The sequence below is a fragment of the Pleurodeles waltl genome, chromosome 4_1, assembly GCF_031143425.1.
Source record: "Pleurodeles waltl isolate 20211129_DDA chromosome 4_1, aPleWal1.hap1.20221129, whole genome shotgun sequence".
NCBI lineage: Eukaryota > Metazoa > Chordata > Amphibia > Caudata > Salamandridae > Pleurodeles > Pleurodeles waltl.
Genome location: NC_090442.1, coordinates 644521493 through 644593581, shown reverse-complemented (window position 1 = coordinate 644593581; position 72089 = coordinate 644521493).

The following is a 72089-nucleotide window of genomic DNA, read 5'->3' as shown; positions in this document are numbered from 1 at the left end:
GACGACAAAGTGGATCTAGCAACAGATTCGGGAAGGAAGGAAGCAGGGAAGGAAAGTCTATTGAATGTTCCAAGAGAGTTGGGAACCAGATTTAGGATTGCCAAAAGGGAGCTTTGAGCACTAAATAAGCTTGTTGTCGTCTGAGCTGAGCGAGCACCCTGCTGATCATGAGGAAAGGAGGGAAAGCGTAATTCAGGGAGAGTGGCCAGTCCTTTAAAAAGGCATCGGTGCTAAGGCCAATGGATCTGGATGCCAACTGTAGAATTGGGGAAGCTGAGTGTTGAGGCATGAAGCAAACAGTTTGATAACTAGAGGGCCCCATTTGTTCTGTATCTTTTGAAAAATTGAAGTGTGAAGTTTCCAATCGCTTGAGTCGCGAAGGTTGCGAGAATGTCAATCTGCGACTGAATTGAGAGTTCCTGGAAGATATTCTGCATGAACCGAAATATGGTTTGAAAGGCAAAATTCCCAAAAGCTCTTGGCTAGTTCCACCAAGGGTTTGTATTTTGTGCCCCTGAGATGATTTAAATAACGAACTGCAGAATTGTTGTCCATCCTGAGAAGGATAGCACAACAAACTTTGTTTTTTGCGAGGCTTCTGATTGCAAAGGAGCCGGCAAGCATTTCTAAACAGTTGATATGCAATTTGGAGTCCTCTAAAGACCATGTGCCTCCAGTCAAGATTGGCCCACATCGGGCCCCCCAGCCTGAACGGCTTGCATCTGATTCTAATACTAGATCTGGGGCTGATCCAAAGATAGTTCTTCCGTTCCAGGCGTCTAAATGGTCTATCCACCAATGAAGTTCTGTGAGTGAGTCTAGGTCTAGTGGGATGATGTCTGAATATGAAAGGTCTTTCCTTAAGTGACAAATTTTTAATCTCTGAAGAGCCCGATAATGAAGGGGGCCTGGGAATATCACTTGAATAGTGGTAAACAAGGGGTTAAAATATTAGGAGGCAGAAAAAATAACAAAACCCCGCCTATGGGCATTACCCGAGGAGTAGGAAGCTGAGGCCGGCAGTCGGGCAGAAGGACAGATGAAAGGAGGTGAGTAGGAATTTGAAATAATATTGCAGAGTGAAATAGAACTCCGTTGTTTGAATATGCACGGTTGCGTTTTTAAACGCTGAGGAAACGAGAGCAAAAGACGCTAACGTTACAACAAAACTCTAAATTTAGAGTTTGGTAATGCAGCAGGGAAAAAGGCACGACCGAAGTGTTTCCTCAGGCACGGCAGTATGGCGGCCGCCGTGTGAGGAAACATTGAGTCGGTTAGAAAATGCAGCGCGCAAGGCTCAGCGCGCAGAATAACCGTGCGGCAACTTGCCGACTGGGATGCAAAAGGTGGCAGAAACATAAGAGAACAATAAGCATTTACACTATAAAACAACTTATTAACACAATGTAATATAAATACAGGTAAAACATGAAACATTTGAATAAATAAATTTGAAGGTACTTAACTTGACTGCGAGGAGCAAGAAAAGAGGGCTGTTCGCAGTCAAGTGATGTCATAATACCCTTTGTGCATGGTGATTCGTGTACATGTTCTGACCACGTTTTTATTCCCATTGGCTCTTTTTCTGTGCCTTCTGGGAATTGTAGTATGTTTTCTTAACTGCTGCTGTTTAATAAAAGCAAGAAAAGAAACACATAATAGGAGCCTCTGGTCTTGACAAAAAATTAAATTGTTAATTAAAAATTCCACAGTGAACCTGTGCATGAGATTTCATGTAGTTCCTGAAATTGCATTTACTACATGAAAACTGCCTCGCTGAATAAGTTAATGAAGCATCTCCCAGCATCATTACACCAACTTCTCTGCAGTGATTTAGCTGGTGAAACATTACTCTGCTTGTCAAGTAGAATTGATGCATCGATTCTTCATGTTGTACTCAGTGCATCATGTACACTTCGCTTGGGCTCAATTAGCAAAGGTATGAGTAAATCTACAATCACAATGTTACATCTACATGTGAGTGTACATTTACTACTTTCCAGGATTCACAAACATTCATAGGAATGCAAATGCAAAGCTACCATACGCAGTTTCCATGCTGATTCCTGGGAATGACATATGATATTCTCAATAGGATTCGATTCCACTGTGCAGACTTCTCCATAGCGGTGAACTCTGAATAGGAGGAACAGAAGCCCTCTACATATGCACATTTATTTTTTCCTCTGTGGGGAAAATATTTGTACCCTTGGGGAAGCCACTTCCCTATGCTACAATCAATAATTCACAAAGGAATTCCTGTCAGGCATAAAATATGCAAATTCAGTCAGAAACTTACATTTCAGTGTCAGTTTACTTTGAGAATGGAGTCTATTATGTCAATTTAAAAATAACCCTCTATGCACTAATCCAACACATACCCCTCAGTGTATCAAATAACCTTTGGAGTGTCCATTCCACAACTGACCATCACTGCATGCATTATACAAATAGCCCTCAGTTTATCCCTCATACAACTTCCCCGGCAAAATAAATCCATTCAGAAATTTACCTTAGGTACATACGTTCCACAAACACCCCTCACTGCCTCCGTTTTTACAAGTAACCTTCAGTGCACCACTTCGACTAAAAGTTGGTATTGCATCCTTCCAATAGGGCTCAGTGCACCCTTTCAACAAACAACCTTCATTACACCGATGCAACAAATATTGTTTTTTCGTAAATTTAGAAAAATACCACAGAAAAACCATCCATCAAATAATGCTACATGAATCCAGTCAACAAATGATCCTCACTTCATCGGTTCAACAAATAAGCTCCTGTATGTAAGTAATTAGCAAATAAACGTCAGCCCAGCCATTCTGAAAATAAGCTACAGTGCTGTCAAGCAAATAATTAGTGTATTAATTCCACCAAAACATTTTCAACATGCAAGCCATGGTACATTAATCCAACAAATAATTATCTATGCATCTATTCAACAAATGTTGCTATTAGCATTCCTTCAACAAATACTCCTTTATTTATCCTTCTAAAATATACCCATGAGTGCCTTTATTCTAGAGATAACCCGCAATATGTCAATTCAACAGTTATTTTCAATGCAGCCGTCCAGGAAATACCCGCAGGGCATCAATTCAACAAATACTCTTGAGTACGCCCAGTCAATAATGCCCAATATTACACCCACTTCATAAAAATATGTACATCCATTCAACTCACAGTGTGTTCATTCCAAAAAAGTCTCACAGTGCATACATCAAGCAAGTAAACGTTGGTGCATCTATTGCACATGCAATCTTCAAGGCATCCACCCAATAAATCACACTTGATGCTTCCATTCTACAAATAAATACCAAAGTACCCATTCAACAAATAAACCTAAATCGATGTATTCAACAAGTAATACCTAGTGGGTCCCTTACATTCTTTCCACAAATGCCTCTCAGTGCACCCCTTCTACAAAAATCCTTACTGAGTCTACTGCATCTATTCAACAAATAACATCACGTGTATACATTAAATGTGTGTGCATCCATTCAGTACCTCTCAGTGAACCCACGAGATAAATATTTATCAGTTTATCACCTTAACAATTAATTCACAGTACATCATTCTCACAGAAATTCTCAGACATTAATTCAGATTTAATCCGGAGCCAGAGCGCACCCGTTCTACAAATACCATTCAGTACATCATTCAACACATATCGCTCAGAGCATATTCACAAATAGTTCAACAAGCAAAACCGTGTGTCTCATTAGCAAATAATCAACAGTGCATAAATTCAACAGACAACACCCTAGGTAAACCATTTTACAACGGGCATTGCTAGAGCCAATAGGTGAAAAGGCACGTAAACACAGGCACTTAGAAATATTGTTTCCACATTATACCATATTAAAGCCAGAGCTATTGACTTTGCCACTGCTTTGTAGTGGTGGTATTAGTTTAGTACTGGTGGTTTGATTTTGATGGTGGTATTAGTGGTGATGGTTTTGGAAGAAATAAGAGTTTTTCTAATAGTCCTGCTCCTTTCCTGTCTCACTGCATTGCGAATCGGTGCCCAAATACTAACGTGTGTATCTCATACAGCTCTTAATTGATTTTTGGTTATCACATTGCAAAGGCCTGACCCCATATTGGCCCCGTGTGATAATCGAAAATGAATTAGTAGGTCATTTTAAATTCAAGTTTACATTAGAGTCATAGCAAAAACCATGCAAAAAGCTTCATGGTTGAGTGTACTTTTTAGTTAGAAAAGAGTTTGTGCATTGCTATATAGGCCCTCCAGAGGAGGCAGGATGTTAGCTGGTTGTGATGCTATTAATTGTGTTTGACCAATGACTTTGTGTTTCACCACTGCGCATATTAGTTGCTCAATGTTCACCAGTAGCATATTGTATGTTTTGTTCAGTTCAGCTGCCTATTGGCTTTGACATGGCATTAGCCATTACTTTCTGTATTCAGTTTAGCCGCCTATTGGCTTTGACATTGCATTAGCCATTATATTCTGTATTCTGCCTATTGGCTTTGACATGCTGTATTCAGTTTAGCTGCCTATTGGCTTTGACATTGCATTAGCCATTACATTCTGTATTCTGCCTATTGGCTTTGACATGCTGTATTCAGTTTAGCTGCCTATTGGCTTTGACATGATATGAGACATTACATTTTGTATTCAGCTCAGCTGCCTATTGGCTTTGACATGATATTAGACATTACATTTTGTATTCAGTTCAGCTGCCTATTGGCTTTGACATGATATTAGACATCACATTTTGTATTCAGCTCAGCTGCCTATTGGCTTTGACCTGACATTAGACATCACATTTGATATTTAGGTTAGCTGCCTATTGGCTTTGATGTGGAGTTAGACATTGCAGTTGAAACATTGCAGATGTCTGTATTCTTCCAAGCTGTGTTTTTCCACAAGATGAACCAAGCTGTTTTCTTCACACCAGACTAGACCTGATCAGAGAGAGTACATTTGGTGTTTTCCTTTCTGCTCAGGCTTGGGAAGAGGAGAAGTCTAGGAGATCTGGCCAGTCTCCAAAGGCTTGCGTAGTTTTCCCGAGTCTGAGAGGAGGGGGCACGCTTTTGTAAGGCTGACTCTGGGCTACAGTGAGTTAGATTCGAATCTGCTTGACTTCAGGCTGGAACTAGGCGCCAGTTGCCAGTCTCCCGTTTGGGTAGATAATCTCTTTCTCGCAGTTGACCGGAGTCATCAACTTGCAGACCCCAGAAAGATGAAGCTGAGTTAGGCCCTGCCGCCTTGCTCAAACGGTGATGCATTTAATTTTTATGCTTTGCTAATGTAATCTGCTGTGTACATTGAAAGTGAGAAGTACTGTGATATATTTTGTTTTCATTGCTGCGACTACTTTTACTCTTTTGAACGTGTGCTTGAAGTCTATTAATTCGTCTCTCAAGAACTTGTGGGTGGGGAAGAATTAACAACAATCAAGGTCTTCTTTGAACTCAGAAGTGCATTCCAGAGAGGTTCTGTAAGCTCTGATACGAGATAAGTAGGAAGGCAGAACACTGGTGCAGCCTGTCGTTCACAGTAGAGGTGCCCCACCCACCACCTTTTTTCAAAGCATGAAGAGTGTCAATCAGGCTGTGGATTGGTCAGCTTGACGGACACTCTTCATATTTGGGTCAGGCAGCCAGGCTCTGTACGTGGGCTAAATGCACAGGCACCCGGTTGCCTGAGCTAAACTTTGTCATGCTGAAGATTTCACAGCCGTGAGGGCAGGACCTCCTCAGCCTGGCAAAGAGCTATGAGATCCTCCCACTCATGATGAGAGAGCACATCACTGATAGACTCAAACCTGGGATGCTCAGTTTTAAGCCCCGAAGTGCCCTGATCTAACTGTCCATCAGTAGCTAGAGTGCACGTAATTTGGTAATTCTGTGTAGTGTAATCATGTAGAATTACACAAAAAATCTGCAAGATTACACATAATTATGAAAGAAGAGTAATACTGCATTTAGTGCTATTTTCTTACTGCACAAATTCCCCTTTGCATCCAAAATAAATGCGAGGATGAATTTTGCACTAAGAAATAGTGCTAAATCTAACCGAACATGAATAGTGAGTGTGTTAGGACTTTCCTCCACCTTGTACCTGACATTTTGCGATATTCTCTTAGCCCAAAATACAACAGAACATAAACAACAGCTAAAGCAGCTGTTCACACTCTTTAAGTGTGCTCTCATGGTGTGTTTCTTCCCTCCAAATTATTCTTTACTACACAAGTGGGCATAATTGCATTATTATTGGTAACTCCTTTTCAAAGAGTAACATGAAATTATCAAAATTACTCTGATTACTTTGGCATAATTGAAATTCTGCCCAGGCCTATCAGTGATGCCTTGTCAGAGAGTGAGGTGGGTTCAACCACTCACCCTGACCCATCCCACTCTGTGATGAGGAAATGAAGGTCCTCCTCTCATTGACTGACCCAGGATAAGGTCTGCCAATGAGAGGAGGCAGCAGGATCTTCTATCAGTCCCCTACCTGAATGGACATATTACAGGAACCAAACAGGAGACTTCGCTCCCGCAACCCAGTGTCATTGCAGTGGCCCAGTATGTTTTTATAATTGGGTGACTGTGTGTATGTGTGAATATAAGTGAATCTGTACATGCGTGCTGTGAATGGGTGTGTGCATGTGTATGTATGTGCTTGTGGATGCTGGGTGCATGTGTGTGTACCTGTGAATGGATGGCAGTAGCGTCCAGTACTTTTAGCAGGGAGGGGAAGGTAGGGGCACAAACGCACACATAAAACTCACTCACACTCATGCATTTACCTATGCACGCACACACATTCATTCACAACATTCACTCCCAAATATTCATCCACACATTCATGCACTCACCAAACATTATAAATAAATTCATACTTACATGCATACACAGTGATCTGCCTCAGAGATCCCAGGAGGGCCTGGACTGCTGCCTTTTAGGTCTGCCAATGGGGGAAGGCAGTAGTCCCTCACTCGTCAGAGTGGGATGAGGCCAGTGAGACTGCTGACCCCACCTCGCTCTGTGAGGAGGTAGCAGTGATTGGCACTCTGCCTTGGGCACTTTAGGGCTTAGAACTGAAGAGCCCAGGTCTGAGGTGCTTTGCCAGGCTGAAGAGGTCACACCCACAGGAGCTCTGGCTTCTTCAGCCCAGCAAAGTTCAGCTCAGTCAGCCAGGAGCCTGTGCATTTAGCACATGAAAACACCTGAAAATAAAGAGTGTCTGTCAGGCTGACCTTTGCCGAGCCAGACAGACACTCTTTATAGTGGCCAAAAGGTGAAGGGGTGTGGCCTCTCAGAATATTAGGACGGGCCACAGATGATGGATGGGTGTGAGGGTGCCTGGGGATGGGTGAGTGAGAGTATGTGTGTGCTCATGTGTGTGGCCCACTTCGGTGCTCTGGCTGATTACTGCCAGACACTAGATGTTAAACCAAACATCCAACTTCTTGAAAGGGAGAGAGAAACTCTCCTCTGGGCTGATCTAAAATGTGAGTGACAATCTTTTTAACGAGTCGTCGAAATCCATTTAAGCCAATGATCAGAGGTAACTGACCCAAAGCCCACTCTTTCTATATAGTAAGCAAAAGGTCTTGAGGACAGATAGACCGTTAACCAGTACCTAAAATACTCAAAATGCATTCATTCAATAAATAGACTTCATATTCTGCAATGTACGAAATCAATTATATTTGGCTGAAGAATATGGTAGACTGTAACTAAGACTTTCTTCAATTTAACAGGAGCTTTAAATATATCTAAGGTTTGAGTGAGGGTCTTTTAAAACAAATTAGTGTGAATACTCAAAATCCAAGAACAGTCGAGAAGAATTCTTCCAGGAGACATGTTTTCCTTTCATGCAGGGGATACCGAACGTCAACACTGTGACTGCTCCGTCCTGTCTTGTCTCCCTTTGGGCTTTATGTATCTCTGCAGTGTAGTGTGACATTGTAATCTACTCTATGTGCAGCGCGATAAGATTGATTTTTTTCTATTTTGGCTCCATTTCTAATTAATACTTTGCCTCTGCCTTTTAGATCCTTGATTGCGAAATACCTTTCAAACCTTACATTTTCAAGCATAATATTCTGATTATCAGTCTGTTTTTCGTGAATATTGCAGGAAATCTTCGGACGTACGTGCACTGCAGAAACGCACAACAAAATTCGAAATAGTATTGTCCGCTGTTGTTTTATATAACACATAAAATGTTGTTTGGTTGTATTGTTCTGCTATGTTGCGTTGCTCTGTTATTTTGTTGCTATGCCCTGCCCTACAGTGCCATGTTGTGTTATATTGTGTTATTTTATGGGACACAACAGGGTACTCTGTTTTTATGTTACATTATGGTACTGTGATCTGATGTCGAGACCATGATGACCATAAGCCACATCCCAGAGGGATGACCCCGTTCCTCCCTTTAATTTACCTTTTGGATGACACTCAGTAGGTCAGCTTTGAGGGGTCACACCAAGATGGCCCGGTTACTCCAGAGGCACCATACAGAAACAAGCATTTGCAATGCAATAGGTCTCACGTTTACTGCTAATGGACTTTTCTTCCCACATAAACTGAAAATGAAAAGTAAAACAGCTTCACATAAGCGAGCTGACGGTCGCCATGAGCGCGAAGCAGACATACAAAAGGAAACAGAAGTTCACTTGCAGCATTGGCAAAGGTGCAATTATCCATGTAACCGTCAAAAGAGCAATTACCACGTAACAGAGTCGATGTCATGCAAAACACATGACTACAGCCCAACGAGATAAAAATAAAAAGTAGTCCAGAAACCATACAGGAAACATGGAGCCTCATATGTTGTTAGTAGTTGGCCGGTGTGCTTGAGGAGGGCTAAGCACCGGAAAAGGCAGGATGTATGCATGCCCTTCACTAATGAAGCCAAGCAAATTTTAAAAGGCAAGCCCACAAACCAACCAAACTGATGGGCATGGTTAAAAGCCCACAGAGAGATTATAACAGGGACAGAGTGCTTTGAGCGCTTGACGCTAAAACACATTCACCAATACAAGTAAGAAAAACAGGACCCCTTGTGGGTATTGAAGCTGTCAAACTTGGGGTGTAGTGGGCCCCTCTGACCCCTGACTCCTGTTGGTGCCACTGCGCCCAGCACACTAATGATGGATTGATGGATACTAAGGCAAAGAACCAGACACCTGCCCTGTAGGAAAGTCCTTTTTTTTTGCCTGATCACCCCCACTCTTTCTGGATAGGTACTGGTGGTTACTGACTCTTGGCTGTGCCCTGGGTACTGCTTACCAGTCCCAGGGCCAGTGCTCTGTGTAAAATGGATATGCAAATTAGGCTAATTATAATTGGCTAAGTTAACCTACCTATAAGTCCCTAGTATATGGTAGGGCATGTAGGTTTAGGGACCACAGCATAGGTGGTGCACACCTAGGTGCACTGCTGAGGTGCCCAGTGTCATTTTAAAAGCAAGCCTGCCTTGCTGGCTGCTTTTAAATTAAAGTTATATGCAAATTCGACTTTGGAATTAAAGGTACTTCCAAAGTCTTAAACTACCTTATTTTTACATATAAGTCACCCCTAAGGTGTGCCCTATGTGCCCCTAGGGCTGGGTGCCATGTAACTATAAGCAGGGACTTTATAAAAATAGATTTATAAGCCCTGGTGAGGTCAAAACAGCCAAATTCTTTTTTCCCTCATTGAAGTAAATGGCCTTCATAGGCTAGAATGGGCAGACTTTATTTTAAATTTTAAAGTCTCCTTAAATGTTACATACCAAGAATTTGGTATCAAATTGATTGTTATAATAAATCTCACAACTTCCAGTTGTTGGATTTAATATAACCAGTTCAGGTAAAAAGTTTAGACTTTACCTAAAAAGTTGCCAATTTCAGCTCTGCATTGTTTTTGCTGCTGTGCTCTGATTGGCCAGCCTGCAGCAGCTTCTGCCAGGCTACTTTAATGAGGTGTGAAGTGGCCTGGCTTCACACAAAGGAATGTGCTTGGGGGAGAGAATCTCCCCTCAGCAGATGGTGAGGCAGGAAGGGGGAGGGCTGCCAAACTGGTCTTCAAAGGCAGAGAAGGACATCTGGAGCACCCAGCAACACCCCCACATCCTGCAACCCCAGACAGCTAGGTGCCCCCTTGATTAGATTAGGAGAGGGCAGGAGAGGGGTGTGTTTATGATTTTTAGCCACACCAGTGGGTGGGCTCAGCCAGATCTCTCCTCCAAAAATCAGATTCATCCATTTTGGATTTTTAGAGACTGTTGCCTTCTGGGATGGATTTTTGTCACACTTCCCAGGAAGTGGTCATCACAGGGGGACGACCCTGTCCCTGATTGGAGAACCAGGGCCCCCCTGCTTTTCACCCAGGAGCAAGGATAAAACTGGCAGACCTGCACCCACGCCTCAGATCCCCACCAAATTTCAAGAAGAAGGAACTACAAGGAGAAGAAGGACTGCCCTGCTGGACCCCTGGCCTGCACCTGGACCCTGCACTCAGAAAGACTGCACCAGCTGCACACTTGGGCTTCACCACAAGAAGGACTTTGCCTGGCTTCCACTGGTTCAAGGAGGGACTCCCTGTTTGCTACAGGTGAAAAATTGCTATCCAGAGTCCCCTGCACCAACTCCTGAAAAAGTGACCAGCTGACCACTGTCCAGTGGCCAAAAAGGAGTTTGCGCCAGGTGTATTCTGGGAGTTGAAGTCCGAACTTCCCAAGGACCATCACAGAACTTCTGGACCCTTGGGGTGAGCTGTGGACCCCAAAAGAACCTTAAAAGAACATCTGGGTGAAGCCCCAGAAGTTTGGAAAAGATTGGAGAATTTTTGAAAAAAAGCTCCATAAAGTGACCGACCCGACGCGGAAATTCTAGCCGGCTTGCCTCAACCGCGACCCGGCCTGACTTCGTGGTTCGTCCCGGTAAAGAAAAACATCCAAAAAAGAGACTAAGTCCGAACGTAAAAAGGTTACCGGGACCTTCCAGCCATCGTATCCGAGAAGGGCTCCACGGACGTCGGATCAAGATCCAGGTTTACCCCGGTCGAAGGATTTTCATCTCGAAAAAACGACTAAGTCCGAAGGTAAAAATCACCACCGAGGAAACCGACTTCGCGTATCCGGACAAGGGCTCCAGGAGGTCGGATCCAACTGGCAGGTTCGTCCCGGGGAAGAAAAACATCAAAAAAGAGACTAAGTCAGAAGGTAACTTTTTAACCGAGGCCTCCCGCGACTTGTAGCCGAGCAGGGCTCCATCGCGGTCGGCCTGAAAGTTTGACTTTGCCCCGGTCCTGGTGCAACCAGATGACCCGATTGGCGCTTTTTGTTTCTTAGCGCTAGAAAATAATAATACTTTAAAAATTCATATCTCCGGTTCCCCTGAACCGATTTTAATCGTTTTTGTGTCATTTTAAAGATAAAAATATAAGCTATTTTTATAAATTGGTTTTGGATTTTTAAACTGTTTCCTGTATTTTATTTAATTACTGTTTTGTGATATTTGAATGCTTTACACTTTGTCTCCTAAGTTAAGCCTTGACGCTCGATGCCAAGCTACCAAGGGTAGAGCTGTGATTAATTTACTGAGACCTAACTGTACTTATGTGGAGGTTTGTGGCTTGTTGCTAGGTGTAGGTACCTACCTGCCCTACCAATAACCCATTTTCCAACATAATTGGAAGCAGCGACGGGATCCTGTACTTGTGTTCAATATCACGTTACAGTTTTGAGTAAAACAAATTAAAAATCCTTTAAATTGTCCTAGTGCAAAAATTGTTTTTAATTTTTTTTTAATTTTTTTTTTTATTAATTTGGATTAATTTCAATTATTGAATTTTTGTAATTTTTCTAAATTCTTGTTACCAATTTTTGCAAAAAGTTTTTGTTGACACAAAACTAGGGAACCATGGAGCTTGATCTGGCTAGCCTACCCACACTGACAGTAGTCCAGCTTAGGGGGTTGTGTATTGAAAGAGGGTTGCCTGCAACCACTAATCTCAGGAAGGAAATCCTGATTAAATCCCTGACAGCATGGGCTGAGGCCCAAGAGGTAGAGACAGAGGAAGCTCCAGAGGAGGAAGAAAAAGGGGAAGATGCTAGCTCTAACCTTTCAGGGGAGGGAAGGCATTAGACCCCAAGTGAGGAAGAGGAGGAACGGTCCTCAGTGGATACAGTCACTAGGGCCAGACCCAAAGCTAGTGGTAGGAAGGGGGTCCTTTCAGGAGGAGAAAACCCATCCATCAGGGAAAGAGAGCTGGAAGCCCAGCTAGCCTACATAGCTTTGGAAGCAGATAAGCTTGCCCTAGAAAAGAAAAAGTGGGCAAGCAAAGAAAAAAAAGATGAAAGCAGCGAGAAAGAAACTGAGGTGTCCCTGGGTGGGGGTTTTGCCCCCAGATTACCCAAAGGGGTGGTTCCTGCTTATGTAGAGGGGGATGACATAGATAAGTGGCTGGGGGCCTTTGAGAGGGCCCTCCAGATGAGGAAAGTCAAGCCTCAGTACTGGGGTTCACTCCTTTGGGAGTTAGTTCCCAACTCTGGGAGGGATAGGCTCCTAACCATGAGTCGGGAGGATGCAGACTCATACCCCAGTATGAAGAGTTGCTTGACTAAAAAGTTTGGTCTAACCCCAGAGCAGTATAGGCTTAAGTTTAGGGACACCCAAAAGACAAGCACCCAGTCCTGGGTGGACTTTGTGGACATTTCAGTAAAAGCACTGGAGGGCTGGATACAGGGCAACAGGGTAAGTACCTTTGAGGGGCTGTACAATTTGATTATGAGGGAGCACCTTCTAACTAATTGTGTCCAAGAGAGGCTCCGCCAGTATCTAGTAGACTCTAGGTTGACCAACCCCAGAGAGCTGGGGGAGGCAGCAGATGACTGGTTAAGAACTAGGGTTAACCAGAAACCCCCAGGGGGTGATCAGAAAAAGGGAGGACATGGTTCTTCTCAGGGGAAGAACCAGGGGAAAGATGACAAAAAACCGAAAGAGTCCTCACAAGAGTCCCCAAAAACTTCTCAGGGAGGGGGAGCCCCGAGCCAATTCACTTTTAAAGGGAAAGGGTATCAGGGAAAGAATTATGATCCTGCTAAAGCAGGAAAGTTTCAGGAGCTTGCTAAGGCCGGCAAGTGTTTTGACTGTCATCAGCCAGGACATAAAAGAGGAGATGCTATCTGCACCAAGAAGCCCCCCACTGGTGGGCAATCCCAGGGGATTGCTAGTGTAGGGTTGGGGGTGGAAGTTGGCCCAGGGGTGGAATCAGGGTACACTGAGGTCACCTTAGTATCCGTGGGTGGGGTGGACATTGCAACTATGGCCACCTTACCTCCCATCATGGAGAGGTATAGGCAGAGGCCTAAAGTCAATGGGACTGAAGTGGAAGCTCTGAGAGATACAGGAGCCAGTGTGACAATGGTCGCAGAAAAGCTGGTTTCTCCAGAGCAGGTCTTACCTGGTGTCTTCCACCAGGTGACTTATGCAGATACCAGAACCAAACTCCATCCCATGGCTATGGTGAATCTGGAATGGGGAGGTGTGACTGGCCCTAAAAAAGTAGCTGTAGCTCCTGCCCTCCCAGTAGAGTGTCTACTGGGGAATGATCTTGAAGCATCTGAGTGGTCAGAAGTGGAAAGAAGGGTCCATGCACAGATGCTGGACCTCCCTGAATGGGTGTGTGCTGTGACCAGGTCACGGGCGGCACAACAGGGGAATGCTTGACACTTGGACCCTGGAACAATGGGCCAAGCCTCCAAGAAAAAGAGAAAAGGCACTGGGTCTGGCTTGCCAGCCCCAACAAGTACAGAGGGTCAGGAAGAATCCAACCCTGAGGGGGGAGGATCTGAACTCTGAGGGAGGGACACCTTCCCTGCAAACTCTGCCTGACTTGGCAGAACTGCAAGGGGCAGGTGGGCCCACCAGAGAAGAGTTGTGCCAGGGACAAAGAGAGTGTCCCACTCTTGAGGGCCTGAGGCAGACTGCTGCCAGGCAAGAACAAGGGGATACCAGTGGTACCCACAAGGTTTACTGGGAGGATGGAGTTCTCTACACTGAGGCAAGGGCCCTTAAAGAAGGGGCTACTAGGAGAGTAGTGGTCCCCCAAAAGTATAGAGAATTCCTCCTTACCTTAAGCCATGATATCCCCTTAGCTGGTCATTTGGGACAGACCAAGACCTGGAGCAGGCTGGTCAACCATTTTTATTGGCCCGAAATGTCAGAAAAAGTCAGGGAGTTTTGCAGCTCCTGTGTCACCTGTCAAGTCAGTGGCAAGACAGGGGGCAAGCCAAAGGCTCCCTTGATTCCACTGCCAGTGGTTGGGACTCCCTTTGAGAGGGTGGGGATTGACATTGTTGGTCCCCTAGACCCACCAACTGCTTCAGGTAACAGGTACATTGTGGTGGTAGTGGACCATGCCACCAGGTACCCTGAGGCAATACCCCTCCGGACAGTCACTGCTCCCACAGTGGCTAGGGCCCTACTTGGTGTGTTCACCAGAGTGGGATTCCCAAAGGAGGTGGTCTCAGATAGGGGCACAAACTTTATGTCAGCCTATCTGAAAGCCATGTGGGAGGAGTGTGGTGTTACTTATAAGTTCAGCACACCCTACCATCCACAGACCAATGGTCTGGTGGAAAGATTCAATAAGACCCTGAAGGGCATGATCATGGGTTTGTCTGACAAACTCAGGAGGAGATGGGATGTCCTCCTCCCATGCCTGCTGTTTGCCTACAGGGAGGTGCCACAGAAGGGGGTTGGATTCAGCCCCTTTGAGTTACTGTTTGGGCACCCTGTAAGAGGCCCATTGTGCTTGGTGAGAGAGTCTTGGGAAAAGCCTCTCAAGGAATCCAAGGAGAATGTGCTGGATTATGTACTAGGCCTGCGGTCTCGCATGGCTGAGTATATGAAGAAGGCAAGCAGAAACCTGGAGGCCAGTCAGGAGCTCATGAAGCTCTGGCATGATCAAAAGGCTACCATGCCTGAGTATCACCCAGGACAGCTGGTGTGGGTTTTGGAGCCCATGGCTCCTAGGGCACTACAGGCCAAATGGACTGGGCCCTATCCAATCCTAGAGAAAAAAGGTGAGGTCACCTACTTGGTGGACCTTGGCACCCCCAGGAATCCTCACAGGATCCTACATGTAAACAGGATGAAACCCCACCAGGACAGGGCAGACATGACCATGCTGATGGTCACTGATGAAGGGAAGGAGGAGGAGGGTGAACCTCTGCCAGACCTCCTGTCCTCAAAGGCAAAAGATGGGTCAGTGGAGGGAGTGGTACTCTCTCCCAAATTGACAGATCAGCAACAACAAGACTGTAAGCAAGTCTTGGGCCAGTTTGCTAGTCTGTTCTCCCTGACGCCTGGACTCACCAATTGGTGTGTCCATGATGTTGACACTGGTGACAGCTTGCCTGTCAAGAACAAGCTGTACAGGCTGTCTGACCAGGTCAAGGCCAACATCAAAGCTGAAGTGGCTAAGATGTTGGACCTGAAGGTAATTGAGCCCTCTAATAGTCCTTGGTCCAGTCCAGTGGTACTGGTGCCCAAAGCTAATCCCCAAGGTGGGAAGAAAGAATTAAGATTCTGTGTGGACTACAGAGGTCTAAATGCAGTCACTAGGACTGATGCTCACCCCATACCTAGAGCTGATGAGCTCATTGACAGGTTGGGGGCTGCCAAATTCCTGAGCACATTTGATCTGACCTCAGGATATTGGCAGATTGCCTTAAGTCCAAGAGCTAAGGAGAGGTCAGCATTTTCCACACCAGAGGGCCACTTTCAGTTCAAGGTGATGCCCTTTGGCATGAAAAATGCTCCTGCCACCTTCCAACGGTTGGTGAACAGAGTCCTATCTGGGTTGGAATCTTTTAGTGCAGCTTATCTGGATGATATAGCTGTATTTAGTTCCACCTGGAGGGACCACATGGTCCACCTGAAGGAAGTGCTTCAGGCCCTGCTTCAAGCAGGCCTGACTATCAAGGCAAGCAAGTGCCAGATAGGGCAAAGTTCTCTTGTGTACCTGGGCCACCTTGTTGGTGGAGGCCATGTACAACCTCTCCAGCCCAAGATCCAGACTATCCTGGATTGGGAGGCTCCAAAAACCCAGACTCAGGTCAGGGACTTTCTTGGCCTGACTGGGTATTACAGGAGGTTTGTTCAGAATTTTGGGACCATAGTGGCCCCTCTAACTGAGCTTACCTCCAAGAAACAGCCCAAGAAGGTCATTTGGACCCCAGAGTGTCAAAAAGCTTTTGACACCCTAAAACAGGCTATGTGTTCAGCACCAGTGTTACTGGCCCCTGACTATAGCAAGGAATTTGTAGTGCAAACAGATGCTTCAGAGGAAGGGATTGGGGCAGTGTTAGCACAAGTTAATAAAGAGGGCCATGATCACCCAGTTGCCTTCATCAGCAGGCGACTACTCCCCAGAGAGAAAAAATGGAGTGCCATTGAGAGGGAGGCCTTTGCTGTGGTTTGGTCCCTGAAGAAGTTGAGGCCTTACTTGTTTGGCACTCACTTCCGTGTACAAACTGACCACAGACCTCTCAGATGGTTGATGCAGATGAGGGGGGAGAACCCAAAACTGTTAAGGTGGTCCATTTCCCTACAGGGGATGGACTTCACAGTGGAGCACAGACCTGGGACTGCTCATGCCAATGCAGATGGCCTTTCCAGGTTTTTCCACTTAGCTGATGAGGACTACCAGGGTGTAGGTTAGTACCCATCACCTTTCATCTGGGGGGGGGGCAGTGTAGGAAAGTCCTTTTTTTTTTGCCTGATCACCCCCACTCTTTCTGGATAGGTACTGGTGGTTACTGACTCTTAGCTGTGCCCTGGGTACTGCTTACCAGTCCCAGGGCCAGTGCTCTGTGTAAAATGGATCTGCAAATTAGGCTAATTATAATTGGCTAAGTTAACCTACCTATAAGTCCCTAGTATATGGTAGGGCATGTAGGTTTAGGGACCACAGCATAGGTGGTGCACACCTAGGTACACTGCTGAGGTGCCCAGTGTCATTTTATAAGCAAGCCTGCCTTGCTGGCTGCTTTTAAATTAAAGTTATATGCAAATTCGACTTTGGAATTAAAGGTACTTCCAAAGTCTTAAACTACCTTATTTTTACATATAAGTCACCCCTAAGGTGTGCCCTATGTGCCCCTAGGGCTGGGTGCCATGTAACTATAAGCAGGGACTTTATAAAAATAGATTTAAAAGCCCTGGTGAGGTAAAAACAGCCAAATTTGTTTTTCCCTCATTGAAGTAAATGGCCTTCATAGGCTAGAATGGGCAGACTTTATTTTAAATTTTAAAGTCTCCTTAAATGTTACATACCAAGAATTTGGTATCAAATTGATTGTTATAATAAATCCCACAACTTCCAGTTGTTGGATTTAATATAACCAGTTCAGGTAAAAAGTTTAGACTTTACCTAAAAAGTTGCCAATTTCAGCTCTGCATTGTTTTTGCTGCTGTGCTCTGATTGGCCAGCCTGCAGCAGCTTCTGCCAGGCTACTTTAATGAGGTGTGAAGTGGCCTGGCTTCACACAAAGGAATGTGCTTGGGGGAGAGAATCTCCCCTCAGCAGATGGTGAGGCAGGAAGGGGGAGGGCTGCCAAACTGGTCTTCAAAGGCAGAGAAGGACATCTGGAGCACCCAGCAACACCCCCACATCCTGCAACCCTAGACAGCTAGGTGCCCCCTTGATTAGATTAGGAGAGGGCAGGAGAGGGGTGTGTTTATGATTTTTAGCCACACCAGTGGGTGGGCTCAGCCAGATCTCTCCTCCAAAAATCAGATTCATCCATTTTGGATTTTTAGAGACTGTTGCCTTCTGGGATGGATTTTTGCCACACTTCCCAGGAAGTGGTCATCACAGGGGGACGACCCTGTCCCTGATTGGAGAACCAGGGCCCCCCTGCTTTTCACCCAGGAGCAAGGATAAAACTGGCAGACCTGCACCCACGCCTCAGATCCCCACCAAATTTCAAGAAGAAGGAACTACAAGGAGAAGAAGGACTGCCCTGCTGGACCCCTGGCCTGCACCTGGACCCTGCACTCAGAAAGACTGCACCAGCTGCACACTTGGGCTTCACCACAAGAAGGACTTTGCCTGGCTTCCACTGGTTCAAGGAGGGACTCCCTGTTTGCTACAGGTGAAAAATTGCTATCCAGAGTCCCCTGCACCAACTCCTGAAAAAGTGACCAGCTGACCACTGTCCAGTGGCCAAAAAGGAGTTTGCGCCAGGTGTATTCTGGGAGTTGAAGTCCGCACTTCCCAAGGACCATCACAGAACTTCTGGACCCTTGGGGTGAGCTGTGGACCCCAAAAGAACCTTAAAAGAACATCTGGGTGAAGCCCCAGAAGTTTGGAAAAGATTGGAGAATTTAACTATAAATGGTGAATTTATAAGGTTCTGTACATTGAAAATGTGAGCCTAAGTACAAAGTCACTGTAACCTTTGCTTTTTTCAGTGAATTTCCATGTTTTTTTTAAATATAGTCATTTTTATTACTATATGTTAATCCAAACACCGCCATGCACGGTCTTCGGCCGAGCACTGGACGATTGGCCACAGGGCCTGGTCTGCCAACCCCCTGTAACCACCCAACCTTACACTGTGCACAGTCTTCACCCATTTGCAGCGGATGTTGCCCGCAAGACATGGCCTGCAGCCAGAATCTGAGGCCAAACTCCCTAACCACCCCACCCCATGCTGCACATTGCCCTTTGGCCGTGTGTGGGGGGAGTTGTCTGCGGCCTCTCTGGGTGTGAGAATAGGTGTGAGAGGGCATATCTGGGGGTTAGAGTGTCTGTCAGATTGTCTGTCTGGGTGTGAGAGAGCATACATCAGTATTTTAGTGGGTACGTCAATGTGTGCACAGGTCTGTGAGTGGGTGTGTGACAGTCTGAGTGGGGGTGTAAGTGGGTGCATAACTATTTGAGTGGGTCTGTGTGGGTGCGTGATGGTCTTAGTGAGGCTCTAGGTGAGTGTATGAGAATCTGAGTGGGTCTGTGAGTGGGTGTGTGAGTGTCTTAGTGGGACTGTGAGTGGGTGGTAAGTGTCTCAGTGGGTGTGTGAGTGGAAGAATTGATTGAAAGAGAGACAGAGAGAGAGAGAGAGAAAGTGAGAGGGAGAGAGAGAGAGTTTTTTTAGGCGTTGATGTCTGATATACTTAGAATGAGATATTTGTATCCAATAAAAATAAAAATAAACTTTTTTTTAAAATATTTTTTTAATTAAAAAAAATATGGTAATGTGTCAAGCTGGACACAAACTCCTGTTCTATCACATTGAGCTATGGGTTTTGTTTTAAAAACATTTTTTTTGCCCTTTATGAGCAGATTCGCAGATCCACTGTGTCTCTGCCTGTAAACTTAAACAAAATGCTTCTTAGCCCTTGGGGGCCCCTTAGGGACCCTACCAACAGAGCTAAGGGGTCAGGGTGTTCGTACCCTGGCCCCTTTTTTTTTTTTTTTTTACCTTTTTTGTGGGACTCGGCTGAAGCCAAGTCCCAAGATGGCTGCCAATATTTCAACAGATTCTGTTGTTGAAGTGTCATCAGTCAATCAGATCTCAGAACGAGACCGTTAGGGGTCACAAATTGTTTGCTCCCCTAGATATGCACATTTGTTTTCCCCTTAATTTCTCAAAAACTACTGAACGACATTACACCAAAACAAAAAAGCACTCTTTCTGGACCAGGACCTACCTTTCTGCCAAATTTAGTGTAATTCCGTCCAGTAGTTTTTGTGCCTTCGCAGTTAAAAATTCCTATAGGAAAATGAATGGGGAAAACATGTTTTGGGGCTCCCCTTTTTTCTCGGCCACCCGGATGGATCACCCCAAAACATTCCAGTAGCATGTGATGGGGCTGGCAAATTGTTTTTGGAAAGGTTTGTGAAGATTCGTTAGGTGGAGCCAAAGATATAGGCAAGTAATAAAATGCTCTATATATAGAACCTAGTGGCAATCGGCACTAGGTAATCTATCTATCCATCTATCTATCTATCTATCTATCTATCTATCTATCTATCTATCTATCTATCTATCTATCTATCTATCTATCTATCTATCTATCTATCCCTCTCTCTCTCTCTCTCTCTCCCTCTCTATATATATATATATATATATATATATGAATATATATATATATATATTACAATTCACTTGGAGTTCCATGAACAAGACTCCAAGTGAGTTGAAACGGGTTGGGGATTGTTGCTTTGTACTGAACTGAAATAAATGTATGTTATCTTGGACTTCATGGAGTGCGGTGAATTTACTTGTCACTAATATATATATATATATATATATATATATATATATATATACATATAGTGCTATATCTATATCTATTTAGTGGCAATGCCACTAGGTAATCACCACTTCCCCGGGAATATAATAAAAAGGTGATGGGGGTCCATTTTGGATCCCCAGGCCCTTGGGATCACCACCTCCCTAGGGCTTCTTCTAAGTTGGAGGGGGCTGCTCAGCGCCCCTCGTGGAGCCACTGATGGCCCTGGAGACTGCAACCCCCCCAGGGCCGACTCCTGCTATGTCCCAGCGTGCCCGCCCAAAGGACATTGCTGTTTACTGTCGTTTGGCTGCAGCTTTGCAGCAACTGCAGCCAAGCTACATCAAATACTCGTTTTTTGACAGCAGGACATGTCAGACAGGTCCCGCTGTCAAAAACCAAAGCTTTCATCTCTCTCACCTGCACACAGGTATGCGTGTAGAGGACAAAGATGAAAGGTTTGCTCCAGCAAGCAGGCAGCTGCTGTTAAAAGCAGCTGCCTGCTTGCTGGAGCAGTGGGACTGTGGGGTAGGCCTTGAGGCTCCGCCCTCGGCCCAAGATAGCTCATAAGGGCAAATTATAGAAAACAAATGTCCAGGGACCGTGAGGGGGAGGGCAGCTTCCAGCTCCCTCGTGGTCCCTGATAGCCCGTAAGGGCAAAATAGTAATTAAAATTTTAAATGTCCAGGGACCGCGGAGGAGGCCTAGAGGCTTTTCCCGCGGTACCAGATAGCCCATAAAGGGCTTCTTGCTGGGACTGTGAGGGAGCCTTTGCAGGCTCCCCTGAGATCCCAGATAGCCCATAAAGGGCTTTCAAAATATAAAGAAACTCAATATCTCAGTGTGAAGGTCTGTGAAGGTCACACTGAGTGTTCAGGTTTCGAGTCCAGCCAGACTAATTTCCCAAATATTTTTTCAAGTAAAATGTTTAAGGATCATACTGAAAAGTGATCTTACTCTTTTTAAATAACAAACACATTTTACTTTTCAAATTGTATAGAAATATCTCATTCTAAGTATATCACACATCAAAGCCTAAAAACTTGCAATCTCTCTCCCTTTCTCTCTCTCTCTCTTTCAATCTCTTTCTCCCACTCACACACCTACTCAGACACTAATGGACCCACTCACAGGCCCACTCAGATAATCATGCACCCACTTACTGACCCACTCAGAGCCTTGTGCACCCATTCACAGCCCCAGTCAGACCCTCATGCACCAACTCACAGACCCCCTCAGACGGTTACACACCCACTCACAGACCCACTCTACCTCTCACAGCCCACTCACAGACCCACTGACAGCCTCATGCACCCACTCGTAGACTCGCGCACACATTGATGTACCCACTAAAACACTGATGTACACACTCTCACAGCCAGCCAGACACTCTCACAGCCACTCTCACCCCCAGATACACCCTCTTACACCAAATCTGACACCTAGAGAGGTCGTGGCAACCTCTGCCACGCACAACCCTGGGCCTGTAGACAGCAAGTAGGTAGGTGGTTAGAGGGGTTGGCCGTAGGGTCTGGCTTCAGGCCGGGTCTTACTGGCAACCTCCACCGAACACAGGCAAAGACTGTGCATGGTGCAAAGTTGAGAGCTTATAAGAGGTTGGCCTGGCCATAGTTGCGCGAAGGTGGTTGGATTAACCTATAGTAATGAAAATTAATATACGTTAAAAAAACATAGAAATTCACTGAAAAACAAACAAAGGTCACAGTGAAGCTATAATTAGGAAATAGAATAAAAAAAAATAGAAATTCACTTAAAAAAACAAAGGATACAGGGACGTTATATTTAGGCTCACATTTGAAACATATGAAACCATAGAAAACTACTAGTTATAGTTAGAGCTACCTCAAGCAACTATAACTTGTGCCCTAAGGTCACTATAACTCACGCCATGCACAGTTTTTCGTCAAAAATGTTACTGCAACTATTACAGTGATATTATCAATTATGTTATCAAATGTTATGAGTACCGTAATTTGTGGGTTCATTAGCAGTGCACGGCTAGGCGTTTCCATCAAAAACAGTGCTCCCACAAATTGCGCCACTCTGAGATTCTCGACTAGTGTTTACAAATACCGATGCAGCTCTAAGTTTAGAGTCCAGAGGTTTGGTGCAACACATTTTAATTAGTCATAAAGAGCAGGGCAGAACTGGTAAAGTGGTGAGTCTTTTACTGTGTCACAGTGGAAGCCTTGTTTTTGAAGGAAACACATGAATTAATAACTGTTGGAGAAACCTGCAATTGGGAATTGTGCTTATGTGGCACTGTGCGTTATGGAAACACGAGGAAGATTTTATTTGGCGCAGTTCTAATAATAAGGAACATCAATGAGTTTAATGTTATGCAGAATGACTCATATGGTTGTTTAGACACAAATATCACAAGTACCAGGATGCCTCTGTAATTATAAAAGGCAGGCTAATTGGAACAACGTGTGCACATAGATCAGAACCACCTGAAGAAGATGAAAGTTGAAACGCGTTGTGGGATCTGAGGGAATGTTTGGAAAGAAATCTGCCATTAGATGTCATCCTAAAATTAAAATAAATGAGAACTGTCATATATTACCTCTGTGAGTGCAGCTCAGTTTGTGGTGAATATTTATATATATATATCTATATATATAGATATATATATAGATATAGATATATATAAATATATAACCTACTGGCAGTTGCCAGTAGGTAGTTATAGTTAGGACCATGTTTCCATAGAAAAAGAGTTTTTTGACTTTCCTATATCTTTGGCACCATTTAATGAATGTTCACTAAATTTTCCAAAATAAGTGTGGCAGTGGGTCTTGTTGATCATGGAAAGTTTCGGTGTGATCCGTCATGCAGGGGCCGAGAAAAAGGAAGAGGTCAAAAAGCATGCATTTCCCATGTTAATTCCCATAGGAGTTTTGAACACGGCTACAGCCGGAGCCATTGGACAGAATTACACCAAATTTGCAGAACGATAGGATTCGGTTTGCAGATTACACATTTGGATATTTGGTGTAAATACATTCAGTAGTTTTTGAGATAAACATGGGAAAATATATTTGTATATCTAGGGCCACATATCCATTGCAGAGTTTTCACTGTGATTGTGGGGAGTTCTCAAATACCCGTGCCAACAGGAATGCTGTGATTGGCTTGCCACAACCTGACTAGAAAGTTGCTGCTACCATTTGAGGTAATGAGACACAATCCTGGGGGTGAAAAATAAAACGAAATGTGGCATAAGGGTGAGGAAGGAGGCACCTTGACTCCAGTGCTGTGACATAGGGGTCTTTGAGGGTGAAATTATGACCTTAAAATTATTTTTCTTGCAATGCACAATATTCGCAATGCATCACAATGGTCAGCATGGCCCCCGTGTAACGTTGCGACGCCTTTGTGAATATCGGCGAAATTGTTTAAAAATAAACATTCACAGACTCATTCATACACTACTTCATTCTCTCATAGTAGCACTCAGACACTCATGCAACTACTGTCAGAGCCACTCAGGCACTCACACACCTACTAACAGGCCCACACAGCACTCACACACCCACACAGACCCTTACGCACACACTCACAGACCCTCTCAGACTCTGACACACCCACTCACAGACCCCTTAGAGACTGACACACCAACTCACAGACCCACTCAGACACTGATGCACCCACTCATAGACCCTTTCAGACTGTCACACATCCACTCACAGACCCACTCCAACCCTCACGCACCCACTCACAGACCCACATGTCCCATTCACACACCCACTCAGATACTCATGTACCCACTCACAGACCCACCCAGACACTCACTCATCCACTCACAGACCCACTCAGACCCTCACGTACCCACTCACAGACCCACTCAAACACTCATGCATCCAGTCACAGACCAACTCTGACTCTCACGCACCCACTCAGAGCCACTCAGACATTAATGTACCCACTCACAGACCCAATCAAACAGCGGCTCACCCATTCTCAGACCCACTCAAATGTCACACATCCACTCACAGAATCATTCAGACCCTCACACACCCACTCTCACACCCAGACAGACACTCTCACACCCATGGACATCCTCTCACACCTACTCTCAATCCCAGAGAGACAGACTCTTGAGCCATGCATGGTGGGGGGTTGGGTGGTTATAGGCGGTTGGCTGCAGGACCTGGCCGCAGCCTAGACCCTTTGACCAACCCCCACGCACATGGCCGAAGGCTGCTCACAGTGTGGGGTTGGGTGGTTATAGGAGGTTGTCTGAGCCAAACCTCACCACGCATGGCTTTAGGTCATAATTTCACCCTCAAAGACCCCTATATCACAGCCGTGGGTTAAGGGTACCACCACCCTGACCCCTTATGCTACTTTTCATTTTATTTTTCAGCTGCAAAACCATGTCCTGTTACCTAAAATGGCCAGGTTGTGGCCAGCCAATCAAATCTTTCTTGTTGGCCGATAACTTGCACCATAAGGTAACTATAACTCGCACCTTTGCCATGCACTGTTAATTACCCCATGTATTATGGCAATCATGACAACTTTTATAATGTCATAAAAAATATCAATAAATCATTAGCATTCAAATTAATGAAGAAAAAACTGTGCACGGCAGGGGCGCCATTTATACTTACCTTAAGGCGCGAGTTATAGTTACTTGAAATAACTCTAACAATAACTGCTAAACTTCTAAGGTTTTGTATGAGTGAATTCAGAACCTAACTATAATGTCCCTGTAACCTTTATCCTTTGGTTTTTAAGTGAATGTATATATATATATATATATATATATATAGTCACTGAAAAGAAGCAAAAGTTACAGGGATATTATAATTAGGAAACAAAATTTAAAGAACATAGAAAATCACATAAAACACCAAAGATTGCAGAGACGTTATAGTTAGGCTCATATTTTAAACTTACAAAACCATAGAAATTCACCTGTTATAGTTAGATTTATTTCAAGAGTTTTTCAAGCCTCTTTAAGCTCCTCACCCACGTCTACAAAGCCCTTCACAACTCAGACTCCACCTAACTTAACAACCGCCTCTCCTTCCACCAACCCAGAACTTTGCTCTGTCTCCCTCGTCCAGACAAACGTCCCCCGCATCCTACGTGGCGGCTCTGGAGGCCAATCCTTCTCCCACTTCGCAGCCAAAGCCTGGAATGACCTCCCCCTCCCGGTGCAAACCTGCCCTTCTCTACAGGACTTCAGGAAGCAGCTCAAAACCTGACTGTTCGACCAACATCCCCTCCTGGTCAAAGCCCACAGAAACCCTACAGTGCCTGGAGACCCCCTGTTGTGACAAGCAGCGCTCAACAATACCTGAGTGATTGATTGATTGAAGTAACTATAATTCGTGCCCTAAGGTAACTATAACTCGCGCCCCCACCATGCTCAGTTTGCTCATGAATAATTTTACAGCAGTGATATTATCAATGTTATAAAATATGTCATGAGTTGTAGTTACCTATAGCCCTGCGGCCTACCACACACTGCACTTATGAAGTGCTTCTTTGTTTGTATCCTTGGTATCCTTGGAAAAGGGACAACACAATATCTGTTCTCAACAGCAAATGACAAAAAAAGAGCCCACACATTACAGTCCGAGCATGAGATATTTTTCTCAAAAAAGCAAGGATGCAAACACCTCCTTCAAAGTTTATTCATAACGTTCACGGCGTAAATGCAGAGAATACACACTTGCTTTGCCTTGGGCATGCGCACAAAGTTAGAGTGATTAGTACCTCACAGAAGTTGCGCTTCAACTTGGGCACCTACTTATTTTATATCTGTAAAGGCTTCCCATTGAGGTTTATTTTCTGTGAAATGAAATGAGCATCAAGCCAGAATGAATCCTGCCCTGCATATTTATCTAAGAAGAGGCCTGTATTTTCTGCAGATGTCTACCAAACTGGAGTACTTTCTACTGACTAATTAGTGAGTGCTATCTCATTGGGTATGTAATATAATATAGTGCATCTCCTACCCTACAGCTGCATAGAGGATGCCAAGGTTGTACTTTCCAGAAGTAAGTGCTTCTTTGTTTTTTGGCCATGTAAGGAACCACGGGGGAAGCCTCAAGGCCCCTGCAGTTCCAGCCAGCTCCCCTCATCCTGCAGGAGCCTGTATTGCTCCAGAGCACAGAGGGATGCAGATAAAGCAGCCCCTTTGTGTGGGAGCAATGGTTTCATCTCTTTCCCTGTGCGCATTTTAGCGGGCAGGGAAAGAGATGAAAACTCCACTTCCAGAAAGCTGGAATTTGTCACAGCTCCCATTTGCTGGAGGCTGAGTGTTTGCTTTTGCTTGGCGGGGGCTGCCACAGCTCCCGGCAAGCAAAAGCAAACAGCTACCTCGCCAGTGTGGGCACCTTGGAAGGTAGCAGGAGCCAGCCCGGGGGGGAGGTGGGTGGTCCCCAGGGCCATATATGGCTCCAAGAGGGGTGGTGCAACGCTCCCTCCTTCTTTGTAAATATCAATTTCTATATTTATTTGTCCCCAGGGAAGTGGTACCCCCCCCCCCAGGGCTGGGGGATCTGCATGGCCCCCCTCGTTAAATGTTATTGTAGCCCCAGGGAGGTGGCATACCCTAGGCCCAGGGGGTCTGCACAGCCCACCCAAATATTTATTTTCCTTTAGCCTTTAGCCCCTGGAGGTGGTGGTACCCAGACCCTGGGGGGAGAGGTCCTTGTGGCATCTCCATACATGTTTTAATAATAACCTCGGGGTGGTGGACCGAGGGGCATTTAACAGCCCTAGGAGGGTGGCCCCATGCTCCCCCTCCTTAATTATAAAAATAAGTATGGCTGCAGCACTTGGCCCACCCAGGGGAAAAATTAAAAGCAAGTGCAGGAGAACAAGCTTGTTTTTAAAAAATAAAATCACTGTGAAATTGCCGAATATTGTGAATTTCACAGTGAATTTAAAAAAAATGCTTTTTTGCCCTGATAGGGTCCCACGGGGACCCCTAGAGCACAACTAATGGTTTAGGGCATTCCTACCCTGCCCCTATTTCCTTTTTTATGTGTTTAGTGTTGGCAGCCAATTAAATCTCAGTACGAGATCAGGACTATGAACAAAGTATTCAAACTTCTAGATATACGAATTTGGATTTCCTTTAATATCTCGAAAACCACTGAACAGATTTACACCAAATAACAAAAAAGTTGGATCTATGGATGAGAAGCTACCTTTCTGCCAAATTTGGTGTAATTCCATGCAGCGGTTCGGCTGCAGATGTGCCTAAAGAGTCTATGGGAATTAACATGGGAAACACACTTTTTTAGAGCCCCCACCCACCCTTTTCTCAGTCCCTGCTTGACAGATCACCCTGAAACTTTCCATGTACAAAAAGACACAACTTGACAGTTATTTTTGGGAAAATTCCATAAAAATTCGTCAAACGGCGCCAAAGATATAGCCAAGTCAAAAAACACCTTTTCTATGGAAACTAGGTCCTAACTATAACTACCTACTGGCAATCGCCAGTTGGTAATATATACATGTATCGCCTGGACATAATGCCAAAAAAAGCAAACACCTTTTCCCTTTTATCTTTCTGTAAGTCTCAAATAACAACCCTGACTACCACTTATATTTCCTGGTCCTCTAAATCAGTTTATGCAATTTCTTGTGTCATGTTATACCATATAATATTTCTTGTTATATTGCAGCTATAGAAAATCTGCCTTTTCTGCATGGTCACCCCAGATTTTTCACCTTTTGCTGGACCCTTTATATTTGCTAGCTTTACAGCTCTGTGCACTTCACCCCTGCTAACCAGTATGAAAGTGCCTATGCTCTCTCTGGCCAAAGTAGCATATTCGTAATCGGAATAGTTAACTTACCTATATGATACAAAGAGTACCAGGGATTGGAAGTTAAATGCCACTAGTGGACTGCAGCACTTATTGTGCCATTCACTATAGTGGCAGTGCAAACATGGCGTCTGGCCTACCATTGTAGTATGACTGTGACAGTGCAGCACATGCACTGTGGTCTACCAATGTGGGCTAACTGTAACAGTGCAAAACACACACAGTGACCTGTCAAATCAAACTCCTTTTGACAAGTAAAACCCTCCATGTTAAATGTAAGTAAATTACTCCTATGTGAACCTTGTAGTCCACAAGGCAGGGTGCATGGTATTTGAAATTGGGACATGTAAAAAAATTATGCTAAAATATCCCTATGGTGGCAAGGCCCTAAAAATATTTTTACCTTAGCAGGCCTAGCTGTCCTATGTATAAAACCAGAGAACATATTAAAATACTACTCCCATGTGGGACCAGTTAGAAAAATAATAAAACAACTATTTTAATAGTTATTAAAAATCCAGTTCAATGAAGAAGTCAGATGTACATAAATCATAAGGAAAAGTAACTTTTAGAACGTTTAGTGACCTGAGAGGAGACCTGAAGGGCTGGGCCTGCTCCCTCTTGCACCCAGAACAAAGAAGTGAACCCCAAGGGTTAGTTGGCTGACTTCCTATGTGGATACAGGAAGATAAAAAGCTGCAAGAGGTCTTTTCCTGGAGGAATGAGCTGAACAGTGGCAACTGGGCCTAGATTGGATCCTGCCATTGACATCTGCCCAAAACCCTGTGAGTCTCTAGCTGCCTCCCCAAAGGTCATGGGGGTCAGAGGGGGCTTTAGAAGTGTACTTGTATAATGGATTGGGACTTAAAAGACAGGGGTGGTCATTCCAACTTCGGCGGTCTTTTCCTTAGACTGCCGAAGCCATGGACGCCAGAAGACCGCCAGTGCTGCTGGTCTTCTGACTGCCATATTACGAATACTGAAGGATTTCCTCCAGAATTTGGGTGAAAATTCTCCAGTAGTCGTGCTGGTGGTCAGATGCGCAGAGGTGGTTCCACCGCAGGCCCCGACCTGCCTAAAGGACTCCACCAGCCGTATTACGACCTGTAATACCGTCTGGTGGCGTCCTGATGGCGGGGGAGGAGCACCTCGTCGGATAAGGTAAGTGTCCTCCTCAAGGGGAGGTGGGTGGGGTGTGTGAATGGATGTGTGTGAGTGGGTGTATGCGTGTCATGAATGGGGGGATGGGAGGGAAGTGTTTGTGCGTGCGTGTATGTCTGTGTGTAAATGTGGTGATGGGGATGCGTGTATGGGTGAATGTGAATGCTGGGCCGGGGTGCGTGTGTGCATGCATGTAGACAGGGGTGGGGGTTGTGTGTGTATGTATGTTAATAAAAGGAGGGTGTGGGGGGATGGAGTGTGCATGTGTGTCAGTGGGGGTGAATGTAATGAGTGTGTGTGTGAGTGGGGGTGTTGTGAGTGTGTGCGTGTGTGTGTACATGAGTGTAAGGGTGTTGTGAGTGAGTGTGTGTCAGGGAGTGCATGTCTGTGGGTGCCTGCGGGTGCCTGCGTGTATTCGGGGGGGTGGTGGGTAAGTACGGGGATCAGGGGGGTTCACAACTGGGAACAGGGAATTGGGTTACTGGGGGATTCGGGGAGGCGGGGTGGGAATGTTGTAAGGGAAGGGGGGTGGGGGCTCTTGGGTAGATGGGGGAGTTGTCTACCGGTGACAAGAATACAAATTCCTGTCGCCGGTAGCCTTTCCACCAGGGATTTCGTGGTGGCAGTATTGCCACAAAATCCCTGGCAGAAAGGGGACTCATGATACCGCTGCCAGTATTGGGTGGACTGCCGGGTCGGAAATACACATCTCCAACCAGGCAGGTCCAACTGCCCTGGCGGTAGGAACAGGTAAGTGGCGGTTTGGCACAGACCAAACCCACCACACACATAATCTGGTGGTCTTTACCACAGACCCATTGGCGGTGAAGACCGCCAAGGTCGAAATGCGGAATTAAAACCCACGTCGGAAAGTCAAATCTACCTAGTTGGTGTATCTGACCTGAACTCCATCAAGGTCAGCCTCAAACTGCCCCTAGGTCTCGGTCTATCTCAAACATTGGCTATCATTGGTACTTTTTGGCACTATTTCTACTATCTCCGGTTCCCCTTATTAAGTTTTTATCATTATGGTATCATTTTTTAAATTTCATTTTACTTAGTTTTACTTACATGGTTTGGGATTTTTATTGGTTTGCATTTTGACTGTCTTACTGTTTTGGTACTGCATAAATACTTTACACATTGCCTTAAGTTAAGCTTCTCTGCTCCATGTCATAGTGTTAGACCTGACAGTCTTAAGGCGGTCTTCCCCAGAACCTTTTGCCTACTTGCCTCATATTTTGCTGGTTTCTTTTTGTTGGACTTATGACTTTGAGCACTTTACCCCTGATGACCAGTACTAAAGTGCATATTCTTTCTTCCTGAACATGGTCTAATTGGCATATACCAAACTGGCATATTTGCCTTTTCCTAATAAAGTGCACCACATGTGTCCATGGCCTGTAAATGAATTGCTGCTAGTAGGCTTGCAGCACAGCTTGAGCCACCCGCCTAAGTAGCACTTTGAAACATGTCCCAGCATGCAATTGCACCCTTAATGCAGTGTTTCACTGCCATGTTGACTTGGCATGCAAATCCCCTTGCCAAGCCTTACACACCCCTTTTATTACATATAAGCCACCCCAAGGTAGCATATAGGGCAGAGTGCAATGTAAATAAAAGGCAGGACATTTACTTTTAAGTTTTACATGACCTAGTAGTGGAAACTCTCACATTTGTTTTTCACTACTGTAAGACCTACCCCTCTCATAGGATAACAATGGGGATTCCATATTTCATTTAATAAGCCTAACTCCTGACTGCGAAGGAGTATATGTCATGTTTGGTACCTATGGAATTGTAATGATAAATCCTCTTTAATGGAGAAGTTGGATTTATGTTTACAATTTTGAAAATGCCACTTCTAGAAAGTTGGCACTTTCCTGCTCTTATCCCTGTGTGCCTGCAGCCTGTCTCCAATACATTTCTTGGGTGGGGTGACAGTTGAACTTGTGCATTCCCTCCAGTCAGCCACTCGCAAGGGGAGCTTAGTGGTTTATGATGGGCCATCAACATCCTGATCAGCCATCCTGGGCAGGATGGGAGGGGGTAATTGACCACAGCCTCACGCTTACATATGAATAGGCTGTGCCCTGTCCCCACACTAGGGACTGCTTAGTCCTCTGCAGTGAGTCTGGAGCCAGGGCAGGAAGGGAGGACATCTGTGCACTTCAAAGCCCTTCTTTGAAATCTCCCCTACTTCAAAGGAACCACTGGCTAGGAAAACTGGACTTCTGACCCTACCAACTCGGTTCACTTCTGGACATATGGATACTTTATCAGGAAGAAGGACTGCTGTACAGATACAAGGACTGCTACTCTGCTTGACTGCTACTCTACTTGACTGCTGCTCTGGAATAAATGCTTTGTTTCTGTGGTGACCTTCTACCCTCCTTGCCTGGGTGAGAAGGACGGGCCCCACATCAATAGAACCCAGAACTAGAGTGACTCCAGAGACTTGCTGGCTTGGCTTCTTCTGAAGTCTCAGGGACACAAAAGACTTCCAACTCATTACCTACAGCACCTGGATTCTGCCTTGTGTGATTCTTGCCCTGCTAAGTGGTGCCAATCCAGTCCTGCGCCCTTGGAAGTGAGTATAAAGTGCTGCTCCAGTCCAGAACCAATGCATTGACAGCGTTGTGCCACTTGGAACAGCCTCATCTCCATTGACGCTGTCACATCGTTGCGAGGATCAGGAACATCACATCATAGACTACACAGCACATAGCCTATATTTTTGGTGCATCTACTTCTTTGCGTGGCTCAAAGCCGATAGATCGCCTCCATCCCAAAGATTGACAACAGCTCATCGCTTCCTTTGCTCCTCGCATTTTGTAATTGATGTGAACGCAACTGCGAACCAAGGTACTGTTTTTGTGGGCCACAGCTGGTCCATGTATGTGACCTGCACACCATCTCAGTCGCCCTGACTTTTCAGATATGACCTAGTGCAGAATGACCAGATAGCACTGGTTGGCTCTTTAGGCTTCTAAGGACTACAATTGAGTTCATTCTTTAAAAATTCATATCTCAATTTCTACTTATTGGACTTTTGTCGTTTCGACCTTGTTTTATTCATTCCATTAAGTTCTATTTTTTCTATCAAGGTGTGGTATACTTTTTTCCCACTGTTTTACTGTTTAAAGTGTTGCTCAAATACTTTATACTTTTCCTCTTACATTAACCCTGACTAATCTGTGCCAAGATACCATGGGGTGAGCACAAGTTTATTTAGGGTGTGTTTGTGACTCACCCTGGCTTGGATAGTGGTTCCTCATGGACAGGGGCCATACCTCTGCCAACCAGAAACCCAAATTCTAACACATAGCTCCCAGGGGATTGAGCTCAGGTTAATTTAGTGACGTTGAGGCTTTACACTCATAGGGGTTGTGTTTTTTCCTTGAGGTGGGTAGTACCCACCCCAAATATTAATCCAATTTCTTATAGTAGTACAATATTGTTAAGCTATGCCATGGTATATGTTACGACACAAGAAGAAACTCTAACGCTATCTTCTGCTGAAGCAATGCATGAATGGTGTCCATAGAAACGTACTTGGATAAGTCTGCGGTCAAGCTTTTTCACATTAATGCTGACACAATAGTACCAGAACTTGTGTTTAGTTGCCCACAGTAGTCTGTTCAGTGCACTGGTACCCAAGCATGGGTGTAGCTTTATATTAACACATAAGTAAGCGGTATTTCTGGCAGACTGAAAGCGGCAGCCCAGTACTAGTGAGGTGGAAAGCAAGCGTCTTCGGATATGTTACCTGGAGAATTAACACCTAGACGAGTTGCAGATCCACATTGTCTACAATTACCTCTATATAATTCGTGTTTGCTTAACAAGAGGACGCGTCATTTTGAGGTGTTTTTAAATGCCAGACTGTCTTCTCCAGGCACCCGTTCATCACATGCTAATGAGTGTTCCTTGTAGACATGTTTACTTTTGAAAATGAGCCTTGTCGCCTGAAATGCCAGCGTGTGAGTCACCACAAGATAGCGCGTGTGCAGTGTGGAACTGCTCCACGAACAGCCCTCTTCTAATTGACACCTGAGTAAATGGCACCTTGCTGAGATGACTTGACCCCATTAAAACAGATTACTGTTTTTTTTTCTTATTTTTTAACAAATGCTGGTTTTATTTTGTCTATTTACACCGAGGGCTGAAACGGTGCGATATTTCTCCATTTCACACGTGCGGAACATACAGAAAGAACCTCAGAGAGCCCTGTTTCGTATTTGTTGTTTGTGGATAGGGACCCCGATCGATACAGAATGAGCCTGCTATCGAAAACTGGTCTATCAGCTGCTTAAGATTTGTCACTTTTTTGTCAAGATAATAGCATGTCGTGTCTATATTGTAAACGTTGCTTATGATCATCTCACTTCAACTTGTGCACGGAAGATTTCATCAAGGGAAATTACAACGAACACAGCGTCCTGAATCCAACCATGCAGCTTCTTAGAAGCTTGTTTTTGCTTTCTCTGGTCCTTGCTGTGGACGAGAAACTACACTGCCAGGTCGCCAGAGACCCAAGTGTCAATAGTAATTAAAGAGCCCATCTTCCACCCTTATTGACAAAGAGTACACACATTGTTCTCTGATCATGAACAAACACATTTTCCCCTAGCCACAGAATGGACAAAACCTTTTGTTTCATCTGGTCCTAGGTTCCTTGAATGGCTATTGCAGCACTCTCGAGCATGTAAGTCCCTAGGACAAAAACCTACCTAATAGAATATGCCTGCTAATTTTATGGTTCTTTCACTCACATGTTCATTGTTGACTAAACATGTGAGATGATCACTCAAACTATAGCAATCTCCTTTCAAAATGTTTATTAGTACTTTATGAAAATGAACTTGTGCCCTAAGGCAACTATAACTCGTGCCCACACCATGCACAGTTTTCATATCAATAGTTTTACTGCAAATGTTGCTGTGATATTATCAATGATGTCATAGAAGATGTCATGACTGATGTAATATGTGGGGTATTTACCAAGAGTTATAGTATCTTGAGATGACTATAACTGCTGAATTTCCGTGGTTTTATGTGTTTAAAATCTGAACCTAACTATAACATCCCTGTACACTTTGGCTTTTTAGGGAATTTCTATGTTTTTTGTCATTCTATTTCCTAACTATACCATCCCTGTAACCTTTGTTTTCTCCAGTGAATTTCTGCAATTTTTTTAATGCTATTTCCTAACTATAATGTTCCCATTAACTTTTGGTCTGTTCAGTGAATTTCTACGGATTGTAATGCTATTTCCTAATCATAATGGCCCCGTAGCCTGGGTGTGTGAGTGGGTGAGTGGCTGTGTGGGTATGTGAGTTGGTGTGTGAGGGGCTGTATGGGTGTGTGAGTGTGTGTTGTGTGCGTGAGTTTGTGTGTGACAGGCTTTGTGGGTCTGTGAGTGGCTGTGCGAGTGGCTGTGTGGGTCTGGGAGTGGGTGTGTGAGTGGCTGTATGGGTTTGTACGTGGGTGTATAATTGTGTGAGTAGGTCTGTGAGTGGGTGTGTGAGTGTGTGGTGGGTGTGATAGGGCATGTGTGACTTGCTATATGGGTCTGTGAGTGAGTGTGTGAGTGGCCGTGTGGGTCTGGTATTGGGTGTATGAGTGGCTGTATGGGTGTTTATGTGGGTGTATGTGTGTGAGTGGGTGTGTGAGTGCCTCTGTTGGTCTGCGAGTGGGTGTGTGAGTGGTCTGGTTCTATGCATGGGTGAGTGTCTATATGGGTGTGTGAATGGGTGTATGGATGTGTGAGTGGGTGTGTGACTGGTTGAGAGGAGTTGTGAGAGTGTGTGAGTGTAAGTGGCTGTGTGAGGCTCTGAGTGTGTGAGGGGCTGTATGAGTGTGTGAGTGAGTGTGTCAGTGGTTTTGCTGTATGGGTGTGTGAGGTGATGTGTAAGTGGGTGTGTGATTTGTGAATGAGTGTGTGAGTAGGTGTGTGGGTCTGCAAGTAGGTGTATGTGTTTTTTTAAATTGGGGTCTGGAACTGCAGATCCACTTGATGCCACCAAAATCTGTATGGATCTGAGGATCCACCTGAATCCATGAGGATCTGCGGGGACCCAGGTAGATCCACAGATCCTCACATACTAAAAAAAACACATTATTGTACATTTTCTTGCCCATGAGAGGTCCCTCACAAACCCCTTCATCAGTCCCATGTGGTCAGGGTACTTCTACCCTGAACCCTTCTATCACTTTTAAATTTCATATTCCCCTTTGGGAACCAAGTCCTGATGAACAATATGAAGGCTGCAACTTTCCCCTTAGGTTGCAGACAGTATTACTGTTGGTGCGTGGATCCACTGATCTATGGTGTATCCATGTCACTCAAAATAAATAAATATTTTTTCTTTAATAACTCCAAAACTACTGAACAGATGTGCACCAAATTACAAAAATGCACTCTTTCTGGGCCAAGATCAAGCTTTCTGCAAAATTTGGTGTAATTCCCTTCAGAGGTTTGGATTGTAGTAGTGTCAAAAATCTCTCTGGAAAATTGCATAGGGAAAACATGCTTTGGGACCCAACCTTTTTTCTCAGCCTGTGTGTGACGGATCACCCCGAAACTTTACAGACTGGCAACTTAGTTCTGAAATGTTTGTGAATATTTGTAAAATGGCACCAAAGCTATTAGCAAAACAAAAATGCTTTTCCTATGGAAACTAGGGGCCTCATTACAACTTTAGTGGTCTGAGGACCACCATGGTGGCGGAAGCAAGACCGCCGGCACTGCCAGCATCTGAGCTGCCATGGCTGCAGAGGTGAAGACCGCAGTGGTCAATGTTGGTGGTGCCGGCAGTGGCACTACCATGGGTATTATGACCTGCCTGACCGCCAAGCTGTTCATGGCGGAGACCCCGCCATGAACAGGTCGGTGGACAGGCAGGTAAAATGGCCCAATACAGGGCCCCAGGGGGAATGAGCCCATGTAGGGTGAGGGAGGGGCCCAAGTGGAGTCCCCCTAAATCTTTGAAGTCTGTGGGCGCACTGTGTGCCATGCACGATGTGATGCATGGGAGCAGTGCGCCCAACAGGCTGGAAGCAGGGTACTGAGACAACATCAGCTGTAACTTCGCACCCATAGCCGAGGCATGCTGCACGCTGTGCCTGCCCCGCCGACGCAACGCCAGCCCCATGGGCAACTCATAATATGGCTGTCAGGAGGCCCTCGGCCTGACACCCTTCAGAAGATGGCGCCTAGGCGGTCTGGCGGTCCCACTCCCAAAGTCGTAATCGCCCCTAGGTCCTAACTATAACTACCTAAAAACATAGAAATTCAGTTAAAAAAACAAAGGTTACAGGGGGGTTATACTTAGGTTCTGAAGTTACTCACACAAAACCAGAGAAATTCAGCAGTTTAGAGTTATTTCAAGTAACTATAGCTCGCGGCCTAAGGTAACTATAACTTACTCCCCCTCCATGCACAGTTTTTTCTTCAAAAATGTGAATTCTAATGTTTCATCAATATTTTTAATGCTGTTAAAAAAGTTGTCATGAGTGCTGTAATATCAGGGGTAGTTGGCAGTGCAGTGTGAGTGCGGCAGTTATAGTTACTTGAACTATCTCTAACTATAAATGCTGAATTTCTCTGGTTTTTGTGTGAGTAAATTCAGAACCTATGTTTAACCTCCATGTAACCGCTGTTTTTTAAGTGAATTTCTTTGTTTTAAAAAAAATCGATTTCCTAACTAAAACTTCCCTGTAACCTTTGTTTTTTTCAATGAATTGCTACAGTTTTTTTAATGTAAAGTAATTTTTATTACTATATGTAAATCCAACCACAGCTGTGCAAGGCCTTTAGCCGTGCACAGGGGGGTTGGGGCATACATCTACTGTGGCCAGGCCCTGCAGCCAACCCCCCTAACCACCCAACCCCACACTGTGCACAGCCTTTGGCTATGTGCGGTGGGAGTTGGCCACAAGGCCTGTCTCTCTGGGTGTGAGAATAGTTGTGAGAGGGTGTCTCTGGGTGAGAGAGTGGGTGTGAAATTGTCTGTCTGGGTGTGAGAGTAGGTGTGAGAAGGTCTGTGTGGATGTGATTGTGGGTGGGAGAGTGTCTGGGTGTGAGAGTAGGTGTAAGAGAGTGTCTGTGTGTGACAGTGGGTGTTAGAGTGTCTTTGAGTGGGTCTGTGAGTGTCTGTGTGGGTCTGTGAGTGTATGTGTGCGAGTCTCAGTGAGTCTGTGAGTGGGTGCATGAGTCTCTGATTGGATCTGTGAGTGGGTGCATGAGTGTCTGAGTGGGTCTGTGAATGAGTGCTTGAGTGTGTAAGTGGGTCTGTTAGTGGGTGCTTGACTGTCTGAGTGGGCCTGTGAGTAGGTGTATGTGTCTCTGAGTGGGTCTGTGAATGGGTGCATAAGTGTCTGAGTGAGTGTCTGAGTGGGTGTGTCAGTAGCTGTGTGAGTGACTCTGCCACAAATAAACCTCACCTGCTCTTTTATCCAACAAGAGTCCACAGCTTTGCATGAAATATCTACCCAAATGGAATTCTAAGCTATAGCTGTGTAATGGAGCACAAGGAAATGTCACCAGTGACCTTGTGTGCTTTTTGGCAACATAATTGTTCCCGTTGCCTGTTTCTCTAGAACTCTGTGATAAGATCAATCCTCCTATAGAGAGGCCAACAAGACTACAAAGACGTAAATCTCCACGAAACCAGGGTCCCTCCTCTTATCTACATGAAGTAAAGGCAATTTCAGTACGGGGAACCCATCCCCTGGGGTCCAACACTATTCAATGGGGGAGGCGGGCCGCACAGAGTGGACATTAACGTAAAGTAATGAAAATTACTTTACATTAAAAAACAAAGGTTACAGGGACATCATAGTTAGGAAATGAAATAAAAAAACACAGAAATGCGCTTTAAAAAACGCAGGATACAGGGAGGTTATAGTTAGGCTCACACTTTACACATACAGAACCATAGAAATTCATTTGTTATAGTTATAGTTATCTTACGGTAACTGTAACTTGCCCCTAACCATGCACTGTTAATTACCCTACAAATTAAGGCACTCATGATACCATTGATAACATCATTGATAATATCAATGTAATATTTGCAGTAAAAGGTTTTATGAAAAAACTGTACATGGCCAGGGCTTGAATTATAGTTACCTAAGGGCATGAGTTATAGTTACTTGAAATAACTCTAACTATAACAGGTGAATTTCTATGGTTTTGCAATTATAATGTCCCTGTAACCTTTGATTTTTTAAGTAAAAAGAAAAATATATATATATATATATATATATATGTGTATATATATATATATATATATATATATATATATATATATACACACATACATATATAAATATATATCATACCTACTGCTGCTGTTTTACAAATATTCACAAAATTTTAAAAACTAGTTTGCCAGTCACTCTGGTGCTGTCCATAATGTTATTGGGTGATCTGTCAAGCAGGGGCTGAGAAAAAAGGGGTGGTTCCCAAAGCACGTTTTCCCCATGCAATTTCCGATTGGAAATTTAGACACTGCTACAACTCTTCTGGAGAAATGTTGCCATAAGAAGGTGAGCTGCTGGTGGGAGGCAACGTCACTACAAAAGTATTTGGATGTAGGCAGCATCTCCAGGGAATTACAGATTTTATCATTCCAACTCTCTCTAAGCCTAATCCAAGACTCATAGATTAGTTTGCTGAGAATTTGAACCTATGCTCACAAGGCACATTGAAGACACTTATTAAGCCTGTGTGGGAAGAACACAAGGAATTAGTGGACAGAATCCAGCAATTACTTAAGGAGATTAACTTGGAAGCAGATCAAGAATGAGTGTCAAGTTCCTTGAAACTAGTTGAGGAAAGCATTCAGATTTATGAAAAGGAGGTAATAAAACCGAAACAGAGAAAATTCCAAAGGGCTGAGAATGACTATGAGACAGGGCATATCCTAACCTTTGCAAGGAAATTTGATAGAGCAAGATCATACTTGGCGAGAGACAACACTTTTCAGACAATGGACAGAAAGGTGGAGGATTTAGCTGCTGTCAGCTCAGATTTAGATTCTAGTGAGGAATCACTATTGGCACAGACAAACAAAATGTATTTTTCCTAGGAGTACAGACTGTTAAATCAAAGTTATGAACATCAACAGTCTTTCCAACAAAAAGGCAGGGGCAAACGCAACAAACCAAGAAGCGATGAGAGGAGGCAACAGGAGCACCATTGGAATCCAGGGGCGTGGGGAAAAAAACAATAAATGGAAATAAGAACGTGGAAAATCAACTGAAGGTAATTAATTTATCTAGCCTGGTTCTGTCAGATACTGAGAGGGAGATATTGACTTTAGGATTGTCCTTTTGATCAGATTCCTCTATAGACTATGCACAAACAAGAGTGGATCTGTCTAAATTTGCCTGGAAATTGATTTTGTTTAAGTGGCATGCTCTGAAAAATATCTCTGATCAGACAGTGACACCTCAACCACGAGAAATATCCAATTTATCTATTGATGATATTGAAGTATTACATGCTTTATGTGATCTGAGTAACCAAACTGAGATGGAAACTGGTAGTTGGGACCCTTTTGATCTGACTTTCATCAGAGACTTACCCAGGGAGTTTGGGATAAGGACTGATTTGACTCTACCCACTCATTTTAAACAGCCAGCGACATTTATACCCCAATTACTGAATGATAACATTGATACATTTTGTGAACTGGTCTCCAAGGACATTCTTAGTTTATGTGGTAAAAAGGTTTGATCACATAATTAGAATAAGAATCAGTAGGATTCTGTTTAGTCTTTACAAAGAGATGAGAGCATAGTTATTAAGCCCTCCAACAAAGGGATCAATGTTGGGATAATGACCAGAGAGCAAAATGTGAAATATAGACAATTTAATGATGCATCTTGTTATGTGAGAGTTGATAGAGCATATTAGTTCAACCTACAGAACAGGTATTTTGACTGCCTCCAGGAATGGTATAACAGCACATTCATAGATTGGGATGAGATGCAATTTTTGAAAAATTAAACACCGATTGTGCCTACATTGTGCTTACTACCCAAAGATCATAAGAACAGGTTGGACCCTCCAGGTAGAACTATAGCGTCATCAAGAAATAGCTTGTAGGAACACACTTCAATTTATGCTGATCACTTTTTATTCCCATTTGTAAAAAACTCTGAAATCCTATGTAAGAGACACTAAAGATTTTATCTCTGAAGTTCAGTATTTACAATCGGAAGACACATATTTCTTGGTGTGTTTTGATGTGGAAAGTTTGCATACAAGTATATGCAACTGCGATGGGTTGAGTGCCTGCAAGTATTTTTACATGCAAGGGGCATTAATTTACTTGAGCATACTCACATGTGGTTGAAAATCACTCAGATTAATCTGAGTGAGATTATTTTTTTTGTTTGAAAATCAATGGGTACCTTCTTCTCCACCAACTACACCAATTTAATAATGGGATGATGAGAAGAGCAGGTACTTTGGGCAGAAAATATGAAGAAATGGATCGGGAATGTGGTTTTATGTCTAGACTACATAGATTATGTTTTCTCCATTTGGAAGAGCCAGGAATCTGGTTTGAAACAATTTGCTACAGTTTTGAACTACAACGACTTGAATTTATGGTTCACTGTGAGCTATAGTAAGACTGCTATTAATTTCTTGAATGTAAGACTTTTAATACACAGTCAGAAATTGAAGACAACACTGTTCAGAAAGAGCACAGTCTGGAACTCTACTTTACATTCACGTATTATTTTTTGCAGGAGCATCCCATAGAAGGAATTCCTCCAGGCTAAATTAAATTGTATCTCAGATGGTGAGTACAGGAAGAATAAACAAGATATGATGCAGAGGTTTTAAATCAGTGAGTACCCTCTGAAGATAATAGAAATAGCTAGAGGAGGTGCGAGACCCCGCGTTTGTTTTTAAAAAAAAACGTTTCCATGAATTTGCTGGAAAAAAAATTTAAAGTGTTTTTTAGCCCTGGTGTGGTCTTTCTGGGACCCCAGCACCAGAGCTAAGGGGTCAGGGTGACTCTACCCTAGCCTATTGTCTTATTTTTGTACTTTTTTTGTAGGACTCCGCTTCAGCCAAGTCCCAAGATAGCTGCAAACACTTCCTGGTTGAAGTGTTGGCAGCCAATCAGAGCTCTCCAGATCCCTCACAAGCTTGTTATTATTTGCAATGTTGTTGCAGCCACAGATGTACAAATTTGGATTTCCTTTAATTTCTCAACAACTACTGAATGGATTTACACCATATAACAAAAAGCACAATCTGCGTACCGAAAGCTATCTTGCTGCCAAATTTGGTGTAATTCCATACAGTGGTTCGGGCTGTAGTCGTGTTCAAAACTTCTATGAGAATTAAAATGGGAAGCACAAGTTATTTGACCCCCCTTTATCTCAGCCCCCATGTAGGAAGTTGGCTCTGTATGTGCTATTTCAAAGTAAGGAATAGCATGCACAGAGTCCAAGGGTTCCCCTTAGAGGTAAAATAGTGGTAAAAAGAGATAATACTAATGCTCTATTTTGTGGTAGTGTGGTCTAGCAGTAGGCTTATCCAAGGAGTAGTGTTAAGCATTTGTTGTACATACACATAGACAATAAATGAGGTACACACACTCAGAGACAAATCCAGCCAATAGGTTTTGTTATAGAAAAATATATTTTCTTAGTTTATTTTAAGAACCACAGGTTCAAATTTAACATGTAATATCTTGTTTGAAAGGTATTGCAGGTAAGTACATTAGGAACTTTGAATCATTTCAATTGCATGTATACTTTTCAAGTTATTCACAAATAGCTATTTTGAAAGTGGACACAGTGCAATTTTCACAGTTCCTGGGGGAGGTAAGTTTTTGTTAGTTTTACCAGGTAAGTAAGACACTTACAGGGTTCAGTTCTTGGTCCAAGGTAGCCCACCGTTGGGGGTTCAGAGCAACCCCAAAGTTACCACACCAGCAGCTCAGGGCCGGTCAGGTGCAGAGTTCAAAGTGGTGCCCAAAACGCATAGGCTTCAATGGAGAGAGGGGGGTGCCCCGGTTCCAGTCTGCCAGCAGGTAAGTACCCGCGTCTTCGGAGGGCAGACCAGGGGGGTTTTGTAGGGCACCGGGGGGGACACAAGCCCACACAGAAATTTCACCCTCAGCGGCACGGGGGCGGCCGGGTGCAGTGTTAGAACAAGCGTCGGGTTCGCAATGGAAGTCAATGAGAGATCAAGGGATCTCTTCAGCGCTGCAGGCAGGCAAGGGGGGGCTTCCTCGGGGAAACCTCCACTTGGGCAAGGGAGAGGGACTCCTGGGGGTCACTTCTGCAGTGAAAGTCCGGTCCTTCAGGTCCTGGGGGCTGCGGGTGCAGGGTCTTTTCCAGGCGTCGGGACTTAGGTTTCAGAGAGTCGCGGTCAGGGGAAGCCTCGGGATTCCCTCTGCAGGCGGCGCTGTGGGGGCTCAGGGGGGACAGGTTTTGGTACTCACAGTCGTAGAGTAGTCCGGGGGTCCTCCCTGAGGTGTTGGTTCTCCACCAGCCGAGTCGGGGTCGCCGGGTGCAGTGTTGCAAGTCTCACGCTTCTTGTGGGGAGATTGCAGGGTTCTTTAAAGCTGCTCCTTTGGATAAAGTTGCAGTCTTTTTGGAGCAGGTCCGCTGTCCTCAGGAGTTCCTTGTCGTCGTCGAAGCAGGGCAGTCCTCAGAGGATTCAGAGGTCGCTGGTCCCTTTGGAAGGCGTCGCTGGAGCAGAGTTCTTTGGAAGGCAGGAGACAGGCCGGTGAGTTTCTGGAGCCAAGGCAGTTGTTGTCTTCTGGTCTTCCTCTGCAGGGGTTTTCAGCTAGGCAGTCCTTCTTCTTGTTGTTGCAGGAATCTAAATTCTTAGGTTCAGGGAAGCCCTTAAATACTAAGTTTAAGGGCGTGTTTAGGTCTGGGGGGTTAGTAGCAAATGGCTACTAGCCCTGAGGGTGGGTACACCCTCTTTGTGCCTCCTCCCAAGGGGAAGGGGTCGCATCCCTAATCCTATTGGGGGAATCCTCCATCTGCAAGATGGAGGATTTCTAAAAGTTAGAGTCACCTCAGCTCAGGACACCTTAGGGGCTGTCCTGACTGGCCAGTGACTCCTCCTTGTTATTCTCATTATTTTCTCCGGCCTTGCCGCCAAAAGTGGGGGCCGGGGCCGGAGGGGGCGGGCAACTCCACTAGCTGGAGTGTCCTGTGGTGCTGTGACAAAGGGGTGAGCCTTTGAGGCTCCCCGCCAGGTGTTACAGCTCCGGCCTGGGGGAGGTGTTAGCATCTCCACCCAGTGCAGGCTTTGTTGCTGGCCTCAGAGTGACAAAGGCACTCTCCCCATGGGGCCAGCAACATGTCTCTAGTGTGGCAGGCTGCTGGAACCAGTCAGCCTACACCGATAGTCGGTTAAGTTTCAGGGGGCACCTCTAAGGTGCCCTCTGTGGTGTATTTTACAATAAAATGTACACTGGCATCAGTGTGCATTTATTGTGCTGAGAAGTTTGATACCAAACTTCTCAGTTTTCAGTGTAGCCATTATGGTGCTGTGGAGTTCGTGCAAAACAGACTCCCAGACCATATACTCTTATGGCTACCCTGCACTTACAATGTCTAAGGTTTTGTTTAGACACTGTAGGAGTACCATGCTCATGCACTGGTACCCTCACCTATGGTATAGTGCACCCTGCCTTAGGGCTGTAAGGCCTGCTAGAGGGGCGACTGACCTATACTTGCATAGGCAGTGAGAGGCTGGCATGGCACCCTGAGGGGAGTGCCATGTCGACTTACTCGTTTTGTTCTCACTAGCACACACAAGCTGGCAAGCAGTGTGTCTGTGCTGAGTGAGAGGTCTCCAGGGTGGCATAAGACATGCTGCAGCCCTTAGAGACCTTCCTTGGCATCAGGGCCCTTGGTACTAGAAGTACCAGTTACAAGGGACTTATCTGGATGCCAGGGTCTGCCAATTGTGGATACAAAAGTACAGGTTAGGGAAAGAACACTGGTGCTGGGGCCTGGTTAGCAGGCCTCAGCACAGTTTCAATTGTAAACATAGCATCAGCAAAGGCAAAAAGTCAGGGGGTAACCATGCCAAGGAGGCATTTCCTTACACAACCCCTCCCCCAAACGAAAGAGGATGAGACTAACCTTTCCCAAGAGAGTCTTCATTTTCTAAGTGGAAGAACCTGGAAAGGCCATCTGCATTGGCATGGGCAGTCCCAGGTCTGTGTTCCACTATAAAGTCCATTCCCTGTAGGGAGATGGACCACCTCAACAGTTTTGGATTTTCACCTTTCATTTGCATCAGCCATTCGAGAGGTCTGTGGTCAGTTTGAACTAGGAAGTGAGTCCCAAAGAGGTATGGTCTCAGCTTCTTCAGGGACCAAACCACAGCAAAGGCCTCCCTCTCAATGGCACTCCAACGCTGCTCCCTGGGGAGTAACCTCCTGCTAATGAAAGCAACAGGCTGGTCAAGGCCATCATCATTTGTTTGGGACAAAACTGCCCCTATCCCATGTTCAGAGGCATCTGTCTGCACAATGAACTGCTTAGAATAATCTGGAGCTTTTAGAACTGGTGCTGAGCACATTGATTGTTTCAGGGTGTCAAAGGCCTGTTGGCATTCTACAGTCCAGTTCACTTTCTTGGGCATTTTCTTGGAGGTGAGTTCAGTGAGGGCTGTCACAATGGATCCATATCCCTTCACAAACCTCCTGTAATACCCAGTCAAGCCAAGGAATGCCCTGACTTGAGTCTGGGTTTTTGGAGCTACCCAGTCCAGAATAGTCTGGATCTTGGGTTGGAGTGGCTGAACTTGGCCTCCACCTACAAGGTGGCCCAAGTAAACCACAGTTCCCTGCCATATCTGGCATTTGGATGCCTTGATAGAGAGGCCTGCAGATTGCAGAGCCTTCAAAACCTTCTTCAGGTGGACCAGGTGATCCTGCCAGGTGGAGTTAAAGACAGCAATATCATGAAGATAAGCTGTGCTAAAGGACTCCAAACCAGCAAGGACTTGATTCACCAACCTTTGGAAGGTGGCAGGGGCATTCTTTAAACCAAAGGGCATAACAGTAAACTGATAATGCCCATCAGGTGTGGAGAATGCTGTTTTCTCTTTTGCTCCAGGTGCCATTTTTATTTGCCAGTACCCTGCTGTCAAGTCAAAGGTACTTAAGAATTTGGCAGCACCTAATTTTTCTATGAGCTCATCAGCTCTAGGAATTGGATGGGCGTCTGTCTTGGTGACAGAGTTGAGCCCTCTGTAGTCCACACAAAACCTCATCTCTTTCTTTCCATCTTTGGTGTGAGGTTTGGGGACTAAGACCACTGGGCTAGCCCAGGGGCTGTCAGAGCGCTCAATCACTCCCAATTCCAGCATCTTGTGGACTTCCACCTTGATGCTTTCCTTAACATGGTCAGACTGTCTAAAAATGTTGTTTTTGACAGGGATGCTGTCTCCTGTGTCCACATCATGGGTACACAGGTGTGTCTGACCAGGGGTTAGGGAGAAGAGTTCAGGAAACTGTTGTAGGACTCTCCTACAATCAGCTTGCTGTTGGCCAGAGTGGGTGTCTGAGTAGATCACTCCATCTACTGAGCCATCTTTTGGGTCTGATGACAGAAGATCAGGGAGAGGTTCACTCTCTGCCTCCTGATCCTCATCTGTTACCATCAACAGATTTACATCAGCCCTGTCATGGAAGAGCTTAAGGCGGTTCACATGGATCACCCTCTTGGGGCTCCTGCTTGTGCCCAGGTCCACCAGGTAGGTGACCTGACTCTTCCTTTCTAGCACTGGGTAAGGGCCACTCCATTTGTCCTGAAGTGCCCTGGGAGCCACAGGCTCCAGAACCCAGACTTTCTGTCCTGGTTTGAACTCAACCATTGCAGCCTTTTGGTCATACCAAAACTTCTGGAGCTGTTGGCTGGCCTCAAGGTTTTTGCTTGCCTTTTCCATGTACTCTGCCATTCTAGAGCGAAGGCCAAGTACATAGTCCACTATGTCCTGTTTAGGCTCATGAAGAGGTCTCTCCCAGCCTTCTTTAACAAGAGCAAGTGGTCCCCTTACAGGGTGACCAAACAGAAGTTCAAAGGGTGAGAATCCTACTCCCTTCTGTGGCACCTCTCTGTAAGCGAAAAGCAGACATGGCAAGAGGACATCCCATCTCCTTTTGAGCTTTTCTGGGAGCCCCATGATCATGCCTTTTAATGTCTTGTTGAATCTCTCAACTAAGCCATTAGTTTGTGGATGGTATGGTGTAGTGAATTTGTAAGTCACCCCACACTCATTCCACATGTGTTTTAGGTATGCTGACATGAAGTTGGTACCTCTGTCAGACACCACCTCCTTAGGGAAACCCACTCTGGTAAAGATACCAATGAGGGCCTTGGCTACTGCAGGGGCAGTAGTTGACCTAAGGGGAATAGCTTCAGGATACCTAGTAGCATGATCCACTACTACTAGGATATACATATTTCCTGAGGCTGTGGGAGGTTCTAGTGGACCAACTATGTCCACACCCACTCTTTCAAAGGGGACCCCCACCACTGGAAGTGGAATGAGGGGGGCCTTTGGATGCCCACCTGTCTTACCACTGGCTTGACAGGTGGGGCAGGAGAGGCAAAACTCCTTAACCTTGTGGGACATATTGGGCCAGTAGAAGTGGTTGACTAACCTCTCCCACGTCTTGGTTTGTCCCAAATGCCCAGCAAGGGGAATATCATGGGCTAAGGTCAGAATAAACTCTCTGAACGACTGAGGCACTACCACTCTCCTAGTGACACCAGGTTTGGGGTCTCTGGCCTCAGTGTACAGGAGTCCATCTTCCCAATAGACCCTATGTGTTCCATTTTTCTTGCCCTTGGACTCTTCAGCAGCTTGCTGCCTAAGGCCTTCAAGAGAGGGACAGGTTTCTTGTCCCTTACACAGCTCCTCCCTTGAGGGTCCCCCTGGGCCTAAGAGCTCAACCTGATAAGGTTCAAGCTCCAAAGGCTCAGTTCCCTCAGAGGGCAGAACTTCTTCCTGAGAAGAGAGGTTCTCTTTTTCTGACTGTGTTGCAGTTGGTTTCCCAACTAACTTTCCTTTTCTCTTGGTAGGCTGGGCCTTTCTTCCAGACTCCAGCTCTACTTTTTCACCCTGTGCCTTGCATTGTGCTCTTGTTTTTACACACACCAGTTCAGGGATACCCAGCATGGCTGCATGGGTTTTTAGTTCTACCTCAGCCCATGCTGAGGACTCCAGGTCATTTCCAAGCAGACAGTCTACTGGGATGTTTGAGGAGACCACCACCTGTTTCAGGCCATTGACCCCTCCCCATTCTAAAGTTACCATTTCCATGGGATGTGCTTTAGTCTGATTGTCAGCGTTGGTGACTGTATAGGTTTTTCCAGTCAGGACAGTTTCTCTGTCACCATGGTGACACTGGCACCTGTATCCCTCAGGCCCTCTACACTTGTCCCATTAATAAAGAGCTGCTGCCTGTATTTTTGCATGTTAGGCGGCCAGGCAGCTAGTGTGGCTAAATCCACCCCACCCTCAGAGACTAGAGTAGCTTCAGTGTGGACCCTGATTTGCTCTGGGCACACTGTTGATCCCACTTGGAGACTAGCCATTCCAGTGTTACCTGGATTGGAGTTTGGAGTGGAACCTTTCTTGGGACAGGCCTTGTCTCCAGTTTGGTGTCCAGGCTGATTACAGCTACGACACCAGGCCTTTATGGGATCAAAGTTTTTACCCTTGTACCCAGGATTGTTTTGTGAAGAGGCTCTGGGCCCACCCTCCTGTGCAGGTTTTTGGGGGCCTGTAGAAGACTCTTTACTATTTTTATTTTTGGCTGTCTCACCACCTTTCCCCTGGGGAGGTTTTGTGACCCCTTTCTTTTGGTCACCCCCTGTGGAAGTTTTGGACACCCTAGTCTTGACCCAATGGTCCGCCTTCTTTCCCAATTCTTGGGGAGAAATTGGTCCTAGGTCCACCAGATGCTGATGCAGTTTGTCATTGAAACAATTACTTAACAGGTGTTCTTTCACAAATAAATTGTACAGCCCATCATAATTACTTACACCACTGCCTTGAATCCAACCATCTAGTGTTTTTACTGAGTAGTCTACAAAGTCAACCCAGGTCTGGCTCGAGGATTTTTGAGCCCCCCTGAATCTAATCCTATACTCCTCAGTGGAGAATCCAAAGCCCTCAATCAGGGTACCCTTCATGAGGTCATAAGATTCTGCATCTTTTCCAGAGAGTGTGAGGAGTCTATCCCTACACTTTCCTGTGAACATTTCCCAAAGGAGAGCACCCCAGTGAGATCTGTTCACTTTTCTGGTTACACAAGCCCTCCCAAAAGCTGTGAACCATTTGGTGATGTCATCACCATCTTCATATTTAGTTACAATCCCTTTAGGGATTTTCAACATGTCAGGAGAATCTCTGACCCTATTTATGTTGCTGCCACCATTGATGGGTCCTAGGCCCATCTCTTGCCTTTCCCTTTCTATGGCTAGGATCTGTCTTTCCAAAGCCAATCTTTTGGCCATCCTGGCTAACTGGATGTCCTCTTCACTGGAGTTATCCTCAGTGATTTCAGAGTTGTTGGCCCCTCCTGTGAGGAAACCAGCATCTCTGACTATTATTTGTGGAGTCAGGGCTTGAGAGGCCCTGTTCTCCCTAAATAGGACTGGTAGGGGGGAATTTTCCTCCAAGTCACTATCTTCATCCTCTGTGTTGCCATCCTCAGAGGGGTTGGCCTTTTCAAACTCTGCCAACAGCTCCTGGAGCTGTAGTTTGGAAGGTCTGGGGCCCATTACTATTTTCTTTATTTTACAGAGTAACCTTAGCTCCCTCATCTTAAGATGGAGGTAAGGTGTGGTGTCGAGTTCCACCACATTCACATCTGTGCTAGACATTATGCTTCTAAAAGTTGGAATACTTTTTAAGAAACTAATACTGGTTCTAGAATCTAATTCAAACTTTTACCAAACTTTTAAACTCTAAAAGAAATGCTAACAGGGACTAACACAAGGCCCTAGCAGGACTTTAAAGAATTTAGAAAACTTTTCAAATTGCAAAAAATCAATTTCTAATGACAATTTTGGAATTTGTCGTGTGATCAGGTATTGGCTGAGTAGTCCAGCAAATGCAAAGTCTTGTACCCCACCGCTGATCCACCAATGTAGGAAGTTGGCTCTGTATGTGCTATTTCAAAGTAAGGAATAGCATGCACAGAGTCCAAGGGTTCACCCTTAGAGGTAAAATAGTGGTAAAAAGAGATAATACTAATGCTCTATTTTGTGGTAGTGTGGTCGAGCAGTAGGCTTATCCAAGGAGTAGTGTTAAGCATTTGTTGTACATACACATAGACAATAAATGAGGTACACACACTCAGAGACAAATCCAGCCAATAGGTTTTGTTATAGAAAAATATCTTTTCTTAGTTTATTTTAAGAACCACAGGTTCAAATTTAACATGTAATATCTTGTTTGAAAGGTATTGCAGGTAAGTACATTAGGAACTTTGAATCATTTCAATTGCATGTATACTTTTCAAGTTATTCACAAATAGCTATTTTGAAAGTGGACACAGTGCAATTTTCACAGTTCCTGGGGGAGGTAAGTTTTTGTTAGTTTTACCAGGTAAGTAAGACACTTACAGGGTTCAGTTCTTGGTCCAAGGTAGCCCACCGTTGGGGGTTCAGAGCAACCCCAAAGTTACCACACCAGCAGCTCAGGGCCGGTCAGGTGCAGAGTTCAAAGTGGTGCCCAAAACGCATAGGCTTCAATGGAGAGAGGGGGGTGCCCCGGTTCCAGTCTGCCAGCAGGTAAGTACCCGCGTCTTCGGAGGGCAGACCAGGGGGGTTTTGTAGGGCACCGTGGGGGACACAAGCCCACACAGAAATTTCACCCTCAGCGGCGCGGGGGCGGCCGGGTGCAGTGTTAGAACAAGCGTCGGGTTCGCAATGGAAGTCAATGAGAGTTCATGGGATCTCTTCAGCGCTGCAGGCAGGCAAGGGGGGGGTTCCTCGGGGAAACCTCCACTTGGGCAAGGGAGAGGGACTCCTGGGGGTCACTTCTGCAGTGAAAGTCCGGTCCTTCAGGTCCTGGGGGCTGCGGGTGCAGGGTCTTTTCCAGGCGTCGGGACTTAGGTTTCAGAGAGTCGCGGTCAGGGGAAGCCTCGGGATTCCCTCTGCAGGCGGCGCTGTGGGGGGTCAGGGGGGACAGGTTTTGGTACTCACAGTCGTAGAGTAGTCCGGGGGTCCTCCCTGAGGTGTTGGTTCTCCACCAGCCGAGTCGGGGTCGCCGGGTGCAGTGTTGCAAGTCTCACGCTTCTTGTGGGGAGATTGCAGGGTTCTTTAAAGCTGCTCCTTTGGATAAAGTTGCAGTCTTTTTGGAGCAGGTCCGCTGTCCTCAGGAGTTCCTTGTCGTCGTCGAAGCAGGGCAGTCCTCAGAGGATTCAGAGGTCGCTGGTCCCTTTGGAAGGCGTCGCTGGAGCAGAGTTCTTTGGAAGGCAGGAGACAGGCCGGTGAGTTTCTGGAGCCAAGGCAGTTGTTGTCTTCTGGTCTTCCTCTGCAGGGGTTTTCAGCTAGGCAGTCCTTCTTCTTGTTGTTGCAGGAATCTAAATTCTTAGGTTCAGGGAAGCCCTTAAATACTAAGTTTAAGGGCGTGTTTAGGTCTGGGGGGTTAGTAGCCAATGGCTACTAGCCCTGAGGGTGGGTACACCCTCTTTGTGCCTCCTCCCAAGGGGAGGCGGTCGCATCCCTAATCCTATTGGGGGAATCCTCCATCTGCAAGATGGAGGATTTCTAAAAGTTAGAGTCACCTCAGCTCAGGACACCTTAGGGGCTGTCCTGACTGGCCAGTGACTCCTCCTTGTTATTCTCATTATTTTCTCCGGCCTTGCCGCCAAAAGTGGGGGCCGGGGCCGGAGGGGGCAGGCAACTCCACTAGCTGGAGTGTCCTGCGGTGCTGTGACAAAGGGGTGAGCCTTTGAGGCTCACCGCCAGGTGTTACATCTCCGGCCTGGGGGAGGTGTTAGCATCTCCACCCAGTGCAGGCTTTGTTGCTGGCCTCAGAGTGACAAAGGCACCCTCCCCATGGGGCCAGCAACATGTCTCTAGTGTGGCAGGCTGCTGGAACCAGTCAGCCTACACCGATAGTCGGTTAAGTTTCAGGGGGCACCTCTAAGGTGCCCTCTGTGGTGTATTTTACAATAAAATGTACACTGGCATCAGTGTGCATTTATTGTGCTGAGAAGTTTGATACCAAACTTCTCAGTTTTCAGTGTAGCCATTATGGTGCTGTGGAGTTCGTGCAAAACAGACTCCCAGACCATATACTCTTATGGCTACCCTGCACTTACAATGTCTAAGGTTTTGTTTAGACACTGTAGGGGTACCATGCTCATGCACTGGTACCCTCACCTATGGTATAGTGCACCCTGCCTTAGGGCTGTAAGGCCTGCTAGAGGGGTGACTGACCTATACTTGCATAGGCAGTGAGAGGCTGGCATGGCACCCTGAGGGGAGTGCCATGTCGACTTACTCGTTTTGTTCTCACTAGCACACACAAGCTGGCAAGCAGTGTGTCTGTGCTGAGTGAGAGGTCTCCAGGGTGGCATAAGACATGCTGCAGCCCTTAGAGACCTTCCTTGGCATCAGGGCCCTTGGTACTAGAAGTACCAGTTACAAGGGACTTATCTGGATGCCAGGGTCTGCCAATTGTGGATACAAAAGTACAGGTTAGGGAAAGAACACTGGTGCTGGGGCCTGGTTAGCAGGCCTCAGCACACTTTCAATTGTAAACATAGCATCAGCAAAGGCAAAAAGTCAGGGGGTAACCATGCCAAGGAGGCATTTCCTTACACCCCACTTGAAGGAACACCTTGAAACCCTGAAACTTTCTGTGCGCAACAAGAATCACGGCACACTCTTTCTAGAAACTTTGTGAAGATTCATCAAACGGTGCTAAACATATAGGCAAGTCAAAAAACACTTTTTTCTATGGAAACATGGTCCGAATTATAACTACCTTAACTACCTACTGCCAACCGCCAGTAGGTAATATATCTATCTGTAGATAGATAGATAGATAGATATGTATAGATAGATAGACATATTCACTGAAAAACCAAAGGATACAGGGAAGTTAGAGTTAAGCTCATATTTTAAACGTACAAAACCACAGAAATTCACCAGTTATGGGTAGAGTTATCTCAAGAAACTATAACTCATGCCCTAAGGTAACTATAACTCATGTCCTCGCCATGCAAATATTGCAGTGATTTTATTAATGATGTTATCAAAGATGTCATGAGTGCCGTAATTTGTGGGGTAATAAGAAGTGCATGGCGAGGGTGCGGATTATAGCTACCTTCGGGCACGAGTTTGGTATAAACCTGTTCAGTAGATTCAAAGTTACTTAATGTTAAAAAAAATAGCTATATAGGGATGGGGAAGATCAGCGGATTCGGTTGCAGGGAAAAACAAGGGCCTGTTTGGCTGGCCACAACCTGACAGAAAAGTTGCGCCACCATTTTGTTTGTCGCATCGACTGGTCAGTGAGAAAAGAAGAGTGCAAAAACACATAAGGGGTCAGGATACAGGTATCCTTACCTCACAAGACACGTATACGGGTCTCTTGGACAAAAAAGTTGTCCAATCTTTTTTTATGTGATCCGCGGATCCATGCAGAAAAATTGATAAATAACCACCCATTGCATCCAACCTCATGCTGCGCACAGCCTTTGGCCGTGTGCAGCTTAGGTTTGGGTGCATGCAGGAGGGTTTCGTGCTGGGCCAGGCCCTGTGACAAACACCCACTGATAAAAAGATGTTTTTTTTTTTTAAACCTAGAAATTCACTGAAAAAAACAAAGGTTAAATGAATGTTATAGTTAGGTGAATATGTCAGTGACAATAAATCTCGAACACAAACAAACACAGAAATTCAAGGTATAGTTTGTTGACTTAACTATAACTTGAGCCCCGCCATGCACTGCTTATGACCTTGCATATTACATCACTCATGACATGAACTATGACATCATTTATGACTGCAATTATGACATCTCAAATAATATAATTAATGACATCACTGATGGCATCATCCAAGCATCTAATGTACACATTGATCTATAAACTATTAGGGCATTAGAGGCCTGAAAGTAAGGACAATTAGCTCAGAATAATATGAAGCATCATTAATTCCATCACAGGTAAAACTCCCTTAGATGTATTAAGCATATGTTATGTGTAACATTTACTCTATACCGTATGCTTCATTGGTAGCTTAGTTCACATTAACAATTATGCACAAATATATGGGTAACACTCATTGCACATGTCGTTCAATATTTATAGAACTGTACAAGCAAAGCCTAGTTCCTCAAGATACTCAATGTCTGTTCCAAAATGAATGCCTTACTATGGACAGCTTTAATCGGTATCAAACCCCTCACAGTCACCGAACCTAGATTGAGAAATAAAGTTAATATGAGTAGAAAAGTAGGTACTGTAAGCAGTGTTTGCTCTATGAAGAGAGTTTACTCTGTACCACACTGTTTGCAGAGAATGAAACTCTCATGTGAAATACACCACTGAGTATTAAAAAGTATCTACTAAGAACAGTGCACACTCTACGCAACACTTGTCAAAAAAGAGTCTATTTGGTTAAAATAGCCAAGGGCTGAAGGTGCTAACTATTATACTACCTGCAGACTTCATCCCTTGGTAAAAAAATTACAGATAGCCCACCTTCTGAAGCAAAAGGAGCACATATATATAGGTTAGTCCCTTGTGCACAGCCTTCTGTGTTGTGTAGAAATTTTCATGCTGAGACAATTCTGTCTAATAACTCAAACTGCTGACAATACTTAGTACTTAGTATCTCAATCAATCAATCAATCTTAGCATTTGTAAAGTGCAACAATATCACCCATAAGGGTATCTGGGCACTGAGGGTGTGGTGTCTTCATCAAAAAGCCACGTCTTGAGTCTCCTTCTGAAGCCCGCCAGGGAGGAAGCTGTTTGGAGGTTAAAGGGCAGACTGTTCTAGAACTTGCCTGCTGTGTTGGAGAAGGAGTGGGCTCCACTGCCACTGCGATGGATGCGAGTGTGGGTGTGTGAGGTTTAGTGAGGCAAGGTGAAATTGTCCTGCTGGAACATAGAAGCTCAGTTGATGGTTGATGTAGGGCAACCCTTGGTTGTGGACAGCCTCGTATGCAAGTGTAAGGATTTTAAATTGGCATCTCTTCTGGGCAGGGAGCCAGTGGAAGTTCCTGAGGTGTGGGGTGATGCTAGAGTGCTTGTGGAGGTTGAGTATGCATCTGGCTGCGGTGTTCTGTAGAGTCTGGAGACTTTAAAGTAGCTGGGAAGACACTCTGGCATAGAGAGCATTGCCATAGTCGAGGTGGCTTGTGACCAGGGTGTGCCTGATTGTCTTTCTAGTGTCAGTAGGGATCCATTTGAAGATTCAGAGGAGCATAATGAGGATGTAGAAGCAGGTGGAGGCAACTGAGTTTACTTGTTGATTCATCGATAGTTGGCAGTCAAGGATTATGTTGAGATTTTGTTTGTGGTCTGAAGGAGAGGGTGTTGGTCCAAGTTCTACTGGACACCAGCTGTGGTCCCACACAGAGGTGTTTTTCCCAAAGATCAGGACTTCCGTTTTGTCAGTGTTTAGTTTGAGGCAACTGTTTTTCATCCATTTTGCTACATTGGTCATGGCGATGCGGAAGTTGGCTTTGGCATTGGGGGGGTCTTCGGTGAGTGGAAGGATTAGTTGAGTGTCCTCAGCATAGTAGACTATATTGAGTCCATAGGATCTCACGATATCTGCAAGGGGGTCCTATAGAATCTTTGCCCTGTTGGAAAGTTTTCTGTAGAACCAAAAAACGTGATTGGAACATATTGGACACAAGTCATCAACTGTCACCTGCACAGAGTTACTCTTCAATACAAAGATTTATAATGTTCAATAAAGCTACACACTTATGATGCATTGGAAGCACATGCATTTTGTAAACACTCACATCCTCTACCTGGACACAGGCTTCACAAAGTTAGGTAGAACAGTAATATGGTAATTGCCTGCCACTATATACACTATAAAATAAACTATTGTATTATTAGACGATGTCATCAGTAATGTCATCAATGGTGTCATTTGAGTAATGTCATAAATGATATCATAGAACATGAGATGAGTGATGTAATATCTGGGGTCATAAGCAGTGCATAACGGCTCTGCTTACTATAACTGATGAGTTTTTGTGTTTTTTTTTGTTCCAAATGTTAATTGTGTCACTGACATACTCACCTAACTATAGTGTTACTTTGACCTTTAGTTTTTTCACTGAATCTAAATATGTATATATATATATATATATATACACACACACACACACTTAAAAACGACTCTCAAAGTGTTTTATAAGCACAATCTACCCTGCTCAGACAGCACCGACAGCTTGTTATAGGTGTAGGTAATGCGTTCACTACATATCACTAGAGTGTGTATCTGTTTATGTCTCATTTCAAGCTACTACTATTTCGTTTTTTTTCTTCCCAAAAATTCTCAGGGTTTACCAGTTCACCAGGGAGTTTTTAAAAAAGTTTTTATCATACTGGCGGTTCATTGCACCTGTCCTTTGTCATATATGTTTCAGACCCACCATACACCCTCAAGCTCGGATGTATAAGGAAGTTCAATTATGTTGGTTCTAAACTTTGGAACAATGGCCCGTATTTATACTTCGTTTGCGCCGAATTTGCGTTGTTTTTTTCGATGCAAATTCGGCTCAAAACTAACGCCATATTTATACTTTGGCGTTAGACGCATCTAGCGCCAAAGTATGGGCAAATAGCATAATTTTTTGGCGTGAACGCCTTCCTTGCGTTAATGAGATGCAAGGAAGGCGTTCCCGTCTAAAAACAGACGCACATAGCGGTGCGTGGTATTTATGCTCCAGGGCAAAAATCACTCCCGCGCGGCAGGTGGCGCAAAAAAATGGCGCAAAGCACGAATAGCGTGAAATTTTAACGCCTGGGTCAGGGCAGGCGTTAAAATGGGGCAAACACACCTGTACTTAATCAGAACACACAGAACAAACAACAGAGCAGCAGAGCAGCAGAGCAGCAACAGGGAGACATGGAGGTGCTTTTTCTTCAACGTGCACGTAGACGCAGAGCCCTGCAGCAACAACAGCAGCCACAACAACAACAGCAGGGACCCCAAAGACAGCGCAGAAGGCAGGAGAGGATATTCCGCCCAAGAACAACCCTGCATGGCCTCAGGGAACGAGACATCATCCAGAGGTACCGGTTGAACTGGCAGGCCATTCAGCAGCTGCTGACAAATATTGAACAGCAATTGGCCCCCACTTTAGTGACTCCACGCACTATCCCAACAGAAACAAAGCTGCTTGCCGTACTTCACCTGCTGGCAAGTGGCTCCTTTCAGACAACTGGTGCCCTGGTTGGTGGAATCTCACAACCATCTTTCTCCGCATTCCTGCCTAAAGTACTGGATGCCATCATTGGACTGACACCCCGCCACATCTGCTTCCCTAACACACTGCAGAAGCAGCAGGAAACAAAACAGGGGTTCTACGCCATCAGTGGCTTTCCGCACGTCCTTGGTGCAATCGACTGCACACACGTACGCCTTGTGCCACCTGCTGTGAGTGAACACCTCTACCGCAACAGGAAGCACACACATTCCATCAACGTGCAGGCCATAGTCGATCACCAAGGACTGATCAGCAACATTGTGGCTAAATATCCTGGGAGTGTACATGACGCATTCATCTTCCGTCACTCAACCATCAACCAACACTTCCAGGATGGACGGTATGGCAATGGACTACTTGTTGGTAAGGACAAAAATCAACTTATATACTCACTGCACAGAAACCCTCTAGGATAAACAACACATACACCACAATAGCAACACCTAGACAGGGACACACTGAGGTACTCACATCACTAGCCATGTGTCACAAGTCACCATTGAACCTCTCACACATTTGAATTTACTCCACAGCTTAGTGTGAAGACATTCATGACTGTGGTTGCCTAAATGTCACCTTGCAAATTGGAAGTCTCACAATAACCTGTACACTAATACAATGCATAACTTTTAAGGGATGGGATGGCCTGGCTATGTTCATATGGACGTTTCTAATACCCTTTCATGTTTCAACTCTGCATGGAACTATCATCACACCCCCAGTGAGGACACACGGACACCTGTGTCACAAGTCACAATGCAAGGGAGGGCACACTGTACTTGAGAAACCAATACATCCTGCTGACAAACAGTTAGACAACAAACACTTGCTCAGCCAAGGAAAAAAAACAATGCCAAAGTTTCCACCAACAACCATAGGTTGTCACATTAGTACACAAAATAGTCACAGACAACACAACACAACTACTGCCATCAAAGATACGTACAACAGTGCCTCCTACATCTAATTGATACCATTCTGTGTTTTTCTTTCAGCTGATCAGGGGTATGGCATCCAGCCTTGGATAATGACACCATATGGGAACCCAAATACTGCTGCTGAGCGGGCATACAATGACACCCACAAGAGGACACGCAGCATTGTGGAGAGGACCTTTGGGATCCTAAAGTCAAGGTTCCGCTGCCTTGACATCACTGGCGGAAGCCTACTATACTCCCCAGAGATGGTATGCAAAATCATACTCACTTGTGCCATATTACACAATATTTGTGTACAAAGGAACATTCCCCTCCTTGAACCGGACCCAGACATGCCTGAGGATGATGATGAGGAGGATGCTGGCCTGCAACAGGAGGGGGAACAACCTAACACCGCAGCAGGAGTGCGTAGGCGCCAACAGCTTGTGAACAATTTTTTTACTTAAGTCATTATAATCACTTGTATTCCACACTTGTAAATAAACACAGATCACAAACACCACATCATGCTTTGGCCTATTCATTTCTGACCACCTTTAGTTTGAAATAGCTGAAGATGAATGTCGTCTCATTGATCAAGAATGCCATTAAAATTCATCACACCAAAAATAAACATCACAACTGTATGCACAGAGGGTAGGATGTGACATGTTACATTACCATACACAGAGCCCAACAAGAGTACAAATGTGACAATTAGACATGCGGGATCCAAACAACTGAAACAGTCTCTCATCCAGCCCAAAATTTGAGATCATTTGAAAGTCACATCACACGTGTTCAGAGACAGGGTGGGACCATCCATGTGTACGTGAACATGTCATCAATGGCTTCTCTCAAGTGTATGATGTGAGCAATACACAATTGCAACAACATCAGCTGCCACTAACTCAGGAGGAGACCTTGAAGTTACAGTGACAACATACACACAGACAGGTCATACTGGATCCACATTCCCACACACATGTACACATATGTCATACAACCAACCTAATATTTGAAAGTAGACCATCACAGTTGTGTCCCAGTTTGAACCTAGCAGGAAGATTGTAACATGACACTAAACCAGTTTATGCAGAAAGGGACACAGACAAGCAAAACAATCTTCGCATTATCACATCGTGAACGCTGAGAGTCTTGCAAACTTAGGGGGTCATTCTGACCCTGGCGGTAATTACCGCCATGGCGGAGGTCGGCGGTAGCACCGCCAACAGGCTGGCGGTGCACCGATGGGCATTCTGACCGCGGCGGTTCAGCCGCGGCCAGAAACGGACTTCCCGCTGCCCTTGAGAACCCGCCATGGCGGCGGAGCGCGCTCCGCCGCCATGGGGATTCTGACACCCCCTACCGCCATCCTGTTCCTGGCGGGTCTTCCGCCAGGAACAGGATGGCGGTAGGGGGTGCCGCGGGGCCCCTGGGGCCCCTGCAGTGCCCATGCCTATGGCATGGGCACTGCAGGGGCCCCCGTAAGAGGGACCCACAAAGAATTTCAGTGTCTGCTTTGCAGACACAGAAATTCGCGACGGGTGCAACTGCACCCGTCGCACCTTCCCACTCCGCCGGCTCCATTCTGAGCCGGCGTCCTCGTGGGAAGGGTGTTTCCCGCTGGGCTGGCGGGCGGACTTTTGGCGGTTGCCCGCCAGCCCAGTGGGAAAGCCAGAATGACTGCCGCGGTCTTTCGGCGGGAACCGCTTGGCGGGCGGCGAACGCCGCCCGCCGCGGTCAGAATGACCCCCTTAGTCATATGAAAATGGTATGCAACTTAGCTCCAAATCATCAATACTGCAAACGTCAAATGGGCTAATGAGATGAATGAATGGTCAACAGTCATTCATACCATATGGCCTTACATTCGCCCGCTGCTGCAGGTTTGCCAGGATATGATAAAAATACTCCATGGATACAGTAGCTATTCTGGATGCTCAAATCCTAGGGTGCTGGGGGCCTAACTCCACCTCTACCACCCCCAAAACATACAGGAATCATGTACTTGTGAACTAAACACATGCATAAGGCACAAGTGTGGCCTCCATGTCACAAGTCCTACACAAATATGAAACACAAAATCATAATGGGACATGGGGGTCAGCCCCCTAAAAACTGAAAGTGACTCTCCCACTCCCTGTTAGGACTACAGATAAAAGCATCCCCATCATAAAGGTGGGGACATTTTGAAGACGGAATACATAATGGTATCAAAAACCTCATTTCAAAATAGCCATCGGCAACTACACCAAATATGTTGTCAAATATGGTCAATACATTAGTTAACGTATCCCAAACATCACAGTGTGAAGGCCGTCTATACATAAAAGTACGGACATTTGTCATATACAAACACAAATGTGTCTCACATCGCACCATTTTACCATGACAAATCACCTTTCCAAAGCTAAACACATGAAGACATTTGGATAAATTTGCTCCATATTCTACGCATACAGCATGGCCGTCATAATTTGTTCATGTACATGAGTGCACACAATGCAGAGTCAGATACAAATGTATCCAAAAGTGTCTTGATATTTCACCTTCAAATTATTATTTACATCCACAATATTTTTGACTCTGCATCATGTGCACTACTGTACGTGTAATAAAAACCACGCACATGATGTATGCGTGGTCAAAATGACGCTATATGCACAATATATTGCTCATTTCATGTACAGTATTAATTATTAATATTCATACCATTTTTTTTCACTCCGCATCATGTGCACCACTGTACGTGTAAAACAAATGACGCCCATGATGTATGCGTGGTCCAAATGACGCTATATGCACAATATATTGCTCATTTCATGTACAGTATTAATTATTAATATTCATACCATTTTTTTTCACTCCACATCATGTGCACCACTGTACGTGTAAAAAAAATGACGCCCATGATGTATGCGTGGTCAAAATGACGCTATATGCACAATATATTGCTCATTTCATGTACAGTATTAATTATTAATATTCATACCATTTTTTTTCACTCCGCATCATGTGCACCACAGTACGTGTAAAAAAAATTACGCCCATGATGTATGCGTGGTCAAAATGACGCTACATGGACAATATGTTGGTCATTTCATGTACAGTATTAATTATTAATATTCATACCATTTTTTTTGACTCCGCATCATGTGCACCACTGTACGTGTAAAAAAAACGACGGCCATGATGTATTCGTGGTGAAATTGACGCTACATGCACAATATGTTGGTCATCTCATGTACAATTTGAAATATTAATATTCATAGCATATTTTTACACTCCGCATCATGTGCACTGTAATGCGTCAAAAAAATATGACGCACATCTGTGTATGCGTCAAAATATGACGCATTACGCGAAAATACAAACGGCGGCCATTTTATGCAGGAAGTGATGTAATAGGATATCCTGTTTACCAAATCTGTACTGGGAGTTGACTTTCACTTTCACTTTGCAGTCTCAGAGTTATCTAGACTGTGTGGTTGTGTGAAAGGTGTTGTCCTGTGTTTTACTGCTTTAGTGTCCTGTGTGCCTTGTATTTTGTCTTTGTGTCAATCTTTTATTGTTGTCAAACATTGTCTCAGTCTGTTTAGTGTTGTTTTGTCTATACCTGTGATAGTTTGTATTGTCTGTGGGAGTCTGTTGTGGGTAGCATAGTTTGGGGGGTTAGTTGGCCTATTTTTCTCCTTCTTCTTTTTCTTTCACACCTCTACCTTTCCCCATTTCCCACTTTTTCTTTCATTTTTCTTTGGTACTTTTTTACACCTCGCATCATGTCAGGTAGGCCTCGCCTGTCCAGGATGGGTGAGGACGAATTGGGGGGCTTCATATGGCTCATAAGCCATTTCCTCCCACTGATGCTGGAGGCTGGGGGCCGTGTGATACAGGGGTATCACATGGAGGCGAGGAAAATCCGTTGGGAGAAGGTGCGCCATCACCTGGTCCGGGTCTACGGGAGTCTGAGGAATATCCATCAACTCAAGCACCGCTGGGCAGATCTGATCAGCAGGGAACAGGACCTGCTGGACCACCTGGGACTCCGGATTGGTGGCTATGTTGGTGAGTAATAATCAATTACATGGGAATAATAGGAATGTGTGCGTGAACATGTGATGATTGGTAGCCAATCTGCAAAATAAGTAGCTGACTGCGTGTTATACTAGGGAAACCTAGGCCCATGGGCATACACATAAATCCCCATTTTTGCTACACATGTACACCGAATAACAGCAGTAAAATGCAACATCTATTTGTATTTTGCTAAGTAACCCCCTCTCTGCGTCACAAAATGATGCAAATGCTGCGCTACAAAGGTATACATATGTGTCCAAATGTGTATTTGTTGCCGGGTGTGTATGAAGACCTATGCTACCAGGCCGATGCCTCATTTTTGCAACACATACCAGATGGCTGTAGCTGCATGGAATGTACTGTTGCATTTGTGTCTGAAAAGCAACACGTGAACTGCTCTATTTGTACTCTACTGGTCATAATGGCCAGTGAGTACGTCATGTAGAAACAACATACCTACATATGTAGACGCCATAGCTAGACCGAAAATTGCAAACACATGATGATGCAACACCTGTGTGTTGCCTTCACGTCACATGAAGTTAGTCATGTTGTCCACACATATGTCACATGTGTGTCTGGTTGCTGTGTGTTGAACCTGTCCACATAGCCTGTTTGATTGTGAGTGGTCATGCAGTCCTCATGGAACCAGTTGTGGAATGTTTCTCTCTGGAATGCACATGCTGAGATGTATGGATCACATGATTGTTCGGGCCTACTAATGGAGGAGTAACTTGGACGACACATGACTGTCCTGGCCACTGCATGAGTGTAGTAGGGTGTGTCACTGGAGCAGGAGACTCATCCAATGATAATCTAGAATACAAAGTCAGCCAGGCAGGATGAGCATGTGTGAAAGTGTATCATTACCATGTAATATTCACACACTGTCATTGTAACAGAAATTATTTGTCTGTTCACCCAGTCTGAGTATAATCTTCCTTTCATGCTTTACAGGTGGACCAGCCCCGTACACCGTTGGTGAGGTAGCCCATTTTGACGACCCCGATACCTACAGTGAGTGTTGCCTAAGTGCTTTTTACATTGTTTGGAAATGAAGCATGATGGATTACCATCCCCGAAGGCTACAAGATCTCCAGAAAAGACCGCACCAACCAAGTAGGAGGAGGTGTCGCCATCATCTTCAAAGACTCCATCAGCGTCACCACCTCCACCGAAGACCCCCCCCTCGCCGCTGAACACCTGCATTTTCAGATTCGCACCGACCCAAGGACCACCCTCAGAGGATCCCTCGTCTACCGTCCTCCCGGACCTCGCGCCTCTTTCAGCGACGCCATCGCCGACTTCATCTCCCCGCACGCCCTCGCCTCACCGGACTACATCCTCCTAGGCGACCTCAACTTCCATCTGGAACAAAACAACGACCCCAACACCACCACCCTGCTCGACAACCTCGCCAACCTCGGCCTCAAACAACTGGTGAACACCGCCACCCACATCGCCGGACACACGCTCGACCCTATCTTCTCCGCCAGCAAACACGTCTTCTTCAGCCACACCTCTGCCCTACACTGGACCGACCACAGCTGCGTCCACTTCACATTCCGACGCGAGACCTCCCACCTCCGAACTCAACCCATCCCTCATCGACAGTGGAACAAGATCCCTGAAGAGCAACTCTTCTCCGCTCTCGCCACCAACCAACCCACCCTCACCACCGACCCCAACGACGCAGCTCTCAACCTCACAAACTGGATCTCCAACTGCGCTGACAACCTTGCTCCCCTCAAACGCACGCATCGACAGACCAACACCAAAAAACCTCTCTGGTTCTCCGACACCCTCAAAGAATCAAAGAAAACTTGTCGTGCCCTTGAGAAGGCCTGGCGCAAGGACCACACCGCTGACAACATGACCGCCCTCAAGAACGCTACACGAGAACACCACCACCTGATCCGCACTGCCAAATGGAACTTTTTCACCGACAGACTAGACAAAAACAGCCACAACAGCAGAGAACTCTTCAGCATCGTCAAAGAGTTCTCCAACCCCAGCGCCAGCGCCAACGCCGTCACGCCCTCACAGGATTTGTGCGAATCCCTCGCCACTTTCTTCCATCGCAAGATCAGCGACCTCCACGACAGCTTCGGACACCAGACCCAACCATACACCACTGAACCCGCTTCCCCGGATATCACCCTCAACAACTGGACCCACATCAACACGGAAGAAACCAAATCCATCATGAACTCTATCCACTCCGGCGCCCCTTCGGACCCCTGCCCGCACTTCATCTTTAACAAAGCCGACGACATCATCGCCCCGCACCTCCAGACCGTCATCAACTCTTCTTTTTCTTCTGCTACCTTCCCCGAATGCTGGAAGCACGCTGAAGTCAACGCCCTACTAAAGAAACCTACGGCTGACCCAAGCGACCTGAAAAACTTCCGCCCCATCTCTCTTCTACCTTTCCCAGCCAAGGTAATAGAAAAGACCGTCAACAAACAGCTGACCACCTTCCTGGAAGACAACAACCTGCTCGACCCTTCACAAACCGGATTCCGAACCAACCACAGCACGGAAACCGCCCTCATCTCAGTCACAGACGACATCAGAACCCTGATGGACAACGGTGAAACAGTCGCCCTCATTCTCCTCGACCTCTCGGCTGCCTTTGACACCGTCTGTCACCGCACCCTAATCACCCGCCTACGCTCCACCGGGATCCAAGGCCAGGCCCTGGACTGGATCGCCTCCTTCCTCGCTAACCGCTCCCAAAGAGTTTACCTCCCTCCGTTTCGCTCAGAACCCACCAAGATCATCTGCGGCGTACCTCAAGGCTCATCGCTCAGCCCGACACTCTTCAATGTCTACATGAGCCCCCTCGCCGACATCGTACGCAAGCACGACATCATCATCACCTCCTACGCCGACGACACCCAACTTGTACTCTCCCTCACCAAGGACCCCGCCAGCGCCAAGACCAACCTACAAGAGGGTATGAAGGACGTCGCAGATTGGATGAGGCTCAGCCGCCTAAAGCTGAACTCTGAAAAAACGGAAGTCCTCATCCTCGGCAACACCCCGTCCGCCTGGGACGACTCCTGGTGGCCCACGGCCCTCGGCACCGCACCGACCCCCGCAGACCACGCCCGCAACCTCGGCTTCATCTTGGACCCTCTTCTCACCATGACCAAGCAAGTCAACGCCGTGTCCTCCGCCTGCTTCCTCACTCTCCGCATGCTCCGTAAGATCTTCCGCTGGATCCCCGCCGACACCAGAAAAACCGTGACCCACGCCCTCGTCACGAGCCGCCTGGACTACGGCAACACCCTCTACGCCGGGACCACAGCCAAACTCCAAAACCGCCTGCAACGCATCCAAAACGCCTCGGCCCGCCTCATCCTCGACGTACCCCGCAACAGCCACATCTCCGCACACCTGAGACACCTGCATTGGCTCCCAGTCAGCAAAAGGATCACCTTCCGTCTTCTCACCCACGCACACAAAGCCCTCCACAACAAGGGACCGGAATACCTCAACAGACGCCTCAGCTTCTACGTCCCCACCCGCCCCCTCCGCTCCGCTGGCCTCGCACTTGCTGCCGTCCCTCGCACCCGCCGCTCCACGGCGGGTGGGAGATCTTTCTCCTTCCTGGCGGCCAAGACCTGGAACTCCCTCCCCACCAGCCTCAGGACCACCCAGGACCACTCCGCTTTCCGGAGACTCCTAAAGACTTGGGTGTTCGAGCAGCGATAACCCCCCCTTTCCCCCCTAGCGCCTTGAGACCCGCACGGGTGAGTAGCGCGCTTTATAAATGTTAATGATTTGATTTGATTTGATTACTGTGTGTTCAGGACAATTCATGATATGATGTGCTGGCCGTTCATTGGCTTTGTTGTTTTGGTGTGATATCAAATTGGAATAATGTTTCGGTAAAGCAATACCTAGTCATCTCTCAGATTGAGGGGCAGTATGTCATTCAATTAGTGCGACAATTGGGAATAGCATGACTCATTTTGAATACACTGGTCAATGTTAGACTTGGTCAGGAACTTGCCATTAACTGAGTCAGCATATCAGACTGACAGTCTCCCAGATAGCTTAGGCACATGGCTTCGATGACAAGTGCTTCTTCCTAGTTGAGGATGGACTGTGTACACTGTAGGTCGGATCTTCCGGGGGCATGTACTTCCACAAGGTGACCTCGAAGTGTGTGTGACTTGAGTGCAATGGCCTAGGTGTTCTGTTGAATCATGTGAATGGGTGTTCTACCTCCTCTGTGTGTGTTGTAAAACATGCCTCACTAATAGTATGTTATGTTTGGCTAAGTCATATCATTTTGACATGTGTGGACCTGGGATGTGACAAGGTTGGGCTGACTCCAACGTGTTGCTAGCCCTTCATAGGTGTTGTGTGTGAAGGCACATGCTTGTTGAACTTTCTGTACACTCCTGGTTGTGCATTGATCATGGGATTGTTGTTTGTTCTTCCCACACCACCCACAAAGACTGGGATGTTACTGTGAAACAGGGTACCTAGGACTGTAGCAAACAGTATGTTACACGTACTTAACACCTTTTGTGACTTGAGTTTGTACCTAGGTCCAGATGTAGCAAAATGTCTCCACATTGCAAATAGCATAATTTGATGTTATTGAGTTGCAAACGTCTGTTTCCTAATCCGAAATGTTTTTGGTGGTCATGTACATATTCGCAAAATGCTTTTCTAAAGTAAAAAAATAAAGGAGTTTACCAGCCCTACTTGCAAATCACAGTGTTAGGCAATCCCATTTGCTAACGAGTACGTGGTTGCAAAGTGAGTAGCTGTTATCATCCACTTGAAGTGGATGCTAACCAACTTGCTGACTGGAAGGGGTCCTCATTGTGAACCTTCACCTTTGTGAGTGGACCAAAATACTCCTGCACAAAACAGCCAGTGGTCTAGGGGAGCAATAATTATTGTGTAAATTACGAACAATCTATTGTTGTGAATTTAAACAAATTGCAGCTCATTTTCCTTTCAGATAAAGGGCCTACACTTGGTGAAAAATAACTTGCTTCATTTAAAAGCAGTCACGTCTATGGAGTTCTGCTGTTCCCAGCAGGCCTCCATCCCCGTGAGTGCCCATAGTTGCTAAGGTGGTGCAAGTTGGAACCCACATCATTGATGTTCATGATGTGGGATTTAGGGACCCCATAGTGACTCGCAGACGGTGTCAGAGACACCGTTCAGCTTTGCAATTTGCTAGTTGATTTCCCATCAATTCCTACATCTGGCCCATAGTGTCGACATATGATTCATGGCCAGGGGTTCAATCTTAGCACACAACTATTTCGAAATGCCATTGAGTGAGGAGTGTGATTCTTATCACATAGAATGACATATGTAGTGAAGTCAGTATGCGGACGAGCTGGTGCCATAATGTATAATGGCTTAGGTATGAATTGTAGGAGTAGTTTAGGGTGATGTCATCCATCATGTAGAGACATGGATATGCTATATGTGATATGCCCTTCAGTATGCATGATTCACATGTACTTCCTGTGAGCCGTCCCGTGAAATATGTTGTAACAATTGCTGCAACCAATACATTGCTAGTAATGGACAAATTACCCATTGTGGTATTCATCCCACTGTAAATTCTATGCTCAATATTTGCCTTTTCCCTTCACAGCTGCAAACCTGAGTGCCGCAGCTCGCAACCAGTTTGAGCGCCGGGCAATGAGGTACAGCCACATCCTGCAGGTGCAGTGTGGGTATCGGAGGATGGCCCGCAGATACAATTCGGAACGGGCCTCCGGGGCATGGTATGCCACACCACAGGCTCCCCCAACGGTGCCCCCAACAACCCCCGCCACTACATCCACCAGGTCTGGCCAAGTGGACCCAGCAACGGACCAGGCATCCTCATCCAGATCTGGACCCAGCCGTGTGGTGGGAGCAGGGCAGTCCCGTGCCCACACCACTCCACCAACACAATCCACCTCCACCGGCACCCAGACCTGCACTGACCCTCCGATCAACCCAGCGGACTTCCACGCATTGTCAAGGAAATTGGACAGGTTGATTGCAAAAGTTGACACCCTGACGGAGGACATGGCTGAGGTGAAAAAGAAGGTGCGCTCCATCCGGCGAACAGTACGGAGGACCAATCCGTAGACATTTTGCCCTCCAGAACTTTTACCCCTCCCCTCTCACCTCTTTCCGATTTCATACTGTTAGTTGGGTTTGGGGGGTTAGTTATAGGATAAGTGTAGGTAATTAGCTTAGTTAGTGTTAGGTAAGAGGGTGGGGGGTCCTTCTTCTTTATATCTTATCTTTTTGTGTGGGTGGGTGGGTGGGGGGCAATGTTGGGATTCCTGTTTAAAAAAAAAAAATATATATATATATATATATATAAAAACAAAAAAAATACAAAAAAATATATGTTTGTTTAGGATAGTGTAGTATGTGTGTAGGTTAGTAAGTGTTGTCCTGCATGTGTCTTGTCTCATAATGGTGGGTGGGGGGTTGATGTTTAGATCGTTTCGTTACATGTGTAGAGTAAGTTTAGCTTAGGTTAGTTAGGGACAGTTGTGGGTTAGTAGTAGTCAGGTTAGATTAGTGTAGCTTTATCTTTCCCTTAGTTGCCTCTTTTCTTACTTATTGGAAATAAAAAATTTGTTAACCATTTACCTGATGCGTTAGGTGCTACCTTTTCATGGCCTTGACATCAGTGTAGCAGAAAGTTTTAGTATGACATTTGTGTCCTATGCTCGCTATACCCAGGCTATTGAGGTTTAACATGCCAGCTACCCGTGTGCTAACTTGGTAAGTATCCACCATGTGGGAGAGCCACCATTGGTAGTGTGCATAGATCATCAAGATTTGGGGTTGGTATGTATCCTACTTCACAAAGAGTGCTTCCAGAGTTGATTTTGTAGGTAAATAGATAGGTCGTACAGCATTGTGAAGTTCAGGGAGAGCTTTGTAGATGAGTATTTGTTCACACTCTTGTCTTGTTGCTGTCATTGCTGACCTACATCACGTGTGTACTGCTTGAGCATGACTTTCCTTCATGGTAGTATACGCTGTAAGGGTGATTGATGCAGTGTAATTTGGTTATCATTCCTTTCATTTTACAGCATAATGTATTGTTTTAGTATCGCAAGGTGCCTACATTTCTCATCCACCATTAGTTGTCTAGAATAGCTATGGATGGGGCCTCATTCTGTCCAACACAGCATGATTGTGTGTGCTTAGTCCCTACATCAGTTATTTTCCTCAGTCTAGTAAAGCTATGATGCAATCCTGGCCAATGCACAGATGTTTCAGTATACATGAAATCAGGACAGTAGTATAGAGAATCAACATGGTTGCCACACAGCCACTTTGGAGTTATGTACTGCACAGTTGAAGTGTGAAATGACACAGAGACACAATAGGTGTGCAAGTGATATTTATTTTTAGGTGGAGTAGTGCAAAAAGTCCATTAACAATGTTAGGTGAGTCCGTTCTGGTGCATTCTTAAATGGTGATCCTATTTACAGGGTGTGGATGATGCTCCTGACATGCTGGGGTGATGTCACAGACGGTGCAGAGGAACAGGAATTGCCAAATGGTAGGAGAGAAACATTTACAGCCAATGTGGACAAGTTAAACAGTAGATTGCCGAACAGTCATTGAGGGTAGTTGGAGTGAGGCTGGCATGTGTCAAAACGTAGGACCTTGGTCAGAGTGGGGCATGGTGCAGGGACTAGGGCTTCCGGGTACTCTTGCGAGTGAATGTTATCTGTTCCATGTCTTCTTCTTCTGATGTGTGTGTTGCCTGGTGTGTCCTTGTTGTTGTTGGTTTTGAAGGGGCAACACACACCTCAGTGTCAGAAGACATGGAGGCAGACATCCCGGGGGCTGATCCCTGTCCAGTTATGAAGGGCAGTACTGCAGCAAGGAGAGCGTGCTGGTTTTTCAGAATGGCAGCCACATCCCGATGGTAGGCAGCCAGGTCTGCCCTGAGGGGTTCGATGTTGCATTCGTGCACACGCTGACTGGCTTGCTGTTGGAGTTGTTTGGTCAACTGGATGACAGCTGTGCAGATTGCCTTCTGTGTTACTAAAAGTTCCTCCAACAGCGATGTTCTGGCTTGCATTGCAGCTGCCTGATCAGCAGTTGACAGCATGCACGAACGCACCCCCTCAAGGCTGGCTGCCATAGTTTGCATCCCCACCCGCACCTCCTTGGCCAGCTCCCGCTGGACCCCAAGACTGTTCTTTCGAAGCTGGTGCCAGTGTCGTCAGAGTCCTCAGCTGTGTTGGAGCTGGCAGGTCTTACAATTGGGGTGGCGGGTGGTTCCACTGTGGTGGCTGCTTCTTCTTGGCTCCTCCTTGTTACTGAAGGGGGGGTTTGGAGGCTTTCAAGGACCATGTCAATGGTCTCTTGTGGGAGGTTGATGGTCTCGTCATCCATGTCATCAGGGAACTCATGGACAGGCATATCGGCAGGAGATCCGTGTTCCTCTGCAAAGAAACAGGGTACAATTAGTGTGTCTGTGTTGAGATCATTTAGCACTAAGATACAAGCCTTTGGATGCCTTAACTTTGTACTCTGATTTTGTCTTGGTATCTGCTGTCTGTCATAGGGCATTGTTGTAGGCCTATGGCCCACCTGTGTGTCACATATATGATATGGAGCTATCAGACATGCCTGCCAGGTCATCTCTAGGTGTTGATTTGTAATTATTTCGGAATATGCATTTTTTTTGTCCTACTCCTCCCTCGGTGTTTCACGATTGTTATGGAGGGACATTTGTTTGGGTGGGCTCTCATTATCCTACATGTGATTCTTGGCTTTCTAGGCAGCAGGATAGCTAATGGTGTGGGGGACTAAGTTTGACCCACTTGTAAATAACTCGGTCACCCAGATATTCTATTTAGCTCAGACAGACTAGAAGTGCCTCTGGTCTCCCACAACAGAGGAATGTTTAGAAGTCCAAGCCCATGACATCTTTGGGACTTCTCAGGGAAGTGGTGGTCACTCAGGTCCTACACATTTCTATCTTTTCCGGTATGTTCCCATACACAAATGACACAGACAGTATTTGTTTGATATGAAGTTTCATTGTACAACTGACTTGTAGGAATTTAGGTGTGAGCCCCAATAACCAAAACAATACACACAGTTAGAACTGAAATAGTCCGCAGGAGAGTAATACATTGGTACACAGCTATCATGGTGCCTAACAGTTTCTACTCTCCCTCTGCTTGTTCTATATATAGCACTGCATGTTAAGTTTGGAGCTTGGCTGTCTGAATCACAGGGGAGACATCATCCCTCATATCAGAGGAATGGGCTGGGATCTGGTTGTGCATCAGCAGCAAGGCAGGCAGCATCTAGATGTGATTTTCTGTTTGTAAACTCCCCCATGCGTGTCTTGTTACGAGGAAGTGAATTTAAAAGACATATGTCATTGTGATGACAAAGTTTCCCTACGCAGGAATGGCAAACCTTAACCCCTACCACATCTATCATCAACGAACCAGACGGTATCCTTGACTGGGCCACAGAGTGAATATGTTCTGGAAAACTCCAGTGCAGAAGTAGGCAAAACAGGGTGATTTGACTAATTGCCAACACCTTAGGGCTGACTATTTGCTACATTAACTGATAGGAAGGGCAATGAGATTCATTTAGTGCAAAGTGCTCTGAGGCACTTAGATGTGAGCAAATGAGTATAAGTACATTCAGGGTAAGATGCACAAAGGCCTCCAGCCTGAGGCTATTGCGCAAAGTATACGTTTCACTTGCCACGCTACACTTTGACTGACTGTGGGTGTTGTGACTGCCCTGCCAGCACACTTGCCTCACAGGCCCTGCACCATACACTTTTTATTCACATTGCATGATCTGTACATGTTAGGTGGCATGACCTATGTATGTCAATGTTAGGATGTGGTATGGATGTAAACATTGTTGATGTTTGTATCTGATGGGGTCTCATGTGTGTCTTACTGGATTGGCCTGTTTAGCGCATGTATGTCCGATTTTTTGGTTAGACTGTGCAGATGTGTTTCATTGACCAGTTGCCTGTGTCCCCTCATCAATGTTGTTGTCTGAGCAGTATGACATTTGTGATGTAGCATTGTTAGGCAGGCACGTGAGGGACCCTGACGTATGCAGCATGTGTGTGTCGTTAGTGCTGTGTGGCTCCTATTGCTGTTTACTTAGGCTTATGTATGTGTCAGTTATGGACATTCAGCATTTAAGTGTACTGGTACCTTTGTCTTATTTCTAGGAGTAGTTGCAGATGTCATCCTCACCCCCTAATTTAGGAATGTATGTTCCAGGGTGGGGTTCCTGCCATTTGGTACTATAGCTGCCCAGAGATGAGAGGTGTTAT